Below are 69,307 nucleotides of genomic sequence, written 5' to 3'. Positions count from 1 at the left end.
CCTTAAGCAGGGGCTTAACCCACTGCGCCACAGCGCCCTCCTGTGTCCTGCCAACGTTCTCCCTTTCTAACCTCCGCTCGGGCGTGGTGCCAGAACCAGGTGCAACAGAGCCTGTGCTTGACATTCCCTAACCCCCTTCCTGGGCCCTCACCGGCCACCCCACCTCCACCCGCACTGCCCTTGGATTAGCCCTTCCTGCGCAGACGCGTGGGGAGCCCCGAATGAGCACAGGCCCACGCCTGGGCGCAGTCAGCAGCCCAGGAGCCCCTTGGCTACACTGGTGCAGTGAATGAGTCAGGGGAACCCGCAGAGGCAGAGGCGCTCAGGGCTCCGCCGGTCCCGGGCCGCCCTTCCGGGACACGCGTGAGCCCAGGGAGCCTCCCCGCCCGCCCAGCCCAAGGTTGCCAGCCGCTGCGGTGAAGGGGCTCCCGACCCCAAGCCACTGCCTTCCTCTGCGACTGTTTCCTCCCCCAGAGGAGTAATACTGGCTACTTAACAGGGACTGTAATCGTTGTGATGATGAAATAGTATGTGAAGGGCTTACTGGGTCTCAGGAGATCTTAGGATTCCAGGCAGGTGAAGCGAGGTGGGTTTGCTTATTTGAAAGTCAGAGATTAAGGGGACGGGAGGGAGGGAGGGAGAGAGAGAGAGAGAATGTTCCATCTGCTGGTTCACTCCCCAGATGGCCGCAACAGCCAGGGCTCCACCAGACCACAGCCACGAGCCAGGAGTCTCCCACGTGGGTAGCAGGGACCCAAACACTTGGGCCATGTTCCCCTGCTTTCCCAAGAGCATCCTTGGTCAGAACTGGCACCCGTATGGACTATGTGCCACCACACAGCCCCACGAGTTTCCTTCTTGCTCCTTGGCCCTGGGGAGCGGGGCACCCCCGCTGGCCATCCAGGCCAAGAGGCTTTGTGCTGTCAGCAGCCTGCCGGTGGGGGAGACGGCCGGCGGGGGGCGGGTGTGGTGTCCCACCTGCTTGTGCAGTGTCATCCTAGATGCCGTTTCCACGATGGCTGCCAGGGGGCAGCACCAACCCCCCAAAGCACCCTAGGCTGCCTGACCTGGCAGAGGAGGGCGTCCTGCTTTGCACAACCCTCCCCCGCCCAACCACCGGGTCCCAGCAGGCAGTACCTGGCCCCTCCGCCCCCGCACCTGCTCGGGCCTCCTGTTGCTTCCTGGGCCAGCTTACAGCCACGTCCAGCCCTGGATGCCCGGGAAAGGGAGGAGGGGTCAGGCTGCAGAGGGTGTGCGTTTCAGGAGCTGCCAGGAGTGAACTGAGTGGAGGCTCAGAGGGGCAGGTTTGGGTGCCAGGAGCCAGAGGGTCTGTGAGCTCTGACAGGGGGAGCAAGCAAAGTGGAACGAGAGCAAGAGCTGTGAATGCAACACCGGACCCACCACTACCTGGTTTTGTTTTTTTTGTTTTTTTTTTTTTCCCTCTTAAAATTTTGTTTTTTTAATATGAAAGACAGAGAAGGGGGAGATACAGAGAGATCGTCCATCCACTGGGTCACTCCCCCAAATGCCCACAACAGCCAGGGCTGGGCCAGGCCAAAGCCAGGAGCCGAGAACTCCATCCAGGTCTCCCACGTGGGTGGTGGGGTAGTTCAAGCCATTGTCTGCTGCCTCCCAGGGTGCGCAGCAGCAGGAGGCCGGGTCAGAACTGGAGAAGGCACTCTGGTGTGGGTGGCGGGGAGGGGGGGCAGGAGAGGGGGCAGCCCGAGCAGTACAACACCTGCCCTGGGAGCCCCCTGCTTCAGGGGTACAATGCTGGGATGAAGCCGTTCTGGGAGTACTAGGGACTTTGCAGGTCAGGCTATGGTGGGGTTTGTGCATAGGCCATTACCATGGGGGCTCCCTGGGACGGAGGGAGGTTGGATAATACGTACCAACATCAGCTGGCGGAAGGGCTGTCACTCCCGGTAACCTGTGATATAATTCAGGAGTGGCCAAGAGGGGCTCAGAGGCTCCAGACACGGGCTGGTGATGGGAAGAGGCGGATGGTGATGGCTCTGATTTGATTAGCACACGTTTTATGCCCATGTGTGTACTGAGTGTCCCATTGTACCCCCGAAGTATGTGCCCTGATTACCTGCTAATCAAGTATTTCAAGAAATGTGGAGGGGGCCGGCGCTGTGGCGTAGTGGGTAAAGCTGCCGCCTGCAGTGCCGACATCCCATATGGGCGCCGGTTCTAGTCCCGGCTGCTCCACTTCCTATCCAGCTCTCTGCTGTGGCCTGGGAAAGCAGTGGAAGATGGCCCAAGTCCTTGAGCCACTGCACCTGTGTGGGAGACCTGGAAGGAGCTCCTGGCTCCTGGGTTCAGATTGGCACAGCTCCAGCCATGTGTCCATCTGGGGAGTGAACCAGCGGATGGAAGACCTCTGTGTGTGTGTGTGTGTGTGTGTAACTCTGTCTTTCAAATAAATAAAATAAATCTTGAGAGAGAGAGAGAGAGAGAGAGAATGGCCAGAACTGGGCCAGTCTGAAGCCAGGAGCTCCCCTGGGTCTCCCACGTGCGTGCAGGCAGACCATCCTCTGCTGCTTTCCCAGACGCATTAGCAGGGAGCTGGATCAGAAGACGAGCAGCTGGGGCTCAAATTCATCCCATATGGGATGCCGACGTCACGGGCAGAAGCTTTACCCACTATGCCACAGCACTGGCTCAGTAACTCTGACTTTCAAAAAAAAAAAAAAATCAGTCAATAAATCTTCTTTAAAAAATCCTGTGTGGAAGGAATGTTTCTCGCCAGAACAAAGGCCTATGTGACAAGTTCACGGTTAGCATTACAATCAATGGGGCCAAATAGAAAGCTTTTCCTCCAAGATGAGTAACAGGGACAGGACACCCACCCTCACTTCTGCTCAGCCAGCGGCACCGGAAGCTCCGGTCAGAAAGGAAGAGGGGACACTGCCCCTGCTTGCTGATGACATGAACTTGTATGTACACACCCTAAAGACTCCACCAAAAACCTGCTAGCACTAATAAAATGAATGCTTTTTGGCCTTTCAGCTAAGATCAACCTTATTAACAAATGAATACAGTAAGATACAAGATGCAAAATCAATGTAAAAAATCAGCAGCATTCTCATATGCTAGCAATGAGCTATTAAAAAAAAAGAAATGAAGAAACTATCCCATTTACAACAACTACCCCCCAAAATACTTAGGTATTCATTTAGCCAAGAGACTGAAGGATTTGGACACTGGAAACCATGAAAAATTGATGAAACTGAAGAAGACACAAATTAAACGGAAAGATATTCTGTGTTTATGGATTGGAAGAATTGTCAATGTTAAAAGGTCCGCACTACCCAAAGCAATCTACATATTCAATCGAAATTCCGGAGGCATATTTCACAGAAACAGAAAAACAATTCTAAAATTCATACGGAACCACAAAACAGATAGCTAAGGCAACTGCGGGTCAAAGAACAACACTGGAGATACCAGCTTACCTGACTTCCAACTGTATCACACATCCGGGATACTCACACCAGCATGTGAAAATGGACACATCTGCTGGCCCTGTGGCACAGCGGGTAAGGCCACCACCTGCAGTGCTGACATCCCATGTGGGCTCCACTTCCAGTCTAGCTCGCTGCTAACGGTCTGGGAAGAACAGTGGAAAATGGCCCAAGTGCTTGTGTCCCTACCACCCACATGGGAGACCTGGATAGCATTCCTGGCTCCTGGCTTCAGCCTGGCCATTATGACCTGGTGAACATTTGGGGAGTGAACCAACAGACAGCAGTGCTGTCTCTCTCAAGCCAATTTAAAAAAAAAAAAATTTAAAGAGAATTACTTTGGGGCCGGCATTGTGTCACAGTGAGTTAACACCCTGGGCTAAAGTGCCGGCATCCTATATGCTGCTCCACTTCCAATCCAGCTCTCTGCTATGGCCTGGAAAAGCAGTAGAAGATGGCCCAAGTCTTTGGGTTCCTGCACCCACGTGGTAGACCTGGAAGAAGCTCCTGGCTCCTGGCTTCAGATCGGTGCAGCTCTGGCCGTTGCGGCCAATTGGGGAGTGAACCTGCAGATGGAAGACACCTCTCTTTCTCTCTCTCTCTCCCTGCCTCTCCTTCTCTCTCTGTGTAACTCTGACTTTCAAATAAATAAATAAATCTTTTTTTTTTTTTTTTGGACAGGCAGAGTGGACAGTGAGAGAGAGACAGAGAGAAAGGTCTTCCTTTGCCGTTGGTTCACCCTCCAATGGCCGCCGCGGCTGGCACGCTGCAGCCGGCGCACCGCGCTGATCCAAAGGCAGGAGCCAGGTGCTTATTCTGGTCTCCCATGGGGTACAGGGCCCAAGGACTTGGGCCATCCTCCACTGCACTCCCAGGCCACAGCAGAGAGCTGGCCTGGAAGAGGGGCAACCGGGACAGAATCCAGTGCCGGCGCCGCAAGGCGGAGGATTAGCCTATTGAGCCGTGGCACCGGCCTAAATAAATCTTTTTAAAAGAGAGAATTACCATATGATCCAGGACCCCACTTCCAAGTCCATGTCCTCAGGATGTCAAAGCTTACAGAATGTACTCTGATATTCACGGTGGGGTTGTTTGCACCAGCAGCAGATGGATGGATAAAGGAAATGTGGCATACACCAAGTGGAATACTATCCCGTCTTCAAAAAGAAGGGAAGGCTGCCATTCGCAGCAACGTGGCCGGGCCTGGAAGACGTGTTCACTTGGGATTCACTCATGCCACGTTGTATACATGGATTATAGCATCACCGTACCCCATTGAAAGACAGAGTTACAGAGAGAGGGAGAGACAGAGAGGTCTTCCATCGCTGGTTCACTCCCCACATGGCCACAATAGGCGGGGCTGGGCCATGCCAACACCAGGAGCCAGGAGCTTCTTCCGGGTCTCCCACGTGGGTGCAGGGGCTCAAGCACTTGAGGCCACCTCCTGCTGCTTTCCCAGGCCACAGCAGAGAGCTGGATGGGAAGTGGAGCAGCTGGGACTGGAACCAGCCCCCATATGGGATGCCGGTGTCGCAGGCAGTGGCTTTACCCACTGTGCCACAGCGTGGGCCCCCAGACTTGAATTCTTACCTAATGACTTTGCCCAGTGCAAGACTGGGACACGGGGTCAAGTCAGCCGTGAGCTTCTGTTGTTTCCCAGCCTCTCTCAACCCACACTTTGTCCCGTCACTCTCTGTGCCCAGTGATACGCTGGCTGCCCCTCCAGCTCTCTGGCCTCCCCCCCCCCACCTGAACAGACACTGCCTGTCTCCTGCTGCATCCGAGCAGGGCGGCTGGGCTGGTGCACAGCCAGGAGCAGTTCTTCCATTGCCTCCATGAACGATGTCTTCCTCTCGGCAGACAAGGCCACGAGGCACCTTCCGAAAGCCCCTCTCCGTCATATTCTTAAATGGCTGGGGATTAGCGACTGCCTTCACTTATCTAGGCCATCGCAGCTTGGGGGCTGGCGTTCTGGTGCAGTGGGTTCATCTGCAGCTGTGTGCTGGTTCGAGTCCCGGCTTCTCTTCCGATCCAGCTCCCTCCTAATACACCTGGGAAGGCAGTGGAAGATGGCCCAAGTGCTTGGGTCTTTGACATCCACATGGGAGACCCGGATGGAGTTCCTGACTCTCAACTTTGGCTTTGGTCCAGACCTGGTTGTTGGGGCCATTTAGGGAGTAAACCAGTGGATTGAAAACACCCCCCCCCCCAGCCCCACCTCGCCTTGCTCGGCCTTCCCAATAATTTTTTTAAGTGGCTCAACTTGGATTCAGTGAGATCTACTATATCTGAATGAGCACAAGCACCCAGAATTACATTCAAATTAACACATCTCTCCAACTGACACACACCCAGACCTGCCATTGCTTCTTTGAAGGCGGCAAGCGGTCTAGGCTCGCCCCTGTACCGCAGGCCCCTCCCCACACTCGGTCACCGCAAGCAGGTGGATCGAGGGAAGAGATCCCCCCCGCGAGGCTGGAAGCTGACATCACTCCGGATGCGGGGCGGGGGGGAGAGGAGGTTCTGAAACAACCCAAATATTTTCCACATTAGCAAGGAGGTCGCCAGCACAGAGCAAAGGCTGCTGTAAGTGGGAACACGTGGAGGGGAATGAGGAGTTGATTCAGCACAGGAGTCGTGTTGATCTGGGTCAGGAAGACCGGGGGCCTGCAGACGGGGAGGGGGTGCCCTCGCCTGCCCCTGCCGCCAGCTCCCTCTCCCCACACCGCCGGCATCTGCGTTTCGGCACACACTCGTCCCCCGCACATCATCTGTTCCCAGGTCTCTCATCTCCCCTCCTTCTCATTGCATTCCAATCTCCTGCTCTTGCACATGGGCAGCTCTTCCACCTCCTCCAGCCAAGCCTGCCCCAGCCTCTCGACGCGAACCAAACCCCTTCTTTCCTGCTTTGAGTAAAAAGCAGCACGGAGAGAGGGGGCTAAGAGCCCATCTCCGGGCCCGGTGCTGCTCCTCGGCGCCCTCTACCGGCAGACTGGCCACCAGGAAACTGGTTTCCACAGGGGCCAGATCCCAGGTGCTGGCGGTTGGGGCGATGGGAGGGAGAACCCCAAAGAAGGGACTGCGCGCCCCCATGTAAGAAAGGGGCAGACACTTCATACGGCGTCAAGGATTGAACTGGGTTCACTGGCCGCTGGGGATCAGTGACTTCCAGCCTTGGGGCAATACAATTATCTCAAGGATGGTTATGAAATTCTCAGCGCCACACAGAAAACTGACTTGGTCGTCAGCAGGGTGGCAGGGGTCTCTTTTCCACGCTTATACAATCGCCCAGAGCCCGGGAAACTCTGAGGCTCTATTCTCAAAGGTCAAGAGTCCCTGTTTTCAGAATCACGGCTGCAATTGGGAGGGCCGGCTTGGAGAGCTGCTCCGGGGCCCGGGAGAAGACATGGCTACATCCTTCGTCTCTGCACCACAGAGAACCATCTAGAATGTTCTTTCCCCCTCAATTCCTCCTCTCAATTCTCCTTATTGGCTTTCTGCTCCCAGGAACGTGAAATTAAAACACACACACACACACACGAAGAAAGGCTGAAAAGGGGAACAGTGAGCATGACAAAAAGGAAAACTAACGGAAAGGATAGTGACCAGAACAGGCCAGGGCGAGGGCACGCGAAGGGCAACACGGGGAGGAAGCATCCCGGGCGGCTGCCTGGGAGCAGGGGCCCTGTGGGTGCCTCAGCCCGCCCTCCCCTAAAGAACTGTGGCAGCTCCAACTCATCCACCTCCAGACCTGGAGCAGGAGCAACCGCGGATGGGACAGAGGACAAGGGAGCCGCCGGGCCCAGGAGGACTCTAGGAGCTGGGCTCCCCTGGCTCCTGCCAGGAACAGCAGAGACTGAAAGGAGCAAAGAGCCAAAGCAGGGAGTAGGGGGAGCAGGCTGTCCAGGGAGGTGCGGGGTGGTGTCGCACACAGCGTGAAGGAACGGGCTCCAGTTCACTCGCGCCCCCCCCCCCCCCCCTGCCGGGGCCTGGCTCTTCCTGCAAACACAGAATGTCATAAGCTCCAGCAGCTGTGGCCAATACCTCAGCTTCCTTCTCGAGGCAACAGCAGCAGCAGGAGGGGAGGCGGAGAAGGAAAGGGTGCGATCGTAACCGCAAACCTTTTCATCTCAGCGGCCTCCAAAATTGAAATTTATCAGCAAACTCAATTCTCAACCTCCCTTCCTGCCTCCCTGGCTCGTAACCAAATGATCGAACCAGGCTTTGCGGAGAGGGGGCCAGGAGGCTGTGGGCCTGGGAGGAGGCTTCCGGTTGGAAGGAGGAAGAGATGCACCTGTTTCCAGAGGTGGCATGGGGTAGAGAGAGCTCATAAAGAGTCCCAGATTGCCGCAAGAAAGATAATAATTTGACGGGGGATGAACTTAAATGTCCAAACAGAGGTTGCTCATGGAATTTAAAGGGGGGGTGGAGAGAACATGAGGTGGAGATGAGAAATGTGGAGAAAAAAGAGAAACACACACACCAGAGTAGACAAAGGGGAGAAACTGTAAAAAATACAGCCGTACAAATAAGGATAGGAGCTGGGAGAGGAGGCAGGCAGCACCTGGACAGCAAGCTGTCACAGCTGCCGAGAGGGTGGGAGAGACGGGAGGGCAGCAGGGAGGAGGGGAAGGCAGAGCGCCCAGGAGCCCTGACCTGTCTGGTCCATGACTTGAAGCAGTTGCACTCACAGTTTCCTCACACTCAGTCCTTGCTTCCCCCATGTCTGCCTGAACAACAGGCCTCAGACCTGGCTGGGGCACACGCCCTGCACCACACCTAGCTAGGCCACACCCCCCTGCACTGCACCTGGCTGGGCCACACCCCCTGCACCACACCTAGCTAGGCCACACCCCCCTGCACTGCACCTGGCTGGGACACCCGCCCCTAGCTGGGCCACACCCCCTGCACCGTTGGCCTCAACTCCACGCTCCCCCAGCACACCCATGGAGAGTCACTCCTATGGCATGCTCGGGCAGCACCTGCGCGTGTCTGCGGGCCACAGCCCTCCGTCCCAGGGCCGCCCCGCTGCCCACCACTCTCTCCAGAGGAAGAGGCTGCCCGGAGGCGGCTAACAGAGCGGTCTAGAGCCCGTGCTCCGTGTGCCCCGTGAGCCACAGCGTAAACCTTTCGTTCCCCGCGGCTCGCCCAGCTCCGCAGCCCTCCCACAGAGACAAAAGGAGGCAAGAGGGCCCGGGGTCTGGATGCTGTGGCAGGTCTAGGGGCGAGACTCCTGGGAGGAGCGGTGAGTGGCGACGGGCTCAGCAGATGAGTGTCACAGCCAGCACAGCCCCGGCTGCAGGGAAACCAAAAAACCGAGGCATGGTTGTTTAGGAGTGGGAGCGTGGGGGTTCCACTCTGCCCCGCCCGCCCCCCCCCACCAACATGCTTGCTGAAGGGCCCAGGGCAGGGACAAGGTGGCACGGCAGTGCGAGGAGAGGACAAGCCAGCCCAGGCTTCAGAGGTAGCAAATAAACACCGCCCAGAAGGGTCTGCTCTGAAGTGGACCAAATGGCTCTCCTGTCCCATGTTTATGGGGTCATGGACCATTAAGCCAGCCAACCTACAGATGTCTTCATAAGACTTTACGAGATGACACCGGGGAGACCCCATCACTCAGCAGCAAGAAAGGAAGAAACCAGAGCGGAGAATTGCAGATCAGAGGACTCGGCCTCCGAGGAGCCGCAGCTCAGGGCGGGCTGCCTGGCCCCCAGGGTCCCCCCATCCCGAGTTTCTGCCCGTCTCCATCAGACTCGGTACTGCCCACTAACAATTACTCACACTGCACCCCCCCCCCCCCCGTGCTCCTGCTTCAGCCCTCGGAGAAGACAGGGACTTTGGCATTTGTGAGGCAAATCAGAAAGATGAAATAGCTACACTTACAACATTCAGAGACATTGGGACTTTCAAATCTGATTTAGCCTGCTTGGCTTGCTATTCCATAAATTCTAATAACCATGAGCAGACTCTCCTGGTGAGCCCTGGGCTCTGGTAGGCTAATGTATGTTAGGCACACAGCCTGAAACCACTCAAGTGGGAAATGCTACACCTTCTTTTATTCCCTCTTGCTTGCGCCACCTTGTGGATATTTGTGGAATGCCAGGGATCCGCATTACAAAAAAAAAAAAAAAAAAAAAAAAACCCTCTTCTGCAAGTGGCTCTGCCAGAAACTGGGATGTATGGACTACGGGACCCCAATCACAGGGGTGTTAAGACCCAGCCCTTCAAACCACCACTCGGGATCCGTATTTGAAAAGCAACCATTTATTAGAACCAATACAAGAGTATGAAAAGAGGGAAAAGAGGAGGGTGGAAGAGGGGGAGAGAATGAGGTCTGTGTCGGAAGTCAGTTCTGGAAACACATAAATGCCTACTTTTAAACATTTACATTTAAAAGGCGAACATATACATAGATCACTTATCCTTTAAAAAGAAATAAAAGCAGACTTGTTTGGCTGAAATAAAAGCAAAAACAAAAAAACAAAAAAAACACAACCGAAACTCCCCCACAAACCAAAAAGCCCATAGAGAATTTCCCATTTCCATTCAGGAACCTGGCTAGAGTGAGAGCCCGCGACCCCGGGGTGGCGCTGAGCGCTGCAGGGCAAGCCCATGCCCGGGGTCGCGGGTCACAGCCTGCGGGAAGTTGGGGAGAGGCCGGGGCCAGGCTGGCCGGCCGAGTCACCTCCTGGCCACTTGGCAGCCGTCAGACTCCGCTCTCTCCAACCTCCAGGGCTCCACTGAACCAGCCGGCACTGCCAGTGCTAAGAGTCCACAAGACACAGAGAGCGGGAATACGACTGCCAGGGGCCACGACCTTGTGCTTTTTCACAGGTTACAGATCTAGGGCCAAGGGGAGGGGCAGAACCAAGAGCCCTATCGGAAGGAGGAGGTGGCTGAGCCCCTAAACTGGGATGGAAAGAGTAAGGCTCCTGAGCCCACACCCGGGCAAACAGAAAGAGTGTGGCAAGTTTTCTCAAACCAGGAGGGGGAGAGTCAAGGTCAGGTGTGGACGGCGGACATGTGGAGAGATGACAGATGCTGAATTCAGTGTGTGGGAGGAAGCTTTAAAGACCAATGTCCAATTCCACGTGCTCCACTCATTACCCGAAGCAATGCGGCAGCCTTCATTCCTGGTGGGGGATCAGGAGGTTCCAGCGACTGGGCCAGCTGGTTTCCATGAGAAGCCAAACACCACAAAGGGGAGCAGCGACCCGGCTGTGCCGGGACCAGCGCAGGGAGTGACAAGTGACAATGCGAACCGAAACCGTGGAGGGCTGCTTTGCTCCTGAAGACAGCCGGGGCTGCCTCCAGCCCCAGCCCCCAGCCTGGGGAGTGGAGCCCGAGTTCTTAACCTGCAGAAAGGAGCAGGCGTGGCCCTGCCTCCTGCTTCCCTAGTCCAAGGCTCTGGGTCTGAAATGGCCTCTTGGTGAACACAAGACATAAAAAATACGAAGCGGCCTCCCCCATGCCATCCTAAGTGCATCTGAACGATCGAGACGCCAGCATTCCCGAAACACTGTCAACACCTGAACTAGCAGCTTTGATGTGGGGTGGGGGGCAGAGAACTTGCTGGGGTCACGGAGACGGCGCCGTGGGGACTGAAGCCACTGGCGGGCTCGCGCTCAGTCGCAGCGTCCCCCTCAGAGGACCCTCAAGTATTCTGTCAACTGTGATTTGCAATGCCTCACAACACCCCTGTGAGGTAGGTCTGTATTATTACCCCCATTTGACAGATGGGGAACTGAGGCATTGAAAGGAGTGACTTGCCCAAGGTCAGCCATCAGGGTCAGTTGAGCAGGTTGGCACACAGCGAGGCAGCTTCCACTGAATTCCTAACCCAGGTCCTAGGGCATCTGACTTCCCAGAGTGCACTTGGAAGCAAAAGGAAGCCAGCAGGCAGACCACATGGGGTCAGCAAACGGCACGCACAAGGGTACCCGAGGGCCTGGGATTTGCTAGTAGCATGGGAGGAACCTTGGAGAAGCAAACTGCTCTCAGGCAGGCACCCACAGATGTGTGGAAAATGAAGCCACCTCTGGAACATGAAAAGCAAGGTCTTCTGTACAGAAACACTTGCTTTACGCTAACAGGTAAAGGACTACGACACACTGATTTCTCAAAGTTCTGTACTGCGGAACCCAATTCCTAAAATCCAGAAAGCAGCGAGGCCACACCGACACGGGAACAGTCAGACCATTTCCCCGGCAGCGGCCTTGGCAGTGCAGGAATCCCAGCGCCACCAAATCCCCCCACCCCACCCCCGCTGCATCTCTCCACCCCACAGAGTGCCAACATCTTCACAAACAGCTCAAGATCAAGCGCAGAAACTGGCGACCCCTGCTTTCCCACTCGGGGAGAAGGGATGAAGTGTTCCTCTGTAACTCATCATAGAGACTCTTAGAACATTCTTTCCCCCTGCCAGAAGTATAACTGTTTTTTTATTTTATTTTAAATAAAAGAAAGGTAAAAACAAAACCCAGTGACATCCCCCTCCTCCTGTGCTACCTAAACCCAGATTACTCTGGATTCTGCCCCTTATCCTAAAACTAGTGGGCCACAGAGAGGTACCACATCAACAGCCAGAACTGGGTTAGAATCAAATCTTAAGCTACAAAAAGCTGGGGAACACTGACTTAAGCCTTAAGCGCTGTAACATAATTAAACTTGTTCTTCAAGAATTTCCAAGCAGGAAGCCCCTTCCCTCTCTCTTCCTCCCTCCTGGTCGCCATGCTCAAGGAATGACCGACTGATCATCAGACACAGTGTCACGCTCTGAGTGGCAGGTGTCACTCCAGATCTGAGTAGCAACTTTTCCTCACTGGCTGCTGAGCACGCTAGGCCAATCCAGGCCTGGGCAAGCTCAGGACTGAGACTTCAGCAGTGACAGTTCAGAAATTCCCATAAGAATTCCTCAAAAAGAACAATTCCTTAAAGGTCTAGCAACCTGGCCACTCTGGCTTGGAGCAACTGCTAAGGGTCACAGCTGCCAATGCCAGGGGACATCACACAAAACAGAGAGCGACAAGATAAAAAGTTCATTGCATTCCATTTGGCCTAATTTCCTGATAATAGTTTCCTATTAGATTTTCCGATTAATACTGATGGCGCTTACCTAGGCTGTGATAATTAGGTTTTGATCTATTGTGACATTAATGATCACAATGAGTTGACTTTGAAATGGTCTTAATTAATGGCTCTTTCCTTGTCAGCTTCTGCGTCAGCGCAGGGTCTGCTCCTCCCCACCACCTTGCTTTAACTCCTTCTCTTACTGACCTTAGAGACGAGAGCACTGGAGGTTCACTTGCTTCCCATAAGAGATGTAGCTAGGTGAAAATCTTTTTCTGACAGAGGAGCAACATGAGATGATGGTGGGCAGAATAAGGATTCGGATGAAAAGGCGAGAAAACGCACTAGCCATGAATAGCAACACTTCTGTCCTAGATAGCCAAGTCAAACGTGCTGCCGAGGCAGCAGGAACTCTGAGGGGATGAGGTAGATTCAAATTCAAAGAAGTCAGCGCAAGCAAAAAAGGAAGCAGAACTGCTTTTCCGAAGCTAGCCAAAGGACTTCGCGCTTCAGTAACCGTCCAGAACAGGTACTCTCACTCCTGGGCCCCTGCCGTCCACAACCTGGTCAGCTCTGTCACCCGGGCAGACCCCCAACCTGTGTGTGGTCACGGGGGCGGGGACCAGGAACCTTCCTGACTGACCCCCATGTGCTTCTTCACCAGGAGACACCTCCCCAGACAGCGGGAGACTGGGGACACTGGAGACCACAGGGGGACAACTATCTCGGGGAGAGGTTCCTATGCAACGGACCCAAGTCCCTGCTTAGAAACCACACTCCTGCAACATTGAACAAAACTGCACTGGCTGGAGGGGGATGCTCGGGGCGTCAACACGGGGCCCAGGCAGTCTTCTAGGGCGATTCTGGTCACGCACGGCAAAGCACGCCCGTTTCAGACTTCTAGTCAGCCTCACGCTCACGTCTCCAGAAGGGGTGAGGAACTGAACAAGGGGCGAGCGCCTCTGATGGAATGTTTACAGGGCACAGATGCTGCTGCAGAACCTGCCGTGTCCACGCGGCTGACCCACAGCATGGTTCACACCTGCCCTAAGCCATGACCAACTCCACCGCTCGGCACTTTGGCAGAGTCCACACCAGGGGCCACGGTCTGTCTGTTAACTCCCGCTCGGTGGTTCTCTCCCAGTAGTAATGGCATTTCTAATTAATCCTCGGCTATATTTATTTTCTGGAATATAACGAATCTTGTTTCTATGGCCAGCTGGCTTTCATCCAAGGTCACAGGTCTCTTCTGAGTAGCCACCAATTAATGTCACTCTTCTCCTCTAGGGCCAGAAGCCACACAAACAGCAGCCGGCTTGGCTGTCTCTGCCCCCACGGATGTGGGTCCATGCACTCTCGTGCAGCATTCACACCGGCATTTGGCTGGCCAGTGCAGCTCACACCAGCACAGAAGCTCTGCTGAGGGCAGCCATGGTCTTTTTGAACTCTGTATCCCCTGCCCAAATGTCTGCTGAGTAACACCACTGCTGATGTACATGAATAGGGCTAGGATTCCAATGTCTCCACGCAAACTGGGTAGAAAGAACAACCAATTCAGGGCACCTGCTTCTGTCTATAAGGCTGGTAACATTTCTCATTTTTGCAAACCATTTTTTTTTTTTTTTTGGAAGAGAACTAATGTTATAGTCAGCAGTGAGGCCAACACGAAGCTGCACACACTGACTCCAGGCCTTTCCTTGACACAGGCACACTTGCTGGGCTGCTTACGACAGCAGGGACCTCGGGACTGGCTTTCACTCTTGACATCTAAGCCAGAAGGCTGCATGGGGTCACAGATCCCAAATGAGCTTCCTCTTTAACCTCATTTGTAAGTTTCCTCATTTCAAATCTAATGGGGTTCTCGTGCCATTGCAAAACAGTCTTAGAAGCTCTTGAATTTGAACCCTAAGGGCAGGCAGACGCAACTGCTCCCTGGGCCAGATTCCTTTGACTTCCCATCGTCTCTGGGGTGAGCTAGGCCCAACCAGAGAGCCAGCAAAAGCTTCAGATAAAAATCTTCCAAACTCTGCCCGGTGGCGAAAGCACAGTGAGTAACTGCCCGAGCTGTGTCGACAGGATCAACCTCGATCGACAACAGGCAGCAGCGTGCAGATCTGCCTTGGGGATAGCCAAGACCATCCAGACTCCTGACAGCCGGAGGAGCACACGTCCAGATGCTCCCTAGAGTGGCCCAAAATTGGACTGCAGTTTGCGAAAGGAGAAAACATGGCTGCCCTGTTTCAGAACGGGTGCTTCTGTCCCAGGGGGACTCTACTGGGAAGGGAGACCGCTAATGCGGAGCAGGGTTTTTAGAAAGACGCTGTGAAAGAGGCCTACCACAGAAGTCTCCTGAGGACCGGAGACCCTAGGCACTGAAAGCGCGGTCCACCTGCGGCTACCGGCTCTGTAGGGAGGCGGTTCTCGCAGGGCAAGGCCAGCTCCGTGGTGCACGCATCTGGTCTCCTGTGTGCTGAAGGCTGGATTTAGTATCAGCCTTTGGCTTCCTGTGTTCCTGTCACATCAGCTGCGGGTAGGCAGGAGACAACAAAGCTTGTGTGGGTGGCACTCGGGTCATTGTTTAATACACTGAGGGCAGAAAAGGTGGGATGAAGAGTAACGAAGGGACTACTGGGGTTATCTGGGTAAAAGATAATCAGATTTCGCTGAATGTCTTTAATAACACTTCTAACCATGGAGACCCTGCGTTCCACGTTTCTCAGGGCCAACCAATGTGTCTGTACCAATACTTCCATGTTCTTTGACCACATGCTAAGATTTTTGGCTTTAAAAATAAGATCTCTGCAGCTTGTATGCCCACTGGCTACCAGGGGGAGGGGAGGCTGTCAATTTCTCCAGCCGCAAATGAAGAAAGCCACATCCATGAGCTCCAGCTCGCCTCTGTCCTGTTCCTGTCCGCCCTCACTGCTGTCCTTGAACACTCCTGGGACCAATCTGTTTTCTGGCCACCTTGCTTTCTTCTAGACGCCCATCAGGTTATGTACACGCAACTGGCCATTACCCAGCACTTGATCTAGGCCTTTAAGTCCTTCAGAGAGCAAGGAGTATGGAGATTAAAAACTCCCACCCACTTGAGGTATGGGGCACGGGCTCTCACCCCATCACATTACCATTCAGGAGGATTTTCTCGGCTGACTTAAACCGAAAGCTTCATCGTCCCGTCTGTCACGTCACTCCGCAGCAGCTGTCTTCTCACTGTGCAGTATAATTTTTGACATAACTCACACGAGCACACAGAATTCAATCAGCAGCTGAGCAGGGAGGCAATGTTAACAAATGCGATGAATGGGGATATGATTTGCATATTATTTGGCTCATCTGTGGACTGAAGTAATCCATCCGTTCCCCTCGTCACTAGGAACAATCTAGAAGTGGCTGAATGCTCCTGGCCAGACAGCTATATGTTTCAAAAATCAAAAGCAACAACAAAAAAACAGCCTCAGTGGCTGGTGAACTCTAGAATTAAGGCTATTTCAAGCATTTATTCTTATTTCCTCAGCTTTGGGGCCGGGATGAAGATGCTCAAAACCCTGCTATTTCCTTACTTTGAGTCCTGATTCTCCAGCCTCCCCCAGCTACAAGTAGGAAAAGGAGAGAAGGAGGGCATTTCTTGGGGGTACAAAGGAAGAAGGATATGATCAGGGGAAAAAAAAAAAACAAAAAACTCTCAACAAAACAAAGCAGGAAGAAACCAAAAGGGAAAGACTGTGCTGCGCAGAGAGAGAGGCTGTGTCAAAACTGCTAACGCCAGAGGGCCTGTCACTTCCTAAGGTGATAGTCTTCCATGGAAAACACATTCTTAAAAATCAGACAGACCTAGAACTTGGAGGGGAGGATGGGAAGAATACCAACACTTCGGGGGTTCTCGGTGGCAATCTAGGAGCTAAGAAGCAGGAAGCTGTAACCGCTGTGAACATTTCAAATCGACACTGTGGCCAATGGGTCCCCTCCAAGAATTCTCCACTGAAAATAACGGCATGGGGGGCAGGGGTGGGAAGCTTAGATCCGCTGAGAAGCGACTCAGGTTTGAAGCCTCTTTGGTAACAGGAATGCTTTGGGAGGCCACGAAAGTTGGCAGGGTTGGAGGGTGCCTAGCACCTTGGCACAAGCAAGCACCAAGCAATCACTCATACCTACATAAATACATTGTCTAAACACGAGGGATGGAAGGAAATCATACAAACATACCACGTGTGATCAGAAAGACAGTCGCATCCTACCCCCACCCATGTCGTCCTCATGGACTACAGCTAACAACGTGCACAGCTAACCATCTTGCCATTTTATGACAAACTGACGCCACCTTGCAGAAGGAGCCTTAGGGATTGCTAAGAACAAGGCCGAAGGTCCTGGGGCCAAAAGGAGGGCCTTGACAAAGTTCAATGCAGACCGTGGTTCTCCCGGGGACGGAGTTATTCTGGGAGGATGGGTGAGGACGAACAGAGGCTGGCCCAGAAGGCCACAAGAACCCTGTATGCTCCTGGGGGGAGCCGGACTAGGCTGGGAAAGCCCCAACAGGTGGCAGTTGCCACTGGCTTTTTAAAAGACGGGCAACATCCTTTCCATCCCAGTATGTCAGAACAACAGTCAGCTGGTCATCAACACGTTCTGAGGACCAAAGCAAGACATCAAAATTACTCATCATTGTAACAAAATCCCCCAATCTTAAAAAGTGACCAACCCTGGAAAGATCAGGACTTGAAGGTGATTAAAAAGTTAAAACTCCTCTTGAGGTCACAGGGGAGCAGGAGGAGGAGATCAGGGCAAAGGAAACCATCGTGGGAGTTACACACAGTATGTAAATGCCTGGTCTGCACGGAGACACTGCGCATGAGTCAGACCATCAGTTAGGCTACCAGAGAACCAATACCAACATTCCCCCTGTGGGGCACAGTGAGAAGCACATTTTTTATGGATGTGTTTAGGAGAGAAGGGGGTGGGCAGAAGGAAGAGGAGGCAAGGGAGGTGAATGTATTATGTACAAAGAGAAAGACAGAGCCCACCCCTCCTTTAGCTCTTTGCTGTTTCTTTCTCTTTGTTTTCCGCGTCCTCGGGATACGCGTGCCACGTCAGTCTCTCTTCATAAAATGCTATCACAATCTGTGGACATTTCACGTTGGCTTCTTTCGCAAGAACCAAGTCGGCTTCATCTGTGTCCTTCCTGCAGAGAAAGAAGGGGACACTCAGAAAGGAGAGAAAGCGTCTACACACACGCTCATGTCGTCAACGCACTCAGCGGACTTGATTCCAAGGTGAAAAGGACCCTTATGGCTCAATATTTTCAAGGAGAAATGGAAGTAAACAAATCATGAGTACATATTGCTTAACTACGGTATTAGACAGATACAGAAATCTGTAGCTAAAATGTAGATGCAAGGGATCGGCCTGTGGCGCAGTGAATTAACGCCCTGGCCTGAGGCACTGGCATCCCATAGGGGCGTGATCCTCCATACACAGGTTTTTGTGTCAGTGCCCGGCAGCATTCTGACCAGTTGAAATATTAAACCTTTGATGAAACGTGTAGGGCCCTCAGCTTCTTTTGTGGCATTGGGCACAAACCCCCTACACAGCACAAGCCCAGAACCCTTGGGAAAACTGAGAGGCAGTGAGGGCCACACCATCAACCAACCTGTCTTTAAGAAACCCAGCTGAAGGACAGCACTTCACTTTCTTCCGAGAGTCATTTTTTCTACGTGATGACGTCACTTGTGCCTCGGCCAGTATGAGCCTTAATGCTCACTGTTAACATTCATTTTCCCTGCCACACATCAGTCAGTGGCCTGGCTCTCTGTGATGGAAAAGCCTCACTCAACTCCTGCGCCATGCTCCAGACTCACAGTCTTCCAGTAAAGGATCCAGACCTGTGCGAGCCAACGGTTCAGCAGGTCTCTAAGTTGCCTTAGATTTGCCTCTTTCCAGCATGCAAGGCTACTGTAATGTAACCGACTGAATACCCAAGCGTGAAAAGGTTCAAGTCCTTTCTGAACCCTAGTACTCACCTTATGCCAATGCCCACAGCTCATCCTGGTTAAGGATCCCCGACATTCCACATCATTACTTTGGGAAATTTTCAGTATTGCCACCCCATCCTTCACACAAATGTAAGTCACAGGCAAAGTGACCACAATGACAAACTGAGGCCCCATCTCGCTCACCATTTCATTAGGAACATTAAATCGCCACAGGAATCTGTCGCTCCAATGATCTTTTCTGGTTCCAGTCCTCTCTCAAAGCCCCGGGCGATGTCATTGCTCTGCTACAAACAGAGGAAGAAAACTTATATACAGGTAGTTAAGAGTGAAAAACACTTGTTCCTTGGGTTAGCAAAGTACAACTAAGGTAATATCTGCTACCACTTCTGGCCCCAACTTAGAAACATTCTTAGAACTCAAGAATCATGGGGTCAGTGCTGTGCCTTAGTAGGCTAAGCCTTTGCTTGTGGCACTGGCATCCCATATGGGCACAGGTCCGAGACCCGGCTGCTCCTCTTTCAATCCAGCTCCTTGCTATGACCTGGGAAAGCAATGGAAGATGGTCCAATTGCTTGAGCCCCTGCACCCACATGGGAGACCTGGAAGAAGCTCCTGGCTCCTGGCTTTGGCTCAGCTCAGCTCTGGCCGTTGTAGCCATTTAGGGAATAAACCAGTGGATGAAAGATCTCTCTATGTCTCTGCCTCTGCCTCTCTGTAACTCTCTGCCTTTCGAGTAAACAAATAAATATTAAAAAAAAAAAAAAAAAAAAAAAAAAAAAAAAAAACCTGGACCACTGCCGTGGCTCACTAGGCTAATCCTCCACCTGTGGCACCGGCACCCCGGGTTCTAGTCCTGGTTGGGGCGCCAGATTCTGTCCCAATTACTCCTCTTCCAGTCCAGCTCTCTGCTGTGGCCTGGGAAGGCAGTGGAGGATGGCCCAGGTGCTTGCGCCCTGCACCTGCATGGGAGACCAGAAGCACCTGGCTCCTGGCTTCAGATCAGCGTAGCTCCAGCCATAGTGTCCATTTGGGGAGTGAACCAATGGAAGGAAGACCTTTCTGTCTGTCTCTCTCACTGTCTAATTCTGCCTGTCCAAAAAAAAAAAAAAAAAAAAAAAAAAAAAAAAAATCTGGTTATCCCTCCTGTTTCCATCAAATGATTAGAAGTGGCTCTTAAGCTCTTTAATATCCCTAGGAGATATTCTGGAATCAAGTGGGAATTCCTCTAATGCTACTCATTCGGAATCTCCTTTGCGCCGTGAAGTTAACGAGTCTGATGTGACAACCAAGTCCACGTCCACCCTAAAACCATTTCAATGGTATGAACTTCAAATGTACCACCCTTCTTGCTCTTCATTAACTTTTTTAGGGTGTAAAATCACTGTAACACTGACCAGTGCACCTGAATGTGGCTTTTCACACAATAGAATCTACACGGATGGGAGAACAGCAGCAAGAAGGACGCAAGACCAACACCATAAGATGGCAAACCTCAAAGATCACAGATCTTGGGGAAGGGAACCTGCTCTATGCTACCCCCTCCTGCCATGGATTAGCCATGGCACCAGACGGCAGAACTCGACTGTGACTTTCAGAATAACGACACTGTGTCAAAGGCAATCACGGCACTGGTGACACCTACAGTGTTTGTTCTGTAGTAAGCGCAAGGAATTCTCACATCTTTGTACGCCCTCTGAGCTCCATTTTTGTAGTTGAGATACAAAATATTTGAGGGGAGAGATATATCTTGGGATACACACAGAGACAAACATGGCTACTTTAATACATGGTCACGTCTACGTGAAGACAGATAAGCACTCTCTCTGCCTGTCAGTAATGGGGCAGTATGTGTATGTGTGTTTGGACTTTTGTCTTTAATACAGTATATAATAAAAGACAAAAAAATGGCGATAGCCAAAAAGTAAAATTTTACACAAACCTGGTAATTTTTTCAAAACTTTATTACAAAAGAGCACACAGGCTTATCTAGCAGCAGTACACAAAGATTTAGAAAGACTGCACAAATGAACTCAATCTCCAGCGCCTGGTTTTCATAATGAAATCTCTTTGCCCTGATATTCATCGCACTTTTCTCTTGAGAGAGAAAAAGCATTCAGGGTCCAGGTGGTCCCTGAAGATACCAGAGCCCACAATAGGAAGGAAATTCCAAGCATGGATCAAGGGGAGATACTGACTTTTTAAAAACATAGCCTCTTTTGGGGGCGCTTAAGGGGAAGAGGTTCCCAGATGTGCACACAGCTGCTCACAGCTGGAATGCTGGCGCATGGACCTGGCAGTAAATCATAGCTGGCGGCTGAAAACAGTTTGCCACGTAGGGAGGGAAGTGGGGGAATGGAAGAAAAATGTTCAAGCTGCTGAAAAGGAGCCGAGGCGAGGAAAATGCTAAAATCATCACACAGGCAGTAATCTTAAATCAGGCATAATGCCGACTAACAAATTTCCTCTGCAGTGGTCTAAGGAGAGAAACCCAATCTTCTTCTGTACCAGTAAAGCACGCAATCACCTATCTCCCCAGCTGCCTCCCTCATAGCCACCAGCACTGCCAAGAATGGCAGCAGGGGCCCCAGATGAACTTCCCAATGTAGGGGATGTGTGGAGCGGATTCTCAAGGCCGGCAGCTCCCTAACCCAGCTTGGGAACAAAACTCTCTGCACTGGCCACTGGCTCCGAGCCAGCTCGCTTGGGTCACTCCTCTTTAAAGGGACACAAACGCAGGCCAAGGAAACATACATATGGCTCCTAGGAAGTCCTACGCTGGCCTGTTTTTGCTCTTTTCACTTAGCTGGCAAATGCATCAAAGATAAGAGCCAGAATACAAAGGAGTAATAAAAACAAAAGAGAAAAAAAGAATCAAGCCCCAGCTCCTTAGAGAAGGGGAACGCGTTCTCAAATCCTTTACAGTGCAATAAATCATAATCATGTACAGACCTCACTGCAACACAGCAGTTTAAAAAACAAGTTGTAAAAAATGGAATTAGTGAAACAGGGAGGCAGACACAAACTGAGGGTCCCCTCCACTCACAGCCTACCATCTTTCACTCATTTCAATTCTTCTCCCATTCTCTCTCCTCTGGAGGCTAGGCATTGTCTGCACAGCCTTTATAAAGGTTGTTGCCTGGGCCCAACCCACAGCGAGGCAAGTGCACCTGCTCTGGGGTGTATCCTGGGCAGTGGAGATTTCTTTGTTCCCTGCAGTGAGGGGTGCTGTGATCTCATGCTCTACAAAGATTGAGTCCCAAACAGAAGGCAGAGAGATGGGGACCCCTGTGGCAGCGGTGCTGGGAGATTCAGAGATGGACTTAACTCTTACTTTATTCAACTCTAAGTGTGTGATATATCCTTCACCGCAAAAGGCTTTATAACCTTGACACGAAAGGAATGAAAGCTGGGGAGTTCACTGTGTGTTTGCATGTACACCCACAGATGGAAAAGAGGGCGATGAATAAAACAGATGGGTGGGCACTGGCACAGCCGTTGAAGACTGCTGCCCGGGACACCCACAGCCCATATCAGAGTGCCCAGGTTCAAGAGGCAGTTCTGCTCCTGACTCCACTTTCCTGCTACTGTGCAGCTCAAGCAATTGGGTCCCTGCCACCTTATAAGGGAGCCCCAGATTGCGTTTCCAGCTCCTGGCTTCGGCCAGGCCTCGCCGTAGCCACTGAGGGCATTTGGGAAGTGAATTAGCAGACAGAAGATCTCCGTCTGTCCTTCAAATAAACAAAATAAAACATTTTTTAAAAACTTATTAAAAAAAAAAAAAAGACAGTAACAATGCTTGTGCTGGTTGCCTGAGAGCTACAGAGCAGAAGGATTCAAGCAAATGAATCAAACTAAAATTTCCTAACTACTTCCCACAGTAAATAATAACGGTTACAAATGAAGAGGAAAATTAATTCCTTTTTTAAAATTTTACTTCTTTGTTCGAAAGGCAGAGTGAGAGAGAATGAGACAGCAAAAGAGATCTTCCATCCTCTGGTTCACTTCCTAAATGGCCAAAACAGCGAAGGTTGAGCCAGGCTGAAGACAGGAGACCAAAAATCCATCCAGGTCTCCCATGTGGGTGAAGGGGTCCAAAAACTTTGGCCATCTTCCTCCACTTTCCCAGGTAAATTAGCAGGGAGCTGCACTGGAAGTGAAGCAGCCAGGACTTGAACCAGCACCCATATAGGATGTCAGCATCATAGGCTGCCGTTTAACCCACTGTGCCATAACACCAGCTCCCTGAAAATTAATTTTTATTCAGATTATGTAGAAATAATAGGATCAGGAGAGAATATAAATGCCATTGAACTGTATACTTTACAGTGGTTCGTTGCATATTATGTGTCTCTCACCTCCATTAAGAACGAGATTATAAAGGGTTGAAAGTAAGTGCCATTCTTGAAAGAAAAGAAAAAATGGCAGACATTTCAAAGCTCTTTTCCCTTCTTCAAAAATTCACCAAAGATCCGGCCGGCGCCGTGGCTCAACAGGCTAATCCTCCACCTTGCGGCGCCGGCACACCGGGTTCTAGTCCCGGTCGGGGCACCGATCCTGTCCCGGTTGCCCCTCTTCCAGGCCAGCTCTCTGCTGTGGCTAGGGAGTGCAGTGGAGGATGGCCCAAGTCCTTGGGTCCTGCACCCCATGGGAGACCAGGAGAAGCACCTGGCTCCTGCCATCGGAACAGCGCGGTGCGCCGGCCGCAGCGCGCTACCGCGGCGGCCATTGGAGGGTGAACCAACGGCAAAAGGAAGACCTTTCTCTCTGTCTCTCTCTCTCACTGTCCACTCTGCCTGTCAAAAAAAAAAAAAAAAAAAAAATTCACCAAAGATCCTCCTAAGATAACTAAGACATCTGTTTATGGAGAAGGCAGAGAGTAGTTTTAAGTTTTACTTAGATGTGATTTTCCCACCTTAAAACTATTCAGTAGTCACAAATTGTGTTTCTCACTCAGCCAGGAGGGGGCACTGTGGCTAACCAACACACCTCCTGGAAGCTCTTTTGTTCAACAATTCAACAATTTAGCTTGTGGGTCATAGTCCATGATTTGAATAGAAATAGGGCGGTTTTCTCTCTCTCTCCCTTCCTCCCTCTCCCCTTCTCACAGCAAAATAATAGTTTGTGAAGAAAAAGGGAAAGGAAGCTTACCTCTCTCTTTTTTTTGGATTTGATATCATCAGCGCTGTTGGAGAAATTGGATTTCCTCTTGGTGCTTTCTGACTTCTCCCTGGGTTTATTGTTCTCACCCTCTTTCATCTTCTTGTATTTTTTCATAAACTCAGAAATTAGCTCAGGGCAATCCAAGTTTTTCTCAGGTTCCCAAGTATTATGCTCCCTGGGCAAGAAAGACGGGGAAAAAGAAAACAAGGGCATAAAAAAATCCAATGCCTTCAGAGAGGCCATGTAGCACAAAGGACAGACACTCTATCCTAAATTTCTAGATGAGAGCAATGAAGAAAATATGTCCACGTGGACACTGGTACACAATTGTTTACAGCAGTATTTTAACAGTCAAAACCAGAAAACAATTCACATGTCTATCAACCGGTGAGTGGATAAACGAAATATGGTATATTCATATAATGGAATACTATTCAGCAACAACAACAAAACACAAAATACTAATATAATACATGCCACAACTTGGAAGAACCTCAAAAACATGCTGAGTGAAAGAAACGAGGCCCAAGAGAGTGTATATATGAAAAGCCTAGGAGAGACCAATTGAGAGACAGAAAGCAGATTGGTGGTTGCCTGGGGCCATGGCCTCAGTAACGCTCTATGAATGTGGAGACGGCTGCACAGCTCTAAAAAGGTATGGAAAATCACAGAACTATAGTTTCCATGAACGAATTTTACAGTGAATACATTATATTTCAGTGAAGCCATTAAAAAAAAACCCAACTTTCGCTCACGGAGTGGTTTCCATACATTATCATCTGTGCAACAGCTAAAGAGAGGACAGCCTGATACCTCGCGCACCCTCACTATCCACTGTCTCCAAGGTTACTCATATTTTGAAAAAATGCCAATGAGTGATTGTAACCAGTTATTTAGAAGGCAGTATGGTCTTAAATCATTACAATAACGGTGAACCAGAAGATGACTAAGAATCCAAGTGCTCTGGACTCAAGTCTGTAATCAGCTAGTGGTCAACATATATCGTTATGTTGACAAAGCTGAGCAATCGCATCTAACTAACTCTGGTTCAAGGGAGTGCTGTTCTGAGAATAACTGGTATTCTCAAAGTTCTCCTTTATATTCCCGGCATAGATTTTAGGAAACCAAAACTAACAACACTATGAGTTTATGAAGTCAAACCAAGAAATGTACCCACGTGGGAAAAACTGGACCAGGTTTCTCCTTTCCCCTTAGTCAGTGGCAAAGGTTCTTCTAGCTGTATTTTAAGGATTTATTTCTATTAAGACACATCTATAAATATATTATAGTTTCTGTAAATCCCTAATTGACTTGGGGACAACTCTTTAACTTTATGCTCTAATCCTATCTCATAAGATGTTTTATTATTTTTATCTTTTAAATTTAAGCAAGGAATCTTTTTGTCTTAAAGATCTTCTATTTCAAAAGCAGAATTACATATTGAGAGAACTTCCATCTGATGGTGTACTTCCAAAGTGGCCTCAATAGCTGGGGCTGGGCCAAGCCAAAGCCAGGAGCCTGAACTCCATCTGGGTCTTACAACATGGATGGCAGAGGCCCAAGCACTTGGGCCATCCCCCACTGCCTTCCCAGGCGCATCAGCAGTGAGCAGGATGGGAAGTGGAGCAGCCGGGACAAGAACCGGCATCCACATGGGATGCCGGTGTGCTGTGACTTCCGACAGCCCACACACGAGGAGTCTTTAGATGGGAATAGTTTTTAACACACACCAGCCAAATAACCTGACTCAAACAGGGAGAAGAATGATGAGAAAATCTCACCTATTTACTTTAGACCTAAACAACTTCCTGCCAAGAGTGCCAGATTCAGACAAAATTAATTTCTAAATCACCTGAGCTAATATTGGAAGAACATCCCCTTTATATTTCCCCACACAGTAACTTTCCCCTAAGCCCTCGAACTGTACAGTTCACTATCCCAGAAGAAATTAACGCACCAAGTCAAGAAACAGGCCCTATTCTAACACAGGAAGTAGGCCTGAGGGCAGGGGCTGGGGAAGAATCCCTGCTGATGGGAAGACAGCAGTCCTAAACAGGGGTTATCCTTTTTCCTACCATTTTGATACTGCTGTTTCTACCTCAATACCTCAACTACTTTTCTTTCTTTCTTTTTTTTTTTTTTTTTGTTTTTTGACAGGCAGAATGGATAGTGAGAGAGAGAGACAGAGAGAAAGGTCTTCCTTTTTGCCGTTGGTTCACCCTCCAATGGCCACTGCGGTCGGCGCATCGTGCTGATCCGAAGCCAGGAGCCAGGTGCTTATCCTGGTCTCCCATGGGGTGCAGGGCCCAAGCACTTGGGCCATCCTCCACTGCCTTCCCGGGCCATAGCAGAGAGCTGGCCTGGAAGAGGGGCAACTGGGATAGAATCCGGCACCCCGACCGGGACTAGAACCCGGTGTGCCGGCGCCGCAAGGTGGAGGATTAGCCTGTTAAGCCACGGCGCCAGCCTACTTCAACTACTTTTCACCCCAAATACAGTATAGTATAATTAAGAGCTTGGGTTTTAGGGCCAAAGACACTGGATCTTGGATGACTGTTGCACCATCTTCATGTTACATTATCTTCAATAAATAATTTAGCTTATTTCCTCCTCTGTAAAGCGGCAGAATCTGACCACTGACCAGCGCATCCTGTAGCCACCCCCCTCCCCCGATCTGAGGTCCCACTTTTGTGCTCTCAGCTACTGTGGTCTGAAAATATTAAAGGGAAATCCCAGAAATAAGCAACTTCTAAGTTCTAATTTGCGCACCCTTCTGAGTAGCGTGATGAAATCTCGCACGGCCTGGCTCCACCTGGGCTGTAACGTGAGTCGTTCCTTCATCCAGCCTACCCTCATCCCCCTGCCCATTAGTCCCTTGGAAGCAGCCCCAGTCAGACAGATGGTGAAAACTGCAGTGCTCGCATTCAAGTGACCCTTGTGTAGCAGCCCAACACTGTGTCACAGTGCCCACATCATCACAAAGTAAGAGTTCTGGGGCTGGCATTGTGGCACGGCAGGGAAAGCCACCACCTCTGATGACAGCAGCCCATGTGGGTACTGGTTCATGTCCCGGCTGCTCCACTTCTGATCCAGCTCTCTGCTGTGGCCTGGGAAAGCAGTGGAAGATGGCCCAAGTCCTTGGGCCCCTGCACCCTCGTGGGAGACCTGCAGAAAGCTCCTTGCTCCTGGCTTTGGCCTGGCCCAGCCCTGGCTATTGCAGTCATCTGGGAGTGAACCAGTGGATGCAAGATCTTTCTTTCTCTGTCTCTCCCTCTCTCTTAACTCTTTCAAAGAAATACATCAATCTTCAAAAAAAAAAAAAAAAAAGTAAGATATTTTGAGAGACTACATTCATAGAACTTTCATTATAGTATAATAGCTGCTGTATTCTACCGTTAGTTATTAGAGGTTAATCCTTACTAGGTCTAATTTATAAATTAAACGTTATCACAGGTAGGTATGCACAGGACAAACAGGATACTCAGGGATCAGTACCATGCACGGTCTCAGGCATCCACCTCAGCTTGGAGCAGATAAGGGAGCATTGTGTGGAGGGTGTCCACTTGCAGACAAGGCTAAGACAGCAAAATCTGGCCCAGTCTTTCATGAACCCAGGGCAATCACGAAATCATGACAAATGCTCCATCTGTCTACCACAGATGCTTCCCTCTCTGACCTATCATGGGGTACCAGAGCACCTCAATGGCAGGGAGACAGTTTCAAGTACCTTTCAAGCATCTGAGTATTTCTAGCGGTGAGTCAATGGGCCCACCAGATCCCCTCAACATCTTGAGGTGGCTACTTGAGTTCCTATCTCGCAGTGCTCTGGGTCTCTCAAGCTCAGGGGTTCTTGTATCTGGGGAAAGGATGACAGCATTCCTCCTGAGAAATGCAGACAGCATCTTCTGACTGCTGTGCCGCCCAGGGCCACACTGGGGCTGGGAGAAATGCCAAGTATCTCACGACGCATGAATTGTCCCACCCAAAACACCAACAGGCTCCAGATGAGAAATCTGAATCTGGGTACTAAAATAACCTGCAGTATGTTCCACAGACTCCCGACTCACATCTTTATCCAAAAGTAAAGGCAAAACATTGACGCTTGCAGTACACATAGATCCTACCTTTATTTTTTTTTTTAATATTTATTTATTTATTTGAAAGTCAGAGTTACACAAAGAGAGGAGAGGTAGAGAGAGAGAGGTCTTCCATCTGCTGGTTCACTCCCCAGTTGGCTGAAACGGCGGGAGCTGCGTCAATTCAAAGCAAGGAGCCAGGAGCTTCTCCCAGGTCTTTGCATGTGGATGCAAGGGCCCAAGGACTTGCGCCATCTTCTACTGCTTTCCCAGGCCACAGCAGAGAGCTGGATCGGAAGAGGAGCAGCCAGGACTCAAATAGGCACCTACATGGGATGCCAGCACTTAGGAGGTGGCTTTACCTGCTACGCTACAGTGCCCGCCCCAGTCCTTCCCTTTAAAGCTGTGATATTCAGTATGGTAACCACTACATGTGACTACTGAGCAACTGAAACGTGGCTAGTCTGAACTGAAACGCACTACAAAACATAAAATATACCCTAGACTTTGAAGAACTAGCACACACACCCACCCCCCACACACACAAATGGAAAACACCTCATTTGCATACTAATGTTCAAGTAGTATTTTTTGATCTATTAATTAAATATGTCATTAAAATGAATTTCAGGGGCCAGCGCTAATGTGTAGCAGGTAAAGCCACTGTCTTCAGTACTGGCATCCCATGTTGGCGCTGGTTTGAGTCCCAGTTGCTCCACTTCCAATCCAGCTCTCTGCTATGGCCTGGGAAAGCAGTAGAGGATGGCCCAAATCCTTCGGCCCCTGCACCTGCATGGGAGACCCAGAAGAAGCTCCTGGCTTCAGACAGGGTCAGCTCCAACAGACAGCAGACCTCTTTTTGCCTCTGCCTCTCTGTAACTGCCTTTCAAATAAAATAAATCTTTTTTTAAAAAATAAAAATGAGTTTCAGGGGCCAGCATTGTGGCCCAGCACGTTAAACAGACACCTGCAATGCTGGCATTTCATATCAAGCATGGTTTGAGTCCCAGCTGCTCTGCTTCTGATCCAGTTTCCTGCAAATGCTCCTGGTAAAGCAGACAAGACGGCCCAAATGCTTGAGTCCCTATCACCCACATAGGAGACCTGGATGGACAGGCTCCTGGCTTCTGTGTGATCCAGCCAGGACTGTGGCAATTTGGATGGTGAACCAGTGGATGGAAGCTCTCTCTGTAACTCTGCCTTTCAAACAAATAGATCAATCTTTAAAATAAATAAACAAGGGGTCAGGACTATGGCATAGAAGATTAATCCTCCACCTGCAGTGTTGGCACCCTATACGGGTTCAGGTTCAAGTCCCAGCTCGTCCACTTCCGATCCAACTCCCTGCTAATGCGCCTGGGAAAGCAACAGAAGACACGTGGGAAACCAGGAAGCTCCTGGCTTCAGCCTGGCCCAGCCCCGGCCATTGCAGCCATTTGGGGAGTGAACCAGAGGATGGAAAATCTCTCTGGCTCTCTCTCTCTCCCTGGCTCTCCTTCTCCGTAACTCTGACTTTCAAATAAATAAAAATCAATCGAATAAATAAATAAAATTAATTCCACATTTATGGGGCCGGCACCATGGCTCACTTGGCTAATCTTCCTCCTGCGGTGCCGGCATCCCATATGGGCACCGGGTTCTAGTCCCGGTTGCTCCTCTTCCAGGCCAGCTCTCTGCTGTGGCCCGGGAGGGCAGTGGAGGATGGCCCAAGTGCTTGGGCCCTGCACCCGCATGGGAGACCAGGAGGAAGCACCTGGCTCCTGGCTTCGGATCAGCGTAGCTCCGGCCGTAGCGGCCATTTAGGGGGTGAACCAACGGAAGGAAGACCTTTCTTTCTGTCTCTTCCTCTCACTGTCTATAACTCTACCTGTCAAATAAATAAATAAAAATTAATTCCACATTTAATGCGACCACTAGAAAATTTAAAATTATGATTTGTACTTCTATTGGACAGCACCGAACCCAATTCCTATCAGTTCATTGGAGTTCTGTGAAATCTTTTTTTTTAATTTAAAGATTTAATTTATTTGATAGGCAGAGTTACAGAGAGGAAAAGACACACAGAGAGAATTTCCATCTGGGGGTTCACTTCCCAGATGGCTGCAACAGACAGGGCTGGACCAGACAGACTGAAGCTAGGAGCCAGGAATTCCTTCTAGATCTTTCACACAGGTGCAGGGGCCCAAGCACCTGGGAGGGCCATCTTCCACTGCTTTCCCAGTACATTAGCGGGGAGCTGGAACAGAAGTGGCATAGCTGAGATTCATACCAGCATCAGCAGCCATATGAGATGCTGGAGTTGCAGGCAGAAGCTTAACCTGCTCCATCACAACACCTGCACTGAAATCTTTACTAGGCATCCTGGGAAGATACCATCAGAAATTGAGATAGGGGGCTAGCATTGTGGCACAATAGGTTAAGCCATTGCCTGCAACTCTGGATCCCATATGGGTGCCAGTTTGAGCCCCGCTGCTCCACTTCCAATCCAGCTCCCAGCTAATATGCCTGGAAAAGCACTGGAGGATGGCCCAAGTGCCTGGGCCCCTGCACTTCCGTGGGAGGCCTGCAGGAACCTCCTGGCTCCTGCCTGGCCCAGTCCTGGCCATCACAGCCATCTTGGAAGTAAACCAGCAGATGAAGTGCTCTCTCTCTCATTTTCTTTCTCTGTAATTCTGCCTTTCAAATGAAGTAAATCTTTTAAAGAAAGAAAGGAATTGAGGCAGAGTGCCTAATAATTACATGGCCTTACCTATTTTTAAATTCTTTTTTTTTTTTTAAATTTATTTGACAGGTAGAGTTATAGACAGTGAGAGAGAGAGAGACAGAGAGAAAGGTCTTCCTTCCGTTGGTTCACCCCCCAAATAGCCGCAATGGCAGGAGCTGTGCCGATCCAAAGCCAAGAGCCAGATGCCTCCTCCTGGTTTCCCATGTGGGTGCAGGGGCCGAAGCACCTGGGCCATCCTCCATTGCCCTCCCGAGCCACAGCAGAGAGCTGGACTGGAAGAGGAGCAACTGGGACAGAATCCGGCGCCCATATGGGATGCCGGTGCCACAGGTGGAGGAATAACCTAGTGCGCCACGGCACCAGCCCAGCCTTACCTATTTTACCTTCAAGCTAGTTATCTATGCTTTGATATGTGGCTCATTCTATTTATTCCAAAGGAAAGAATAATTTACTTTAGCATTTCAGCATAAAGCCAGCTACCGCCTGATAAACTCTAGTTACCACTTCAGTATCATCCTGAAAATTCATTAACTTCCTTGAGGAAACCTCAGATTACAGACATGTTACTGACAGGGTAAGATGCCACTTGACTCGCCGGCATGAGGCTCCCTCCCTACTCCAGCTTCCCGCTAATGCACACTTTGGAAAGCAGCAGGTGACGTCTAAGCTGGGTCCCTGTCACCTACATGGGTAACCTGGATTGAGTTCCCAGCTCCTGGCTTTGGCCTTGCCTGGCCCAGCCCTGCAGGCAGTGGGGAGCAAATGAAGGAAATGAAGACCTCTTTGATTCCTTGCCTTTCAAATAAATTAAGTAAAAATATTAAATATAGAAACTAGGTGGTGTGTGTTTGTTCACTCCAAATTTTCTTCACCTCATCTCTGTGTCTAAAATCTTTAACAATAAAATGTTGGCCTCAGATTTAAGTCTCACACTGAAATGAACACTCATTAGGACTGGGTGGCTTCGTCCTGGGACACCTCAGAGATCCAGTTCGGCAGAAACATGGGCTATGGAACCGACTTTTTTTTTTCTTTGCTTAAATGTACAGATTTAAGCTTACTTTACCGCCAAAAATGTTAATAACAGTTTACACTGACACCAAGCCTATGTTAGGCCCTGTGCATACATCTATCAGCCCTATGACAAGTACTATTTCTCTTTTTCCTCTGAGGAGGAAAAAAAAAAAAAAAGATTAAGGAAATTAACTACCATCATCCATCTCATTTCACTAGTGGTGGAGCAAGAATCCGAGCTCAGGCAAACTGGCTGGTTGGTCTGTGCACTGAGCCAAGGCCTTATCCTGCCTCTTACAAGGAGAGTCAGTAGAATATCAGCTCTACGGGGAGGGGTCTGTTTAGCCTGTGTTGCGTCTTCTAACTCAGGAAAGGTGTGCAGATGGGAGAAAGAAAAGACACGGACAGCGGTGGCTCACGGGCAGTGAATCAAGGCATTCAGCCCTGCAGAGCCCTAGATGCTAAGCATTAGTACTTACTCGGAAAAGCCTTTCCACTTCAGGAGGTACTCCACTTGCCCCTTCACCACGCGCCTATCTAGCACCTTCTCCACCACGTATTCCTCTTCATCCTCCGAAGAAGAGCTGTCAGCCGTCCGCTTGGTTTTCTTTCCCATGTCGCACGCTCTCCCACCTGAAAGACTAAGGCCACCGCGTTCCTGCAGAGAGGGCGACAAGGTGGTTAGAACCCGCACGCGCAGTTCTGGGTCTCAGCCTCTTGGTGATGGGGTGGGGGGGTCTAACACAAAATTGCCACATACTCTTCTCGTGCGTCTTCAATCATTCTACAGATGGGCCCTAAGAATTCACTTTAAAAATGGGTTAATCTTCGCTTCCCCAACTACCACCTTCTTTTCAGCTAAAGAGATCAAAATTATTAGTGCAGCTGCTCGACTCCTCTCATTTGAGATTCTAAAAGACTGGGCTGCTTTTGTAACTATTTCACAAACCGGGAACTCCAGAGGAAATGTGGAAAACCTTCAGTTAGAGGAACTGCGACAGAATGAAAACCTCTCCCTCCCAGGTGAATAAGGCTCTTTATGAAAGTGAAAAAACAAAAGCTTCCAAAATGCAACTCTTCCCTGTCCCAGCCCCTGAGCGTCTCAGGGCCGCACAAGCGAGGCCTGCCCAGGCACCGCCGCCACATTTTCAGGGACTCGGTACATTTCCCTTAGACAAACCGAGCTTGTCTCTCAGAGCATCCATCAGCTCACAAAAGCAAGGCTGACATCTCCAACACACTAAGCCTCCTTTCTAGCGAGCTCAAGGCAGGAAGAAAAAAAAAATGAGTCCCCAAATTCAAAATGAGTTTACTAGAACGGTTCAATAATCCCCAAGGCTCAGCTAAGGCAAACAGTTAAGGAGGCACCTCTCCTCTTAACTGAAGTTGACTCTGAGCCAAAGGAAGAGGAGGAGGAAGAGGGAGTCTGGCCCCAGACTCAGCATCAACATGAAGCCTCCAGGAAGCACAGAGGAACCATTCATAGGCCCAAGGAGAGCTGGAGCAGGCAACACAAATGGAAATTGAGTTAAGCTCAGAAATATGCACATCAGGGGGTGCTCAACAGAGAATCCAGTTTTTAAAATTCCCACGTTGTTGTTACCATGATCATTTTTAAGAATTCTTCCTTAACCATGCTAAATGGTGCCTACAGTCTGGATCATATGAGTAGCAGGAACTGTTTGCTTAGCTGAACTCCATTTTTATTTTGCTGTAATCTTTAAAGATGTTACTCAGCACTCTCTTAAATATTTCCATCTTGACCACTCCCGGGAATAAGGAGGGCCACTACTAATCTCAGAATTATGTTTGAGTAACATAAGAAGTTGCATTTATCCATTCACTTGGAATCAGCAAAACTTAAGAAATTATTACAAAAATAAAGAATATATAGTTGGAAACCCTATCTCGAACTTACTAGCAATGGGTATGCCCACCTAAAAACCTACTTATATCCATTACTGCCCTACAGTAAAACCAAGTTTTCACTAAAATACTTTATTCTGAAGAGGGAGTAGCAGGAGAATGTAGGTAGGAGGTTTTATGAATTTAGAAGACGGTCCTAAACTCCAAGAAAATCTATCTGACTTGGTTTTTTAAAAATACAAACAGCCTCCGACCTCACCAGGAACAGGAAATGTCGTTTCCAGGGAGAGCACCCCCCACGCCCACTCACCTTGCAATTTCCGGGAGCTGAGCAGTGTAGGTCAGAGCGCTGGGGTTAAACCCGGCCCATGTCAGATGCATGCAGTTAAACACTGGCTATGGCCTCCCCTGCCTCACCAGAAAAAAACAAGGATTTACATATGTGTTCCTCAGTTTGAGGGAGGGATGGGGAAAATTTCCTTTTGTACCTTCATGCAGAAGAGGAACCCCAAAGGCAGATGAATGGGGGTTCCCTCTTTTACCTACCGGATCGCCCCAGTTCTTTCTTTCCCTCTGGGCTAACAGGAGGGGCCTCCCCTCCCAGGTCTGGGGCTTGGCGGGCTGGCAGCTCCCCCGCCCCCACCCAGCTGCCTGGGCGCCACTGCGCAGCTGTCCCAGTCCGTTGCCATGGCAACTGGCAGCCCTACCAGACTAAGGGGGAGAGGCAAATGGAAAAGTTAAAAGGCTTAACTTTCCCTTTCAGCGAAGACTGGGTGGAGAAGTTCGAAGGTAGCTCCCTTGGTCTCAAGTCTAAGGCATTCAGAACTCAAGGGAATTGATTCTTGAGTTTTAAATCCAAAACCTGTGCTTATTCGAGGAGCACTGTGAATTAATCAATAGCATTTTAAGATCATCTAACAAGATTACAGCTCAACTAGCAGGAGGGGAGGAGAGAGGCTGGGTCTCTCTACAACAGAATCAGTACAAACCACCCACCCCCTAATCCAGCCCGCCCCAAGCACTTTGGACAAGGCCTTTTCTACCATCTGTCACTGAACAGTTAATTAAAATTGCTTGGGGGAAAAATTACAGGAAAGGGGGGAGGGGGAGTATTTTAAAGATACAACCTTCCTTCTTTGGAAGGATTATTAGGTAGAAAGAGAATCCAGAAGCACTGCCCCCAGAAACCTTTCAACTGACATTCCCTGAATACAAGACAAAAGCGAAACAGCAGATCGCCCAGACCACGACTGCTAAATTGAAAGCAGTTCTCATTAGTTGTAATGTTGTTGTGTTACGAACCAGGTTTCTTCATGGCTGCCCATCTGATACATTAATATACAGCTCTCCATATCAACAATCCCTAAATGCTTGAGAAGAGGACTGGGATAAGGCAGACAAACTCAAGAGACAAAGTCCACATATCTTGCTTTCTCCCAGCCTAATAAACCTCTCAGAGACTCTGCCGGACAGACATGGAACCCTGGAGCTGGGGTTGCCGCTGTAGGAGAGTAGGGAAAAAGGACCGTCAAAAGCAAAGAACCCAACTGACACAAAAAGAGAAAATGGTGACTATTTTGGCTGTCAAACAAAAGACACATAGGGTGTAAAAGCAAAATAGAAAAAAAAAATTTTTTTTAATTATGGGAGATTTACTCAAATCTGAAAGGACTCACCAGGAAGGAAATCTGAGTAAAAAATGCTTTATAACCTTAATGATATCTCTTTAATGTAACCAAGGATCTGAAAACAATGGCAAAAAGAAAAAAATAAAATAAAAGCAGGGTCCAGACTCTGTAATTATTTTGCCATGTGTGATCTTGGGTAAATACATTTTTCGTCTACTCGCAGCATCGTTAAAGTGGGACAAGCATGCACTCCTTCAAGAGTGAATCTATGTTCAAAACCAAAGAGCCGTTACAGCCCCTAGAAGGGAAGCTTCTGCAGAAACACACAGAGCTGAAGACAACAGAAGGCAGGCTGTGGCCTCCCGGATTCCTAAACCAGTCCCCTGCTCACACACAGGAACTCCCGGCTCAACGTGTTGGTGCACAGACAGAGGAGGAACCATGCTAACTGGGGTGCTGGAAAATTGGTAAATGCAGAACGAGGTAGGTATGTCCTCTCCCAAGGGTAAAATACTTATTTTCATTCCTTCCAACTCGGAAAAGCCTTTAGTGCTAATTCCATGAAGGGATGGGTAAGGGATAGGAAAGAATGACAGCAACACTAACATTTTGGCAAAACCTTTCAGGAGAAGAAAAGTGAATTCAACAAGGAAAGGGCCAAAAAATATTCTGTTGTCTACGGCTGCCCCTAAAAACATCAGGACAAAGATTCACATCCATTCCCGGCTTCCTACCCTTAAACTGCAGAAAGGACACACACGCCGAGGTCCTTTTCTCTTCGGGAAATGGGTTTTGTAGCAGCTGACAAATCGAATTGGGCCTGATGCCAGGAGTCAAGAGTCCACCCATAATATTCTTTAAAGAATGGCATGCAATTGTCTTGTAAATCTCCAGGACAGTCACAGATCAGAAGCTGGCAAGGATGACGACATAGTTCTGATGGAATGTGTCTTATCTTAACCTTGAAGTTACAGATCTGCTCAGGAGCAGCAGTAAGAAATGAGAAATGCACTCAGACATCGGAGGGGGCATAATTCTCTTTTAGACAGTGCGACCCAGTGTATGAGGGTCAAATGAAACACAAAGCCAGACGGACAATTTAAGGGCTAGAGCCAGAACCAGATAAAGCATCTAGACTGGTGGTTCACGCTGAGCTGGGGTGGGGGGAACGATCCTGCATGAGAAGTGAGACATGGATGGCAGGATGATGGAGTGATTAGGCGGCAGAATGCTGATACCACGACAGGAAGAGAGGATGAGCCTCTGTGTGTAACCTTATCCTTGTGGAAATCTCCATGGCAAACCGAGTGCAGCTTCTCCAGTTTCCAGAGTGATTCAAGCAGAAGCGCTCTCAGCCCTCTCCAATACAGGCCTGCGTGCTCTGGTAAAGGTATCAACACTACCGATACATTGTAGCAACCAAAGTCCAGGAGGACAGGGCAACAGCAGGCCCGGGCAACCCTTCCTTACCAGCCATGCAAGGCAAATTTCCCTTACAGGAATCCTGGGGGGGGGGAACGACGACACAGAAACTAGGGATCTGCTGAGGAAGGCTTGGAAAACCATCAAAGAACTTTGTGGCCACGCACAGAACCACATGAATCTTGAAAAAAAAAAAAAAAAAAAGAGGTGAGCGGGTGAAGCAGAAAGAAGAGGGAAAAGAATTCCACACATTATAAGAGAAAAAAAGTTTAGAAACTGTAGGTCCTCAGCAATTTCAGCGAGGTCATTATAAGACAGCCGGGGTGGGGTGATCAGAGGACCACGACGCAAGGGCCTGCCCTCAGAAGCACACCACCACCCTTGGGGGCCCTGGCGCCATCGGCTGCGCTGTCTGGGCTCTGCTCTAGTCCCTCCAGCCGTTACTTTTCAATGCCAGCTGCCCTGGTGGCTCCTCTTAGTTCTTGGTGTAGTACATTTTAATCATTACTTTTGCACAAAAGAACATATAATTCTAGATCTTTCTCCAAGCTTTCTTTTTATTGTTGTGCATTGCCTCACTGAACTACCCACCAAACTATTTGGAGGTGGCAATCAAACCAAATGTCAAGGTATATAGTCAATGACCTCTCTCCTCATTTTACAGTTTAACACAAACTCCATGAAGTAGGTAAAATCTTCCAAAAAGAAAGCCAAGGCTAAACAGCAGGGGCATATATAAAGTTTCCTATCACATCACAGATTAATATGCCACTGAGGAGTGGCTTCAGTTGCCCCATGCGCCCCTAAGGGCTTTTGAGGAAAGAGTAGTTTAGGGGAACATTTCATTGTCAGACACAGCACAGGCTTCCAGCAAATAGCAGAGATGAAAACAAGCCACATTTATAGAACCAACCATTTTAATCTGCTCTACGTCCTTTGCTCTTTATGGACCTGGAAGCACCAATGGTTTTAGGAATGTAACACACACAGCATAAACCCAGAATACCCTCTATAAAGATGTTTTCTTGCACTGGATTTATGATTTCCAAAGTATTAGCCATGTGGCATTTTCACAAAAAAACAGCGGAGAGATGCACATTACAGCTGTCCTAGCTGTCTCAGGTTTTGTTAAATGGGCTGATAACTATCACTCCACCTCCAGCAAAAGTCCATGAGCACCCAATTCAAGAGGAGTTAAAAGCTTTTTAAATGTCTATTTAAGAGACTGGATTAGGAGAGGGTTGAGGGGGAAGATTAACTGTGGTCGTTAACACCCCTATCATTAACAAGCCACATATAGACAACACAAACCTTATTAATAGACAGGAGTGTGGAGAGAGGAAATGCTCTCTTTGGCCAGCACAGCCCCACTTCATAATCCTTTAGACATGATGTGAAGGCGCTGCTTCAACTAGCCACAGAACCCTTCCGCAGCAAAAAATAAAAATAAAAAACTGAAAGCCTGTTTGCTGATTATCCAAGCCTCCTGCTACAGTGAGCAAAAGGGAGTATAGGACCTCTTTCTTGTTCTTTCACATTAAAACACATACATTATACATGGAGATAAAGGCTGCCTTATAAATTCCATTTTTCAGTATAGCCCCCAAGCTCTCACCACCATCATACAGATGAAAATGGACTGTGGGCCTCAATTCTCAGAATTGCTTCAAGTTCTGTCTGGTAAACTTTTTTTTTTTTTTTTTCTAAAGAAAAAGAAAGATTTATTTGACAGAATGACAGACAGGGAGATCTTCCATCTGCTGGTTCACTCCCCAAATAGCTGCAATGGCCAGGGTTGGTACAGGCCAAAGCTAGGAGCTTGAAACTCCATGTTGTTTCCCACGTGGGTGGCAGGACCCAAGTACTTGGGCCATCCCTTGCTGCCTTCCCAGGTGCATTAGCAGGGAGCTGGATCAGATGCAGAACAGCCGAGACCTGAGTCAACACTCCCACATGGGATTCCAGTGCTTAACTCCCAGCACTACAACACCGACCCAGAAGTTTTAACCATTTATTTTTATTTACATGAAAGACAGAGAGACAAAGCCACAGAGGTATCTCTTCCATCCACTGGTTCACTCCCCAAACGCTTACAATAGCCAGGGCTGGCTGGCCAGTCCAAAGCCAAGAGCCTAGTATTCAATCCAGGTCTCCCAGGTGGCAGGGGCCCAAGCACTTGAGCCATCACCTGACCTGCTGTCTCCCAGTGTTTACATTAGCAGGAAGCTGGAACTGGAAAGAGACAACATTTGAACCCAGGCACTCCAATATGGGATGCAGCCACAAATGACATCTTTTTTTTTTTTTTTAATATTTAAAAAAAAAATTTTTTTGACAGGCAGAGTGAACAGTGAGAGAGACAGAGAGAAAGGTCTTCCTTTGCCGTTGGTTCACCCTGCAATGGCCACTGCAGTCAGCGCGCTGCAGCCAGCGCGCTGCAGCCAGCGCACCGCACTGATCCGAAGCCAGGAGCCAGGTGCTTCTCCTGGTCTCCCTTGCGGGTGCAGGGCCCAAGCACTTGGGCCATCCTCCACTGCCTTCCCGGGCCATAGCAGAGAGCTGGCCTGGAAGAGGGGCAACCGGGATAGAATCCGGCGCCCCAACCAGGTCTAAAACCCGGTGTGCCGGCACCGCAAGGCAGAGGATTAGCCTGTTAAGCCACGGCGCCAGCCACACAAATGACATCTTAACCACTATGTCAGACGTCCACCGTTAAAATGGTATATTTAGCAGTAGCTTACAGATTCTTAACAGCTCACAATGATTTGACATGGGATTTCCTCCCCCACTTCCCCTTTAATTAAAATCTATTAAATAGAAATTTTTCAATTGTCAGTCTCCTTTAAATTTATTTAGGGCACATCTAAACCCAACTCCTGGTCAAGAGGTTGGATATCCAACTGTTCCAAGATTTTTGAGAAAGTAGAACTTGGCACCACTCTGGAAAAATGTCTTCCAGATGGTGGTTACCAACAACTCTACCTGTGGAATGCCCTGAGCTCCTCTCAAGGCACCACATGCTCAGGTGAGTGTTGCGGCCGATTGGGGAGTGAACCAGCGGAGGGAAGACCTTTCTCTCTCTCTCTCTGCTTCTCCTTCTCTCTCTGTGTAACTCTGCCTTTCAAATAAATAAATAAATCTTAAAAAAAAGAAAAATGGGTAATAGCAATATCTGAGTGGATTACCACGAATCTTAGATTAAACACCACTTTGGCAGATCATGCTTGCAAAACACGGAAGAGTGAAAAGAGAAGTGAAATGATCACCACCAAATAAAATTACAACCCTAATGCGCTGTGTCTAAAAGCAGCCTCGGGGAGACGTTTGGGCTGGTGGTGAAGATGCTGTTTGGTACGCCCACATCACACGCTGTGGTGCTCTGCGTCTGAGCCTGGCTTCCTGCTAACGTGTACCCTGGGAGGCAGCAGGTGTTGGCTTAAGTGGTGAGTCTCTGCCACCCACTGGGAGAGCTAGATTGAGCTCCAGGCTTTGGCCTGGCCCAGTCCTGGCCACTGCAGGCATCTGAAGGGTGAACCAGTCATGAGGACTCTCTCTGCCTTGCGTTTCTCAAGTCAACAAGTTTTTAAAGTTCAGCCATCACATGTAGAGCCAGTGCTTCACCTAGTATCATGCAGCCTGCACATTTTGGACATCAGCAGCTTAAGGGTTACAAAGGCCTCTTGGGGTCATTCCAACAAATCATCTGCTTTAAGGAAGAGCGGACACCAAGCCAGATAATCGAGGTTCTCTCAGTCTCAGTTCAGTGAGGACACTGGAGAGACATGAAAATCTGTATAGCCATAAACTAGAATCTCTAAAATATCTCTAATTTAACTGTTGAGAAGAAACTAGAATTTAAATCAATATACTAAAAACTGATTAATACACGCTGACTAGAAAGGAATTTTTTTATAATTGGAGTAAGAAATATCTCAGGCTATAAAAGAGAGCATTCCCTCAACATATGGCATAATTTTCTGCTTTGCCATCACCTTGGTATATTTGCAACATGAATTATATCGAAGTCATAGCCTACAATTTAGATAAATAAAATCAAGCCAGTATTGAATTTTTCCCAACCCATACAAGGGTATCCTTGGCAGCTCCTGGGCTATCTATTATGATCCTGACCAATTTCTCTCTGTGGCAATTTAAAAGCTGTAAAAAAAATACATAATGGGTGATGACAGGAGAAACAAACCCACACCAGAAATTATTGAACCTTGCAGGTCTTTGCAAGTGTCTCTATTGACACTTAAGTGTGAGTTACTATGCCACAATATCATAAAAGTGTACTCTATACTTCAGATATATTGATACTTAAATGCAAAGAAAGGCCACCATCAGATAAATGGCTCAAAGGATGGCCAATCTCAGACCACCCAGCTCTTCAACTCAACATTCTGACGTGTTACTTAAGCCAAGGAAGATTTTTCTATCCTCCTTTCTTCTAGTTTTCCAACTACATTCCCAATTCCACTCCTATGCCAAAAGAACAATTCATACAGTAATTCTGATCCTTGCTCTCAAACTGGTGGGTTGGCTATGGGGTATTTATTGAGGTCCTAGTGTCAAGCATTCCATTAGCACTGAGTCTATTCAGTTATCAACGTAAGGGCTAAGGATATGAAGGTCCTCCCTGGTTAAGTCAGCAGTAGTTTGTGCCTTCTCTGAAGACTGTTACAGAATAGCTTCAAAGAGGGCAACCTGTTCAAACAGTGAAAAGATCAGGACTAAGAATAAATAGATGTGGCACCTATCCCAACTACATCACAGAAAGGTTAAATTGGACAGTTCACATAATCTTTATGGCATTATTTGTGCTAATGATCTCAGATCTACTGTGTGGAAAAGAACTAGAAATCACTTAAAACTAAAATGTAACTAGATATTTAATGTCTGATCATGTATGAAATTAAAAAAAAAAAATGCTGAGGTTAGCACCCCATATGGGCACCAGATCGAGTCCCAACTGCTCCACTTCTAGCCCAGCTCCCTGCTAACACGCCTGGGAAAGCAGTGGAAGATGGCCCAAGTATTTGGGCCCCTGACCCATGTGAAGAAGTTTCTGGCTTTGGCCTGGCCCAGCCCCAGCTGTTGGGCCATCTGATGAGTGAACCAGCAGATGGAAGCTCTTGCACATGCTCTCTCTCCATCTCTGCTTTTCAAATAAAATAAATTTTTTTTTTAAATAATGAAGGCTTTCATTAGTGTTCCCTCTCTGATTTTCTGAAACTTTGTGTAGAACTGGTATTTCTTCCTTAATGGTTTGCTAAAATCTACCAGAAAAAAACACCTGGGCCTGTTCTTTCTAGGATGGCTTTTAGCCACAAATTTCATTTCCTTAACACATGTAAGGTTAGCAGGGTTTTTGTATTTAAGTGAGATTTGGTAGTCTGTCTCAAGGAATTTAGATGATTTCATCTAAGCCATGTGGCATAGTTTCTGTTTTTAAAGTTTATTTCTTTGAAAGCTAGAGTTATGGGCTGCAGTGGGGAGAGAGAGATCAAGAACTTCCATCTACTGATTCACTCCCCCAGACGGCCACAACAGCTGGGACTGGGCCAGGACAAAGCCATGAGCTTCTTCTGGGTCTCCCATGTGGGTGCAGGGGCCCAAACACTTGGGTCATCCTATAATGCTTCCCCATACACATTAGAGAGCTGGATCAGAAGCAGAACAGCTGGCGTTGTGGTGTAGCAGGTAAAGCCACCACTTTACTTATTTATTTTGTATTTTAAGATTTATTAATTTGAAAGGCAGAACTATAGAGAAAGATCTTCCATCCACTGGTTCACTCCCAAAATGGTTGATCCAAAACCAGGACCTAGGAGCAGGAGCCTAAATGCTTGGGCCATCTTTTACTGCTTTCCCAGGCCACAGCAGAAAGGTGGATCGGAAGTGGAGCAGCTGGGACTCGAACTGGCACACATACGGGATACTAGCATTGCAGGCGGCTTAACCGGTTATGTCACAACACCAGCCCCCACAGTATTTATGACCTTTGTAATGTATGCAGGTTCAGAAAGATAGCCCTGATGCCTACTCATGGCAATGTGCAACCATTTTTCTCGATTCGTCAATTTCATTGAACTCTCAGAGGGTAGGCTTTGGATGCAGCAGTTGAGCGGCCGCTTAGGATGCCTGCATCCCACATAAGCATGCCCGGTTCGAGGCCTGGCTCCTCCGCTTCTGATCCAGTTTCCTGCTAATGCACCATGAGAAGCAACTGACGATGGCTCAAGTACCTGGGTCCCTGCCCTCCATATGGGAGACCCAGATAGAGTTCTGGGATCCGGACTTCAGTCTAGTCCAGAAACAGGTGCTGCAGCCACTTGGGGAGTGAACCAGCAGAGAAGACTTCTGTCTGCCTTTCAAGTAAAATTAATTTTTATTTATTTATTTATTTTTTACTTATTTGAGAGGCAGAATTACAGACAGAGGGAGAGATGGAGAGAAAAGTCTTCCATCCACTGGTTCACTTCACAAATGGCCACAATAGCCGGACCTAAGCTAATCCAAAGCCAGGAGCCAGAAGCTTCCTCCAGTCTTCCAGGTGAGTGCAAGGGACCAAGAACTTGGGCCATCTTCTAGTGTTTTCCCAAGCCATAAGCAGAGAGCTGGATGGGAAGAGGAGCAGCCAGGACACGAACTGACACCCATATGGGATGCCAGTGCCACAAGTGGAGGCTTAGCCTACTATGCCACAGTGCAGGTCCCTAAATAAGTAATCTTTCAAAAAAATCTTTTTAAACTAACTTTTTTTCACTGATTTTTGTCTCATTTTTTATATTTCATTAGTTACTATTTTTGTTTATAATTTTCTTCCTTCTGCTTACTTTGGATTTCATTTGCTCTTCTTTTCCTAGGTCCTTAAAACAGGACCGTGTAGCACTGATTTTGCCACTGCTTTTGTACTTAGTATCACCTTCCCTTTAACTTCATCCTTTACAAGTGTTCCGTCTTCATTTGGTTCAAAATATTTTCTGATTTTGTGATTTCCCCTTTAACCAACCAAGTTACTTAGAAGGATACTGTATAGTTTCCAGATACATGGACGCTGTCTAGAGGTTTTTCCATTATTCATTTTTTTCCCTCTGTTACTGATTTCTAACTCAGTTGCACTACAGTCAGAAAACTTACTTCACATGATCAAATCCTTGTGAGTCTGAGGCTTGTTTTATGATCCAGAAGATGGGGGTCAATGTCCCATGTGCACCTGGAAAGCATTGCTGCTGATGGCGTGGACTGTTCTAGAACTGTCATCATCAGATTAGTTGATGGTGTTGTTTAAGTCATCTACTTGTCTAGTAGTTTTATCAATTACTGACAGAGGTATTAAAATTTTTGCATATAACTCTGAGTGTCTATTATTTCATTTGCATCTTTTTTCCTTCATGTATTTTGAAACTTCCCTCATTAGCTATGTAAACACTTAGGACAGTTATTTCCTGTTGATGAACTGATTCCTTTATTAGCTAACCTTTGGGGTGTTAGTTATTTGCCCAAGTTATCTTTTAGGTCTGTTATGGAAAAAGAGCAAGAAAACATTTTGAAAAACACATAGGAAACAGAAGGTAAAATATGTAACAGAGGAAGTTAAAAAAATAACTTTAATGGATTTTCTGAATTATCTGTAAGTTTTATCTATGCTTGTCTCCAGCTACTCATATAAATGAGCTTTGCCTATGTTTTATCAGATCTTCAGACATAATTTATTGTTGTGAAATACTGAACAAATTAGCAGTATGTTAACCTCCCCAACTCCCTGTGAGGTGAGTCTTACTGATTTAGGGAGGAGAAACAAGGCACATGGAGTTCAAGGATTTGCCTCAGAAAGCAAACTTACATTTCCCAGCCTGTTAGCTGACCTCTTTAGCACAGGGCATTTTATTCCGACATAATTATGCCCGCTGGCTCGGACACGAACTTGCTTTATTCTGAGAAACACAGATTACAATCAGAGAAATACTTGAATTCAATTTGGTTCCTCCTCTCCATGGAAGAAATAAATAATGAGTATGTTCTAAAACTTGATCTTGAAACAGTCCTTTCAAGTACACGACCTCAATCTCATGCTTTCTAGTGTCCTTCCTTGCAAGGAAGCACAATGGAACAGGCACTCGGTAAGTTTGGAGATGAAAATCGCATGTGAGATTTTTTTACTCTGTCCGTGACCCAGTTTCAGGAAGAAAAATCTGTCAGTGTTTAATTTGGATGAACTATTATTACTGAAGAGGAAATCCAGACTAAGTCCACAGCCCATGAGGAAGAGAATGAAAGCAGCTCAGCCAGTCCAGTACGCCCTTTGTAGAAAACTTTTCCTTCAAAAAGGTTCAAGCACAGTTAACAAGTACAGGTTTGTTATTCCGTGTTAATGCCCGGAGCAGCTGACAGTCAGCCAACAACTCAGTCTTTGGGCCCTGAAGTCCAAGGCACTGAAGACCACCAGTGACTAGGCTCATCCAAAATATCAGAATATGTTCTGGACCACACTATAAATCACTGGCTTAGAAAAGCTCCTCAAGATGACCTAGTCACTCCCTAAAAGTCTTTGGTCTAGAAGCCTGTGTGCTAACACTTACCCAACTCCTTTCACTTAAGATAAACAAACTAAAGCCCAAAGCCCACAGCAGACTGAGAGCTCACCCAACTTTAAACCATTAGTTAATGGCAGAAGTAGGACTAGAATTCAGGTTTCTGAGTCTTTATTTTTCATTTTCTTAAAAAAAAAAGGGGGGGGGGGCAGCACTGTGACGCAGCGGGTTAACACCCTGGCCTAAAGCGCCAGCATCCCATATGGGTGCCAGTTTGAAACCCGGCTGCTCCACTTCTGATCCAGCTCTCTGCTGTAGCCTGGGAAAGCAGCAGCAGATGACCCAAATCCTTGGGCCCCTGCACCCACATGGGAGACCAGGAGGAAGCTCCTGGCTTCAAATCAGTGCAGCTGTGGCTGTTGTGGCCAATTAGGGAGTGAACCATTGGATGGAAGACCTCTCTCTCTCTCCCTCTGCTTCTCTTCTAAATAAATATATATATATTTTTTTTAAAAAGAACTTTTAAAAATCTTTAAGGAGCTACTGTTGTGGTCTAGCACATTAAACGGGGCTGCTGGCAACACCAGTTTGTGTCCCAGCTGCTCCACTTCTGACCCAGCTCCCTGCTGATGCACCTTGGAAAGCAGCAGAAGATGGCCCAAGTACCTGGGCCACTGTCACCATGTAGGAAACCCGGATGAAGCTCCTGGCTTCAGCCTGGCCCAGCCCCAGCTGTGGCCATTTGGAAGGTAAACCAGCAGATGGAAGATCTGTTTCTGTTACTTTGTCTTTCAAATAAGCAAATAAATGTTTAAAAGAGAATTGAAGCTTATGTGGATTGAGGTTTAGGGAACTGAGGTGTAGTGGTGTGTGAATAGTGGCCCCAAAAAGATCAGCATCGAACCCATCAAATGGGAGAGCATTACTTTACACCAGGTACAGCAAAAGATGGGATTCCAAACATACATGAGGAGAAATCAGTCCCAGATCACCCAAGTGAGCCGTAAGGGAAATCACAGGTGTGCTGCCATGAGCCAGGCAGAGCCAAGACAAGCACGTGAAGGGGAAAACAGAACCAAGAGATGAGGTCAAAAGGCAAGGACGCTGCCCACCACCAGAAGCTACAAGGAACCCGGCACAGACTCCAGAGCCTCCAAGAGGGGCTCAATGCCTTGACTAGAGTCTTCTGCCCTCTAGAACTGCGAGAAGAAACTCTTGGTTGCTTTAAGCCACCGCATGTGTGGTAGTTTGCTACAGCGGCCACAGGGGGTTAACAAGCAGGGGAAATACACGTTGAAAAATCCTAAGTAGGTGTCTTACCCACCAGTAAGACGCCCATGTCCCTCATGGGAGCGTTTGAGTGCCACACGAACACCAGCTCCTCGCTCCAGCTTCCTGAAGCCAGACCCTGGGAGGCAGCAGTGACGCTCAAGGGAGTGAGTGCCTGCCTCCCACTGGGGAGACTTGGATTGAGTTCTTCATGGCTGCCCTTGGCCTGAAGGCCACTGCAAGCATGTGGGATCTGTCACTCAAAAAAATAACACAACGCCCCAGAAACTGGACATACATAACACCACTTAATGGTTAAGAAAAACGCACGCTTGAATAACCCAGGGAAGGCCTGTAACTTTCCATCTCTTGTTTCAAAGGGTAAACAGAGGCAACCACAGGATCTCATAATTGACCCGAATACAACGTGGCGCACCTGAGGAGACCAAGTCAGCAAGGTCTACTATTTACATAGCTGCTAACAGGAACGGTGCAGGTTTTTCCAGACACGCTAGCGGGCAGAGCTCCTGGACAGACTAAACACAGGCAGCAGTTGTCGCTGTGGGTGTTCTGCCAGCACGAACGTAAGGTTGTCATCAGAAATGAATATGCGGCTGCAAGCAGCTTACAGAAGCCCGACAAATCTGCATCTTGGGCTCTGTGCAAGCCAACGCTTCTCAGGATGCCCTGGACTCCTTCCTATTGGTACAAGGATCAGGTAAAGTTAGCCTCCACAAGCAAGGGAAGAAAATCAAAGTTTGCGTCAGAGAAAACAGATGACTGCCCAGGATCCAAGTTCGTGAATGATGATGTGTAAATAACCATACTCATAACTCAAGTGGGATCTCACGCTGTAATTTATTGCTTTTAAAATCAATTACCCAATACAGCCCAGCTTTAGGCCCAATCTCATGCCAGGTGAAAAGAAAGAAAAACATCAAGTGAAAGAACAAAATAAAGGCTAGAAATGCTCTATCGGGGAGAGTCCTTAAATGGGCGATTCCTTGAAGGGACTTAGGCCGTGTGGTCACATCAAACACCTCAATCCATGCAAAGCAGACTCACCAGTGTCCTCAGAAGCCTCTGTACGCTGCACATGAAAATGTTCTCTTCTCCAGAGCATTACCAAGGGCCCTGAGAGTCTGCCAGACATCGGAAATTGTGCTCACTTCCGCCGTGCACGCTTTCCCCAACTAGCACCCTGCTCACCTACTGTTTAGATCACAGCTTTCTCCTTGTTAGCTTTCAGGCTAGCAAAGACGTGTTATTTTCCCTGTTTGTGAACAACGTGTTTTTAAGTTTAGTCATACCTTTGTATGTTTGTAGCCCAAGTCCCTTCACTCTAATAGTATCGCGACATTTTGTATTTAACTGCCAGGTCTAAGTTTAACAACCAAACTGGATTCGCCAAAAGCAAAATGAGGGAAGGTTTTCCACGTGATAGTCTCAGAATTTCAATGCAAAAAGCACCCACTAGGCCGGTGTCTCAGCTCACTAGGCTAATCCTTCACCTGCAGCGGCGGCACCCCGGGTTCTAGTCCCGGTCGGGGCACCGGATTCTGTCCCGGTTGCTCCTCTTCCAGTCCAGCTCTCTGCTGTGGCCCGGGAGGGCAGTGGAGGATGGCCCAGGTGCTCGGGCCCTGCACCCGCATGAGAGACCAGGAGGAAGCATCTGGCTCCTGGTTTCGGATCAGCACAGCGCCAGCCGTAGCAGCCATTTGGGGGGTGAACCAACAGAAGGAAGACCTTTCTCTCTCTCTCACTGTCTAACTCTGCCTCTCAAAAAAAAAAAAAAAAAAAAACAAAAAAAAACCTTACACCAACAGAGAGAAGGGTTTACCGCACCTATTACCACTGAGCAGATCCTCACAATAAAATGTAAAATTTTCACTTGCACACAGTCAACTAGGAAGTCTTAGTTCAGTTCCTAAAATCTTTCAAAGGAAAAACACATCAGTAAAACACCAAATAAGGAGTCATCAATTGATCTGCTTGTGAACACAAGTGGCTGGTGCTGGAAGAATCCACTCAGAGCAACCTTAGGTGGCTTGACTTGGTTTCCTATTCAGATCAGTCGTTCCCCACCCACCCCACGCCCAAAACCACTGCGAGAGCAGTTCAGTATAAACTGACCTGCCTCGAGAAAATGAAATAGGACATGGAATATGGGAAAATACCAGAGTGTTTGGCACCTTTGTTAGTTGTGTGAAACTTGTTTCCATGTACGTACAAAGTCAGTATAAAATATATTTCTTCCTGAGGGTCATAACTAAAGCAGAGTGACAGTCACTCAAGGCCAGGAAAGAAGTTTAAAGTTAGGTGAAATCGTTAACAGGCATCTGAGACAAAGTTTACCTTCTTAAAAAACACCTTTGCCATTATTTAGGGAGCCAAATTCAAGATGTAGTCAATCATATAATTAAATTTCAAGAAATATTAATAATGTTAATGAAGTATCGCTTTTATCAGAAGGAACAATGATCCAATTATGCGTCTGAAAGAGATAAGCAATAGGATTTAGTAATCCACTCAGCAAAGGCCACTCCCTAAATACATCACACATCTTCTCCCACCCTTATCGAATTTCCAATTGGTAAAACAGAGGACTTTGAAAGGATAATTAACTCTAACATCAGCCATTTTAGGTCTGTTTCAAACTGAGATTTCGATGCTTACTCCTCTCAGACCTTTGGCAGCGCCTGGGGGCTGTGAGGACAGCGGGTATGGGGGCGGGGTGAGGTGCGGCTGGCTTCTAATAGGTGGAGCCAGGGAGCCCAGGACAGCCCCCACTCCCTGCCCAACAGAGAAGCATCTGGCTCAAAATGCACATAGTGTTGAGGTTGAGAAACCTTGTTGTAGATTAAGACTGTATTCCTGGCCAGCACCGTGGCTCACTAGGCTAATCCTCCGCCTTGCGGCGCCAGCACACCGGGTTCTAGTCCCGGTCGGGGCACCAGATTCTGTTCCGGTTGCCCCTCTTCCAGGCCAGCTCTCTGCTGTGGCCCAGGAAGGCAGTGGAGGATGGCCCAAGTGCTTGGGCCCTGCACCTGCATGGGAGACCAGGAGAAGCATCTGGCTCCTGCCTTCGGATCAGCGCGGTGCGCCGGCCGCAGCGGCCACGGTGGCCATTAGAGGGTGAACCAACGGTAAAGGAAGACCTTTCTCTCTGTCTCTGTCTCTCTCACTGTCCACTCTGCCTGTCCAAAAAAAAAAAAAAGAGAAAAAAAGAAAAGACTGTATTCCTTTTAAACCTAAATAAATCCAGGATACCCTCAACCGCTCTCACTTTAGTTCTCAGCTCAGCAACTGCACTATCAGCATATCCACAAATAGGTTTATGATCAGGTATGAAACACAGATTTGCCGTTTTTGCAAGTACGAGAGAACATGGAAATCTCTCCTCGGTTCATCACAAGCTCCATTAAAATCATTTGTATTTGCACAAGTCCGGAAAGGTCTCCAATCACAAGTGTACTTCATATATGGCTGACTTTTATTAGAGTATTTAAAGATTTCTCCCTTGGCTTTAAGTCAGTGAACAATAAAGCAGTAAGACCCTAACACACCCAATATATAATGCAAACTTTTTTTTTTTTTAAAAAGATCCCTGAATAAGCAGAGAAAGCATTATCAACAGAAGACAGACTACATGCAGAACACCCGCGTAAGGAAACCTAATCAAAAGGCAATGAATACTGCAGGTGATGGATGGGTCTTTTGTCTCCAACACCCTAATGTATCGCCTCCTACAGCGGCTTCCGTGGGACATCCTCAAAGGAACAGCACAAAGAGGGACACGGGAGATCTTTAATGGTGTAAAAGAAAGATACGCACAGGAGGGAAAGTCAGAAAAACACCAAGACAAAAGCATGGAGCAGCTAGGTAGGAAGAAAGAGACAAGGGCGATGAGAAGTATGATAAACAGAAACGCACACACAAAACTGACTTCATTTTTTATTTTATTTTAATCACAAATCGTCACCCCCGAAAAGATTAAACACGGGTCTATTGGAAAACCCAGCCTGCCTCGGCCCTGGCGTCGGCAGAAGCAACACACTCTGGACAGGGGCAGGATTCTGAAACTTTTCTGCGGGCCTACGAACACCTTTTGTGTCCGCAGAAACAGGCATCCTGAGGTCGCCTTGCCGTACAGCACACAGTGATTTCTCTCATTCGCTAACACTCAGTTCTCTAAATCGAAAGCCCTGCTCGGGTTTCCCCCAAACCCAATGTGGTGGATGCTGGGATGCCCGGACGTGGAGAGCGATGCCAAGCTGCAGCACCCAGGACCAAATTTACGCTTCCGCTACCGAGGAGGTGCACCGGGCGGGGGGCTTCGCAGAAGTCGTAGGGGAAAAAAAATCCACCCCCGCACGCCATCACTGCCATTGAATCCTCTTCCTTCCCCACCCTCTTTCCCCCAAATCGAAGACCTCCCCGTCCTGGAGAGCCTATTGGACGACCTGTCCGAGCGCCTTCCTTGGGCCGCCCGCCTACTGGCTCCAGATTTGGTCCATCCACTTGAGCGCCCAACTCCCGCCTTCCTCGCTGGAGTCAAACCCGCGGCCCCTCGGAGAAGCCCAACCTACCGCGCGCTTCGCGCTCATTGGCTCGACGGGACGCTGCTCAGGAAGGGAAAACCCGCCTCCCACATTCCGATGGCCCAAAGGCCGATCAGTCGGCAGCTCGAGGTAGACCCAATTGGCCTAGACACGCGCCAGTCAAACGCCCCGGAGGCGCAGCTCCACACAGCCTACAGGGATGAAATATCCCGCCCCCTGTTCTTCTATTGGTTGGCCCAACCCACCGCTGCCCCTTGACTATCCCCCCACCCCACGGTCCATTCATTTCACACAATAACGGGCCCAACTGGAGCCGGTCCAAGGCCTTGTACAGGTAGACAAGACTCTCTGACACTTACCCGGGATCGAGAGTGATCACACACCCTAACGTCTGCCCCGTTCCTCTGTGCCGAGGCCGCACCACAAGCCACCGCTGCTGCTGCCTTCTGCGCAACGCCAACCGCCCGCCAAAACGGATCCTTCCCTGCGCCTGCGCAACCAATCCTGGGCCCGGACCCTTTCTCCGCCCACAACGCCTGCGCAAAGCAGCGCGCAACTCCCGCCACTACGCAGGCGCCGTAGGTTAACCGCCTTCTCCCGCCCGCCATTTCACGTGTTTCAAGTGGCGAGCGGAACTCTATAATGCGCATGCGCAAGATCGCCATTTTATTACACATGCGCTCAACAGGCGGTTGTTGAAAAAAACCGTCACATCTAACTACTTTTCTGCTGCTTGGTGTTAATAATGCTTTACCAAACAAATAGGATATAATATTTGGACGAGTAGAATCAAAAAAAACCGTTTAGACTCGCGAAGTACGTTTAAAAATGAATGATAGTTCAGTTAGCCAATCAGACTGGCTAAGAATAAGATTGCTCGGGAACCAATGGGATCCGAGGGGTGGAGACTGCGCAGAACGCCCTAACCGTGACGTACGCAGCAGTGCGGCGCCGTACACCAATAGTAGAGGGAAGCGATTTCAAATGTCCAATCAGAGCGAGGCAGGGGTGGAGTCTGCCAATGTCGAAAGCGAGGAGGCGGGATAAAAAAGCGAGGCCGAAGGTAGGCTGGCGGATACGTTCCTTGGCTTACTCCTTTCTGCCTGCGGACACCGCCGAGGAAGCATCGTCGAGTTCTCTCTTCCCACCGCCGTCATGTCGAAGTCAGAGGTGAGGAACGCGCCTTTTCTAACGTAGTTCTCCCCCTCGTCTCCCTCTTCGAGTCCGGTAGGGGCGGTTTCTTTGCCCGCAACACCCTTTTCGGCAGTTTGCTCGGTCGCGGCCAGGGCCTACCCCTCCCAAAGTTCAAGTCGCCATTTTGTCCTCGTCGTCGCCATGAGGTTGCGGGCCGCTAGCCCCTCGATAATCACTCCGGGGTCGGCGTCGGGGTAAAATCGTTAGCCACACGGCGATTTGCGTTCAATTTTGTCCCGGTAAGCGGGTTTTGAAAAAGCTTTTATGCCCCTCGCGGCGATGTCCCCCTCCCGCTCGGGCCTTTTGTTGCGCGTGCGTCTGGAGGGAGCGGAGCGGCGCATGCGCTGGAGGCTCCCCAGCCCCCAACGGGCCGCCTCCCCTGATGAGGGGGAGCACGTGGCCCGCTTTGGACCCGAGCGAACAATAAGTGCCGCCTCCGCGGGGGCCGAGTTGTGTCCCCCCACCCACGTGGAAACGGGGTCGCGTGGTAGCCCGAATTAAAATAAAAAAATTTGCCATCCCGCCCAGTCGCCGAAGGAGCCCGAGCAGCTGCGGAAGCTCTTTATCGGAGGGCTGAGCTTTGAGACGACCGATGAGAGCCTGAGGAGCCATTTTGAGCAATGGGGCACGCTCACAGACTGCGTGGTAAGACTGGGGAGGCCCGGAAGGCGGGGCGCCGGCGGCTGTTCCTGCAGATTCTGTGCGAGGGCTTAAGATCGTAACGGGGCCTGAGTTAGGAATGGCTCGTTTGTGGCTCTGTGGCCTGGTTTTTGGAAGTTGCGGGAGCGGGGAACAGGAGGACTGCCCTATAGCCTCCTACGGGTCCAGGCCGTGTAATAAGTGAATTCACGCTGTCTCCAGGTAATGAGAGACCCGAACACCAAGCGCTCCAGGGGCTTTGGGTTTGTCACCTACGCCACCGTGGAGGAGGTGGATGCGGCCATGAACGCAAGGCCACACAAAGTGGATGGAAGAGTTGTGGAACCAAAGAGGGCTGTGTCGAGAGAAGTAAGTGGGCCCCCCACCCCCCATCGCTCGGTTGTGCTAATAGGCTTGCGATTGGGGAGCCATCTGGACCCTTTCAAGTACTGATAAAGAACAGATTTTGCCATTTAGAGTTAACTCGTGGCTCTCGGCTTGGTAGGATTCCCAAAGACCAGGTGCCCACCTCACTGTGAAAAAGATCTTCGTGGGTGGCATTAAAGAAGACACTGAAGAGCATCACCTCCGAGATTACTTTGAGCAGTACGGGAAAATCGAGGTGATTGAGATCATGACTGACCGAGGCAGTGGCAAGAAGAGGGGCTTTGCTTTCGTGACCTTCGACGACCATGACTCCGTGGATAAGATTGTCAGTGAGTATCAGATCCCAGGCACTTTGCGGACTTTCTGCAACGCACGTGGCGGGCGTTCCACTCTAACCCCGGGTTGTTTCTCATCAAATTTCAGTTCAGAAATACCACACTGTGAACGGCCACAACTGTGAAGTGAGGAAGGCCCTGTCGAAGCAGGAGATGGCCAGCGCTTCGTCCACCCCGAGAGGTATGTCTATTGCTTAGTTGGACGTTAAGGTAACTTTGAGTTTTTCCAATCTGTATGGTTTAACACTTATCTCTCAAGGTCGAAGTGGTTCTGGAAACTTTGGTGGTGGTCGTGGAGGTGGTTTTGGTGGCAATGACAACTTTGGTCGTGGAGGAAACTTCAGTGGTCGTGGTATGTATGGTTAGCTAAGGTTAACTCTAGAGAGCTTGTGGTTTCTTGACCCTAGATGACTTGTCCCTTTTTTTTCTGTAACCTGTAGTAGCATTTAACAAACGGCCTACGTTTCCGAAGTTAAGTTTTATCTAAAATGCAGCTCTGGCCTGTAACTAACGAGAAGTTACTCCGGTGTGCCAGTCGTTGTCACAGTGCAGGGAGCGCTTCCAGAGCATACCCCGCAATTCATATGCTCTAAACCTGCTGCACCTGTTTGCTTTCTTCCAGGTGGCTTTGGCGGCAGCCGCGGTGGTGGTGGTTATGGTGGCAGTGGGGATGGTTACAATGGATTTGGTAATGACGGTAAGTCTTTAAAGAATATATAGGTAAAAATGTTTCTGGCAACTTGTGTTACTAGAATAGGATGATAGAAACTGTTAACTGCTAGTGCATGATAAGCTCAACTGAACCCATAATAAGCATGCTTTGCGCAGGCCTTTAGCCATTACACTTGAACCGATTTTGATTGTTAAATACTTTTGTCTTATTGAGAAGAATTGTATTCTTATAGGTGGTTATGGAGGAGGCGGCCCTGGTTACTCTGGAGGAAGCAGAGGCTATGGAAGTGGTGGACAGGGTTATGGAAACCAGGGCAGTGGCTATGGCGGGAGTGGCAGCTATGACAGCTATAACAACGGCGGAGGCGGCTTTGGCGGTGGTAGTGGTAGGTATCGAGTGATCCAAGTACTTGGTCTGATAGCTAGATTAGTGTTTTAGCATTTTAATGCCCGTATTGCGATTTGAAGCTCTTAAAGCATTGTGTGGTACACTGCATGGTATATTAAAAGTCAATGAGCTTGCTGTGCTACCTCCTCCTAGCTTTAAGCTGGGGCCGCCTCACTCCCAAATAAGTAGATGGCTAAGTGGGTAGTGGTGTCTGTAATTGGAGTTAGTTTAGCATCTCGGCAGGGTTTAGTATCTGGAACTCCTTTGGGACCGTAGGCACTTAGTTGATATATCCAAGAGACCGTTTGCAGTGGCCCTGGATCCATAAAGGCCTTCGAGGCTAGAGAGTATACCTCTAATTGCCACTAGGAAAAACTGGATTTCTAATGCGGTGAACTGGGTTGCTTTGTAAAACTTCTGGATTATTCAACTGAATGCCTTGTCCAGAGAATGAAAATGCAGACGTGCAGCCACCCGAGTTTGGGAGGAAGCAGGCAGATAATAAAAGCTTTAATTCTGAACACTGAGCAGAATTGGGTACTCTCAGTCACTTCTCAAGTAACACACAAAGGCCATCTTTCTGTTCCCTAGGAAGCAATTTTGGAGGCAGCGGAGGCTACAATGATTTTGGCAATTACAACAATCAATCTTCCAATTTTGGACCCATGAAGGGAGGAAATTTTGGAGGCAGAAGCTCTGGCCCCTATGGTGGTGGCGGCCAATATTTTGCCAAACCACGAAATCAAGGTATGGTATAAATGTAACTGGGAGATGAGCAAGTAAAAGGGAAAGGAGTCGGTTTGTTGGGTGCATAACGCTGATGGTGCTGCCCTTGTCAGAGGTTTCAGCTAAGGCTGTTAAATATTGTCACTCCTACGTTTGAACTTGGTGTCTCATGCCCTTGACTATGAAAGCATGGCTTTTGCCGGGGGCACTGAGAGGTTAAAAGACCCAATCTTGTTCTAGGTGGCTATGGCGGCTCTAGCAGCAGCAGCAGCTATGGCAGTGGCAGAAGGTTTTAATGACTGCCAGGTAAGTAAACACCTTTTTTTGTGTGTGCTTTTTTTTTTTAAGTTTTTATAATCGCTGCTAAACCCTGTAACCCTAATGTAGCTAAGCAGTGTGGCATAGTTAACATTATAATATTGCAGTAAAATTGTGGGTATTAAGTTCAGATAATATTAATAATTCAGATGAGCAAAATTTGTGGGAAACAACTTAATATTGGATTGTAGCCTTGAGTCTTAATATGTTTAGATTAACAACTTTATTCCATATTGTTCAACAGGAAACAAAGCTTAGCAGGAGAGGAGAGCCAGAGAAGTGACAGGGAAGCTACAGGTTACAACAGATTTGTGAACTCAGCCAAGCACAGTGGTGGCAGGGCCTAGCTGCTACAAAGAAGACATGTTTTAGACAATACTCATGTGTATGGGCAAAAAAACTCGAGGACTGTATTTGTGACTAATTGTATAACAGGTTATTTTAGTTTCTGTTCTGTGGAAAGTGTAAAGCATTCCAACAAAGGGTTTTAATGTAGTTTTTTCTTTTTTTTTCTTTTGCACCCATGCTGTTGATTGCTAAATGTAATAGTCTGATCATGACGCTGAATAAATGTGTCTTTTTTTTAAATGTGCTGTGTAAAGTTAGTCTACTCTGAAGCCATCTTGGTAAACTTCCCCAAAAAGTGTAAAGTCAGAACTCATCAGGGTGTTGCCAGGTTCCATTTGAGATTTATATACAAACTGCTTGGGTGGAGAAGCTGTTCTCAGATACATGAGTTACTGTTGTGACCTTCTGAAGTTCACCATTAAAAGCCACCCAAGCAGAGTCATGGGGTTATTTGGTTATAAGAATGATTGTTGGCGCATCCTTTGCAATATATCTAAATTGAATAATGGTACCAGATAAAATTACAGATGGGAATGAAGCTGTGTATCATCCATTATCATGTGTAATCAATAAACGATTTAATTCTCTTGAATGGAATGACAACTGTATGGATTTGGGACTGGCAGAGATTTGGACTTTTCCCTACCCACCACCCCTGATAATGTTGAATCCTACCACAATGCAAGTTCAAAACTCTGCCAGAGAATAGAAGCCAGCTGCTGGCTAATGCCGCCACTCCATTAAGTCCACAAAGATTTAGAAGTGTTTTAAGAGACATTTCTTAAAAATACCGGTACCAGTAAGACTTGAATTCAACATAAACAGGTTTATATTAAAGGAAAACTGCAGTTCTGCTGGGTCATGGGTGGGCGGGTCTGTGGAAATGTATGTTGATTACAGTAGCTGGGGGATTAAAACCATCAAGTGGGAGGGACGTGTTTCTGTGTAATTTCATATTAACTGCAGTTTTCCTTTAACCATGGCACAAGACCACACAATCATCAAAGTGTTAATTGTATATAGATAATGATTTCTAAATCTTTCATAGTTCATGGATACCCAATAATTGTTATTTGTAAATAGGTTCTTTGAAGCCTACCCTCTTTAATTTCAGTGCCATTGTATCTAGTAGTATAGATCATTGTTTACTAGTAGGACTGTATATGCCATCCCAGGGGTGTGTTGGAATATTGGGGAGGAGGGTGGGAGGGAGGTGGGTGGGAGGTGGTGGGGGGTGGGTGAGCGTGGACGGTAGTTTGTGATACTGGCTGAGTTTGCAATAGCAGGTGGAACCTTTAACTGTTGAGGGAGTTTGCAGATACATCAGGATTCGTGACAATGCCTTTAAAGATCCAGGAGAGATGTTCAGCTACTAGGAACTGCTAGCAAGCATAGCGCGAATGGCTCCGAGCTCAGACTCTACAGCTGAGAGTAGACACTGGTGGTATGTGGAGCACAGATAAGCCAGGGGCAGGCCACGGCACCCTCCATGAAAGCTAGGAGGAAGTGAAGTTTGAGTGACCATCGCCAGAAAGGAGGCAGACGAGAGTAAGGCACACCTGACTCTTAGGACTAGCAGTCAGAACCAGGAGGAAAGGTTTTATTGCTATGCTGGTAGGTAAGAACAGATTTTACTTACATCCATAAAGTTAACCTAAAATCCAGTATTCTGTTAAATTTTCCTTAATATATTGAGCCAAAACTAGTCCAGTTAAGCTGAACTTGGTTTTTCTGGAGAAATTGACACCCTATTGGTGGCTCCTAATTAAAGAAAGTAATTAATTTTGTGATAATCTATTTTTACCCTTTAATTTTATTGGCTGTCCTTTTACCCATTTCCTTGAAATAATGGCTCAAATTAATATATTGGAATCTTCCCAAAATGGGGGGAGGGCTGGGTGGGTGGACCATCTAGTGGGTGGGGGTGGTTTAGCTTGAGATGGGATTCTGTCTTCGAAAAGAGCCAGTTCTAAAGGCTGTTTACTTTTCTAGGGAAGAATCTGCTACACGCTTATCAGCTCTTAATAAAAAAATAATTATAATTAAACCCAGAAACTCCTGTCCATGGCTAGAAAGGTAAGTTTCTATAAAATAATGGTCAGCCAAGAGTTCTCCATATTGCCAAAGTAAAAGGGAGAATTACCAACACCCAAGCACAAGGTCCAATTGTCCATAGCCAAAGCAGCCAGAACCCCAGTGGTGGCAGTTAGCGGATGGCAGATCCCTGTCCTAATGCGTTAACGACTTCACCCCTCTCTTTCCTTTGCAGGAACATCCTTGTGAGGACAACCTTTGAGCCACTCCATTTCTCACTGCTATGCAGTTGATACTAGCTGTTTTGCAGCTGTAATCATTCATTCCATTTTGTGAATGAGCTTTATGAATAATAAATCATTTTATAAATACTTGGTCTGCTTCATGTTTATTTTCCCATTTTAAATTTGGGATTCAAAAATGGAGGGTGTCGATAAACTGGACTTGGTAAGACATTGAGACATAGAAAGGTCTTCCATATTCTGGTTTGCTCCCCAGATTACAACAGCCAGAGCTATAACAGTTCAAAGCCTGGAGCCTCCTGGATCCCCCATGCAGGTGCAGGGGCCATCATCTGCTTTCCCAGAGCATAGCAGAGAGCTGGGTTAGAAGTGGAGCCGCTGGGACTTCAGCCACAACCATGTGGGATGCCAGCACCACAGACTGGGGCTCTAACTTGCTGTGCCATGGCACCAGCCACAGGCAGTTTCCTCGACTCCATTTCTCAGTGCTTCCTCAGATCCTTAAGTTCAACTGACTGCCTTGCCCTTCTGGGGGCAGAACAGAAGCTGCCCAACGTGGCAGCTTTTAAATGGGGGATGGTTCCTGACTGGAAGAATTGGGTGGTTGTGACAGACGGTGTGCCACGTTGACACTGCCCCATTTGGGATCATGGTTTAAAGCCAGCAGGCACTCTGGACAGCCAGCCAGTGTAAGCGGGCTGTTCAGTAGTCTCCACTCCTGGCTTGGAAAGCCAGCCACCAGTGAGCGGCGTGAGTCTCTTGGGAGCTAGGATTTGTGAAGTTCACATGGTAGATCTTGCTGACAAGCTGAGACGAGCGTTTAGAAGCAGTAATCGTGCTCCAGCAAATGCTTTTCTATTTTCCTGCTCCAGAAGGATTGGTCTAGCCTGTTCAGCAGAGGAAGGGCTAAGGTGTGGGTTAAGGAACTTTCCGCATCCCGACATCTGGGCTGTTCTGGAACACCACATGGTAGCCTTTTGAAGAGCTCTACTTGTTTGACAAATTGGCCAGGAGAGGTTTTGCATTTATTTATATTAAATGGCTTTAGGTTTCATGTGCTGTGCTTTGTTTTATACAAGAGGGAATTCAAGGTAAGACCTCTGGTCCAAGTTGATGTTCCAGCTTGGCTATACGTGAACGTGGCAGCTCCAGAATGGTCTTGCCTGCTAACGTAATCTGAGAGGAGGCTGCACCTTCAGTTCCTAGGGCTTGAGGTGATGAGGTCAGGTAAATAGTTGAATTTGCCTGTGGGTTGTGTGCGGGACATTGGATTTTTTTCATTCTACCCAAAGATGAACTTTAAAACTTGAGCAGTTAGCTCTGCATTTTACAACTTAACGTGTGCACGCCTTCAGTTCTCTGAGACAAAGTTGACAAGTTGGGCCCTGTACTAAGCTTTCATTCCATGAAGCTTGGCTACACAGCACGTTTTCCAATGGGCTTGAGCACTGCTGCCCACCGCCTGTGCCCTGTCCCTGCTGTGGGCTCTTGGAGCTGCCCATCTAGACTTGTGTCAGAACCTGGGATGAGGATTCCCTGTGGGGTGATGCTAGGAAAACCAGGTCGAAGGGTAGCAGGTATTTCAGGTGTGGAGCCGTGGATGTGCCGAAGTGGGAAATCGGGATCCCCTTGAGTTCAAGGAGGTGCATAGAGGGGGTGCTGGTTGGATTTTAGGTGATGCGTCTAAGGAGTCATTCCAGGTCCCTGTATCCTGTTTCAAGGGTGCAGGGAGAGCACCTAACAAGCAGATCTGAGGATGTAGAAGTGGAGGGCCCCAAGGCAGCAACTGAGTGGTGCTGGGTTGATAGAACAAGGGAGAGGAAGTTGTACGGGAAGTACGTGTTTGATTCCACTGTGGAGCCCCGTGGTGTGAAACCTCTAAAGCTTTGGTGTCTGATCAGATTCCCGAGTGGAGAACTGCCTTCTGAGAGCCCTGGCACCTCAGCACCCAGGCTGAGAAGTAAATTGGGGGCAGAACAGAGTGAAAGGCTGTGTGTGTGTGTGTTTCAAAAAGATCTCAGGGCATCACCAGTTTGTGCGGCTCCCAGGAAATGGGGCGGGGAGCTCCTCAGACGATCCAAGCCCCTGACTAAAGGAGTTTGGACGGCTGGATCTCCACCCTCCTGAAGTCAGGTTTTCTTCTCAGGTGAGTTCTGGAGGGAAAAGACAATGAACCTGGCAGCATCCGCCCAGCCCCGGACCCCAACAAGTAGTGCTCTGAGTGCCCAGCTTCACCACCATCACAAAGGTAGACGCAGTAGAAGGCTGTTTGTGCAGAACGCTTTATAGACCAAAGCTGGGAAAGGGCCAGAGGTGAGCGGTCAGGCAAAAGAGGTTCTGGCCCAACCCCCACACGAGCCGCCCCAAGGCAAGCCTCAGTGAACAGCAGGGTTCCCATGTCGGTCTAAATAAGTCTGCTTTATCTGGGTCTGGGGTCAGGGAGTCCCTTTATCACAAGGGAAGGAACTCCCCATCACCAAGCCCACCCACTCCCCACCCTGAGCCAGTTCAGTCTTTGGCCTCCGCCTTGGTCCCTCGGGGCACCAGGAAGATGGCACCATCGGCAGCCTGTTGCAGCACATACTCTTCTGGGGAGTAGCTGTTGCCTGACTCATCCCGTAGGTGTTGGAAGATGTCCCGGTACAGCTCGGTGAGCTGTTGGCGCATGACCTCCAGGGTCCGGTCAGCCTCCCCTCGGGCCCTGAGAAGCCGCTCTCTCTCGCTGCCCAGCTGCTCCAGCTCCCTCTCCAGCTGCACGATGGTCTCCAGCTTTCTCTTGCGACAGTTCTGGGCGGCCACCTTGTTCTTGCCCCGCCGGCGGATGTCCCGGACCAAGGCCAGCTGGCTGTCCGTCAGCGGGTAGCGCGCCAGCAGCTCGTTAAAGTCGTCTACCGGCAGGTTGACGATCTTGTCCGTAGGGAAAGGGATCTTCATGGCCAGGGCCCGGCGCTCATCCCGACTCCCGGCCTCCCCGCGCGCGCTCGGCTTGGCCCGCACAGGGCCTGACGAGGGCTCTAGGGCCAAGGGGGCCTCGGCAGGTGGCAAGGTGTAGCTGGAGTGGACCAAGGCGCTGGGCACGAGTGAGTAGGGGTACTCCACCGGGTACATCTCCACGTATTCGCCGCGCCGCCGGCCGGCCTCTGTCCCCTCCAGCTCGAGAGACTCGGCGTCGCTGTAGTTGAGGGATAATCCCGAGTCGGATTCTGGGTCTTCTTGGGGCTTGGGCGGCCCCGCAGGCAACCCAATGTCCAGGAGGGCTAAGGGGTCTGGGAGAGGCTCGTTGAGCAGGCCTGAGAGGGTCAGTGGCTTGGAGACTGGACCGGCCATGTTGTTGTAGGGGTAGGGGGCATCTGGGACATGGGATGTGGGTGCTGGGAGCTCATAAGGTGGTGGGGGCAGGGAGAAGCCAGCATCCGGGGGGACGGAGCAGGGGCAGTAAGCTGGTGGGGGCAGGGGTCCAGGGAACGGGGCTGGGGCTTGGGGCTCAAACGATGGCTCACTTGGAGCATTTAGGCCCTGCAAGGAAAGACATAAAGAGGTTGGGAGGGAGACTGAGGAAGTGAAACCAGTGCCCTCAGGACAAAGCTGGACCCCTCGGAAAAGGCCAGTAGCCAGGGAACAGAGAGAAGCGCCGAAAACCGCCGAGGCTTCCTGCAAAGATGCGATAGAACAGTCTACCTAATGCTGAAACAGCTCCCGGGGTTTGAATGGCCCAGGAGCCTTTCTTTCCTTCAGAGAGAAGGCAAGGCGTTGGTAGCCAAGATGACCCTTTCCTGCTGCAGTTATCTGGGGTCAAAGGGTCAAGTCCAGGCCCCAGCCATGCCCTGGGTGCCCAGCAGGGGGAGCTGCTGCCTGGAAGGAGGGCCCAGGGCAGATCCTGAGGGCGTCAGGCCCCGAAGCAGGGGAGGGAAAGGGGGCGGGCGCAGAGCTGGGGCCAGGGTCTGAGAAGCTCTTTGGGGAACTGGCAGGAGCTTGGCCCTTTCCTGTGTCCCTCTGTCCCTGCCCAGGTGCAGCGAGGAGGAGAGAAGGTGCTGGAGACAGGGCCCCCAACCCACGTAGGGGAGCCACCCTGGTCCAACCCAGCTAAGGACAAAGGCCTCATTGTTAGGCCAACAGACACCCCTTTGTCCAGGGAGCAGAGGGAGAGGACCCCAGCATGGCTGGACTCCCCTTCCCTTCTGAGGCCCCTGAACTGCTGCCCTGCTACCTGGGGGGAAGGCTCGGTTGCTAAGAGCAGGGAGAAGGAGATGGCAGGACTGGAGGAGAGGGAGGGAGGACAGAGCCAGAGGCAGCGTGGAGCTGTGAGCAGCATGGAGCCGTGAGCAGCATGGCTGCTGAGCAAGCTTTGCCCTCGCCCCTCAGACCCTCCCCTCCGCTCCCCAGCACTCCTGTCCCCGCTAATGCACACCCCCAGGCTCCCCCAGGCTCCCCAGAGTCTCCCATCCACATCTCCCGCATAGTCCAGCCCTCTCTCTCCCAGAGCCTGGAACACTTCCAGCCCTGGGCCCGGCTTGCTCCCACCTGCTGCCTCCATCCAGTCCAGGCCAGGCTCCCTGCCCCGCCCCTCCCTGCTCACCTGCAGTTCGGTGATGGACATGATCTCTTGCCAAGTCAGTTCCATCTCGCCCAGCTCTGGAGTGGGCAGCTGTGTCAACCTGTTCCTGCTCTGCTGGGGGGGACACGGGGGCATCCTACTGGGCCAGGGTGTGTCTGGTCCAGGTTCCCCCACAGCCCGAACGGCCCCAGCAACCTGCGCCAAAGGAGAAGGGTGTGAGAGCCGCTCCTGCTGGGCCCAGCGAGTCTGTCCTTCCCCCACTGGCCTTGAAGCAAGGCGAGCCCTCGCCCATCCTGAGCTCCTTAGCCCCTTAGAGCTGCAAAGCAAGTGGGGTTTGAGTCGGCCAGCTCGCCTACTCGGGCCGCTCAGCTTGTGTGGGAGCACAGTAGAACTTTACCTGGTTTTCGGACAGGATGCCTTCTCTCTCTCTCTCTCCCTTACCTCTTCCGCCCTAGAAATGTATTCCTGGCCAGGGCAGTCTTTTTGGTTTGGGTTGGAAGTCTGGGGCAACATCAGGGGCCACCCCTGCTTTCCTCGTCCGTCTTCAGCTTCTAGATCTCAGCCTTTTCTTCCCAGGATGAGAGTGCACGCTTGGGAGATCCCCCAAGGAGTGTGTTATGGGAAGAGCCACACAGACAGCTTTCTCCAACATGTGGCCCAGGCCCGGGTGCTGATAGCAGCCCTGCCCTCCCCTGCCTGGGCCAGATAAGAGGCTTATCAGCTGCAGGCAGCAGGGGCAGAGGAGTGGACTCTGGAGACACTGGACCTTGGCCTTGTGTCCCCACAGGGGCATCTTGGCCATACCACAACCCTTAAAGCCAGGGGTCTTTCCTCTTGCGAGGTTAGCGTAAGCACCCTAACAATGAATTACTAAGCACTTTCAGGGGGTTGTGCGGGGCCTCTGTGAGCATCGGTCAGGAGAGTGACTTCCACAAAGGTCTGTAGAATGGGTTCAGAAGCCGAGACCCACAGCAGCATGAGGCCTGGAACACGACCCTCCTGGCCTCGCCGGCACCTGCCAGCCCTGTCCTGGGTCGGCGAACCCCAAGCCTCTGTTGGCATTGATGTGGTCACTTCTCCCTGCGGCCTTCCAGCCTCTTCCCTCTCCTGGGCAGTTTCCCTTTAGACCCCTCAGTATGCACTCCCCTCCAGCGCCGCTGCTTCTGCTCTGGGCTCAAGCAGCGGCAGCGGGAGGTTGGGCAGGCCACGTCGCTTCTGGGCCTGTTTCCTCTTTGTGAAAGCAGAGTCAGACAACCTGAGCTCGGAGGTCCCTTCCTGTGGGGGCGGCGAGCACTTCACTCCTGCTCACATCTCTGTGCGTCAGTCCCTCTTCTCATCCCAGCTCCCCAGCTCCTGACACCCATCACTGCCCGCATCCGTTCTTGTCTTCAACAAGCAGAACGAGAGGCCGCAGAGTTTTGTCCAGGACCTCCTGATCTCGGTGCACGTGCACACAGCACCATGCAAGGATGGGAAGCAGGCTGGGGATGAAGGAAGCCTGCAGAGTGCAGGGGTAGTCCTGGATGACCTCAGATAGCCGGACCCCTGACCACCCGCCGCAAGGCTGGCCCACCACAGCTGTTTCACACGGAGCCCATTCTTTGGCTGGACCACAAAGCCGGGGCCGGGTGGGGGGGACTACAGATGACCCTTTCGAAAGAGGATCTCTCCTAGCCTGTGCCTCTCTCTGCTTGCAACTGGGAGTTGGTGGAGGTGCAGGTCCTCCTCGGCCAGCAGGCACGGTGGGTGGGGTGTTTATGTCTGTCCAGGAGGCCATTTCAACACCGGAACCCCACCCTTCCCCACCCAGGTTCTGGCGGAAATTGCCCAAAGGCAGAGTGAATGGAGAAGGGGTTTAGGGGGCAGGGACATCCACTCTTGCCTCATAGTTCTTTAAGCACCCCATCCCCCTTCTGTCTTCCCGGATCTGACACCCAGGTGCTGTATACAGACCCTGCCCCGGGAGGCAGGGAACCAGATTATCCATTCCTCAAGCAAATTGCTTCCAAAGGGCAAATTCTGTCTCCTCCCTTAAATAGCGAACTAGAGAAGTGCACTGCTGAGAGGCCGTGGTGCTGCGTCTATCTCAGAAGTCACAGATGTATCCTGCACCGCATCAGCCGGGGTCTGTGCGAACACACAGACTCCGAGGCTCCCCAGACCTCGGAACCGAATTCTCAGGCACCACAGAGGAGCCCAGTAGGTGATCCTCAGACTTCTAGCTTCGAACCTTGAGCCAGGCAGCCCTGTCCTGTCTCTGAGCCTAGAAATCTGCTCCCTCTCGGGAAGACCTGGGGCTCAGAAGGGAAGCGAGGGCAGCTGGGAGGCTGGGGCAGAGGGAGTTAAGGACAAGCCCGGAATGAGCTCCAACCAGCAGTTTGCAGCGGGCTCCAGGGGAGTGGGATGCTTCTCCCAGACGCTCAGGGGCCGGCTGGAGAGGATCTATATACCAGGTAGAGACCACCGCTGGGCCCTAGGAGGCTACCCCTCAGAGGGACAGGTCAGGGAGGCAGCATAGTCAGAACTGGCTCAGCTGGAACCCCACAGGGGCCACCCTAAGGAAGGTGGGCTTCCTGTGCCCCCTTGCCTTAGCAATCAGCATCTCCCACCTTACAGTTTAGCCTGCATTTGGGGGGTCAGTCCCCTTATTCCCACTCCCACTGAGTTGGTTGGCTGTTCCTCCTCTTAGTTCCCAATGCTGTGGACCAGGTAGGACTGGAGCCGTCTTCAGGGGCTAAAATCCATCCTCCCCACTCTCATCCTGGTGGTCCTCTCCAGAGGGATTGTTGTCACAAGCCCTAAATACTCACAGAACTGTGCAGAGTCTTATGTTTGGGGGTACAGAGCGAGGAGGGTTGGCTGGGGGAGAGGAAGACTCTGGACCTCCACCGCTGTCCCAGGGCCCCTAATTTCCTTGAATGACAAGGGAGGGGGGCTTGCTCAGACCACCCCACCTGTCCAGGCATCCATAGAGGCAGTAGGGATGGGAAGGGAGCCACAAAACTTGGGATGTGGCGTGGTGGGGGAGCAGCCCCCTTAGAAAGATTAGGGAGAACCCTCAAAGAAGGAGAGGCAGACCTAAGGGAAAGGGAAGAGAGAGGTTTGATCACGGTGGTTTCCATCCTCTGGGGACAAAGGACTGAGCTGTGTGTGTGTGTGTGAGTGTGTGTGTGTGTGAGAGAGAGAGAGAGAACAGAGAGAGGGGACCAGCTCCTGGCATCCCGCACTCCACCCCTTGACCCCAAGCTCCAGTCTGTTGGGACATTGCCTGGAGGGTCCCAGCAGAGGATGCTCCTCTGCCCCCTGGCTCTCAGGCAGCCAGGAGCTCTGGTGGGGTTCGCACGCCTTCCTGTCCCTTCCAGGTCTAGCTGATCCCTCCTGTGCAGAGAAGGGGCAAGGGGAAGCGGGAACCCAGCTCCCCCTACCCAGTCACGCCACTTCCCAGAAGTCCCCAATTGTTTAGCTTCCCCCAAACATCCACAGCTGGCTGGACTGAGCAGAAGAATGCAGCGGGCCAGGGGGAGGATGGTACCGCGTACCTGGAAGTCTGTTGCCCGCTCAGGGCAGCCCTCAGGCGACCACTGGTCCCCATCCACTGCCTCCCACCCCAAGGATCCCAGGGCACTCGGGAAGCCATGCAGGTCTTCTCCCAGGGGAGTTCTCCGAGGTGCCAATTCCTAACCCGGGGCAGTGTGGGGAGGTCTGAGGTCTCCTAGGAACCTATGGAAAGTTGCTGCTGTCTCCCTCCCTCCATGGCCTCCCCCTCCCCAGCCTGCCCCAGGATCTCACAGGAACCCACCCCACACACACACACACACACCCGCGCCCACCCTGCCTTCCGGCACCTGTGGCAGAGTCCAAGCGTGCACGAGCGAGCGAGCTGGGTGAGGAGAGAGTTGAGGTTCCAACTGGCGTCTCTGGGCAGGCTGGGTCTGAGCTGACACCTCCTGGGCCAGGATCCCTGCTACCTCTGAGCTCCCGCACGAGCTGCGTCCCGCCCCCCAGCCATGGCTGAGCGCTGAGCCTGGAGGCTCCGGCCGTGCTGAGAGCAGTGAGCCCGGAGGCAGGCGCACCGCTTGCTCTGGGTCTAGAGCCCTGGCCTCCCGAGTTCTTAGTCCTTCCTCCAACCCTCCCCTTTCCCCGTGGCCCTCCTCTCCTTCTGCCCCTTCTGGCCAAGAGAGGAAACTTGAGCCCGGTGTGGTTTCTGCCCACAGCCCGCCCCCACCTTGCTCCCAGCCAGTGGGGGCACACGGGGCTCCAAGCCTCTCCCGGCCTCTTTGGCTGCCCAGGAGCCCGGCCAGGGCTGTGTTTCTCCCGTGTGCATGATGCGTTCCAACCTGCAGGACCTCTCCAAAGTGACCGTAAACTCTATGCAGGTTGCGGCTTCTGTCCTCTGCCCCTGAAGCCAGCTCTCGGGGTAGGGGGAGACCGGGTCACGGCGAGGTGGAGGACTGTCGAAGCGAGGACAGCCATCTCGCGGCAGCTGGTTGGGTGGGTGGGCATTCAGGTCAAGGCCTTCAGTTAAGGAAAGCCTGGGCTCTGGGAATGGGCAGGGGGACTTGGGGAGGAGGGGGCAGGCTGCTTTGATGTACCCTTTCACCTGCAGCCTCCCCTCCCCCTCAGCCTCAGATATCCTAGGACAAAAGCCTCTTTCTTGGCCTGGCTTTTCCTCCGCGTGAGAGAGAACAGAGGTGGGTGGGGGGCTGCCCGGCAGGGCAATTATTCACCTCCCTGAAAGGGACCCCCTGGTGTCCTCTGTCCTCCTTTCTTCCAGCCTAGGCACCTTGGGACCCTGGACACACCAGGACGCGTGTGTGTAGGATGTCAGATCCAACCCCCAGCCCCCACGGCAACTCTCTGTGAGGCCAACACAGACCCCTTGGGCTCACCCAGTCACCCTGTGGCCTCCAAGCCCCAGGTCCAACAGATCTCCCACGGGAGACTGGGAAAAAGGAGTTTTCCTTCCTCTTAGCTTAAGGTGGCTTTCAGCTCTGGAAGTCCTCTGCCTGTCTGGCTGTGATCCTTTTGTCTGCAGCTGGCACTTTCTCTCTGTTTCTTTCTTCTCCTGGGGTTTCAAGATCATTGGAAACATTAAGACTGGGGAAGTGGACAGGTGCCACCCCAAGGCAGCGCTGATGCCCAGCGAGCAGTCTCTGATAGGATGGTGTTCAGCATTGAGGAAGAATGCTCCTCATTGATAAAGAACAGGTGCTGTCAGTGCTCCCGCATGTCCCCAGCACCCTGCCATCCCAGTTCTTTCCTAAGACTGCCCCCCCCCCCCCCAGCACAGCACAAGTAAGGAGGCAGTGCCGCAAGCATGAGGGGCCTCCTGTGCAGCTGGCGTGGGCTGGGAATAATCCACGTCCACGTGAAACCCATGGTTCAATGCGCTGAATTCCAGCAAGTGCTCGTGGACTCTCTGTAACCTGATATCACTGTACAATCAGCCGCAAGAGTGACTGTCACCGGGCCGGTGCTGTGTCGCAGTGGGTTAATGCCCTGGCCTGAAGCGCCGGCATCCCATATGGGCGCCAGTTCGAGACCCAGCTGCTCTACTTCTGATCCAGCTCTCTGCTGTGGCCTGGGAGAGCAGTAGAAGATGGAACAGATCCTTGGGCCCTGGCACCCACATGGGAGACTGGGAAGAATCTCTTGGCTCCTGGCTTCAGATCGGCATGGCTCCGGCCGTTGCGGCCAATTGGGGAGTGAACCAGCAAATGGAAGACCTTTCTCTCTCTCTGCTTCTCCTCTTTCTGTGTAACTCTGACTTTCAAATAAATAAATACATTTTTTTAAAAAAAAGTGACTGTCACTACCCCTTGTTCCCTCAGAGGGGCCTGAATACGTGTGCTGTGTCTGAATGCCAAGACTGCGGCCCAGACTCACACCCAAGTCACTCGTAGATTCTGAACCCACTTGGAGCGTGCAGTGAGGTCATCAGCTTGCCTCCCACTCTCATAGATCTTGCAGGGAGCATCATGGCCTCCTGGGCTAGGGGTGTGGGGGACACCAGTTCAGGTCTGCAGACCCAGCTCATGCATTCAACAGATGTCGGTGGAGCCTTACTCCGTCTTACATTCCAGGAAGATAAAGATGAATGAGACAGAGTCCGAATCCTCACTCACAGTGTCGTTGGGAAATCACCTGGATACAGGTCTCTAGGAAGTGGTGTAGAGCAGAAGAAGAAATACATCCCCCCTGGTGGAAATCGGTGGAGGCTTCCTGGAGGAGTGAGCTGGGCCGTAGGGAATGACTGGAAATGCCCCAGGCAGAGAAGTGGGAAAACACTATTGTGAGCCAAGGGGTAAAGACATGGAGGCGCACAACCCAGAGTCCGGCTTTGGCTTTACCAGGGCAGGACAGGGAGTGAGAAGCAGTTAGGAGGTAAGTTTGGAAAATGTGGCTGGCGCGAGATCCTAAGGGGTCCTGGAAGTCAAGCTAGGAAGATGGAACTCCATCCGATCCCGTGAACAGCAGGGACACCTACAAGTGTTGCAAGTCCTCTGCTAGTTATTGTGGGGACAGCCAGGGTGGCATCGAGTAAGCTAAGTGAGCACACAGCCTTCTCTCAGGCTCTGGTCAGATGGACGTGTCCCCCACCTAACCCCCACCCAGGCTGTGTCCTGCCCGCACAACACCCCTGCCAGCCCTCAGGGGGCAGGACGGGCTCTCTCTCCCCCT

At 50.0% G+C, this 69,307-nt stretch overlaps 3 protein-coding genes across 11 annotated transcripts; 1 reads left to right on the top strand and 2 right to left on the bottom strand.

The window, feature by feature from the left end:
- Window positions 1-16,198: 16,198 nt before the first annotated feature.
- Window positions 16,199-51,290, bottom strand: CBX5 (chromobox 5). 4 transcript variants are annotated; one of them, XM_062203548.1, is made up of 5 exons: window positions 51,148-51,290; window positions 31,984-32,162; window positions 23,678-23,864; window positions 18,713-18,810; window positions 16,199-17,718 (listed from the first exon to the last, which is right to left on the bottom strand). In XM_062203548.1, the coding sequence occupies exons 2-5, from the start codon at window positions 32,118-32,120 to the stop codon at window positions 17,568-17,570; spliced, it is 573 nt and encodes a 190-aa protein (XP_062059532.1). In that variant the 5' UTR covers window positions 32,121-32,162; window positions 51,148-51,290; the 3' UTR covers window positions 16,199-17,567. The 4 variants fall into 4 exon arrangements, with proteins under 4 accessions (XP_062059532.1, XP_062059529.1, XP_062059531.1 ...); XM_062203545.1 differs by having other exon boundaries at window positions 18,713-18,813; window positions 51,148-51,288; XM_062203547.1 differs by lacking the exon at window positions 51,148-51,290 and adding an exon at window positions 33,917-34,004 and having other exon boundaries at window positions 18,713-18,813.
- A 556-nt stretch (window positions 51,291-51,846) lies between these two features.
- On the top strand, window positions 51,847-58,200 carry HNRNPA1 (heterogeneous nuclear ribonucleoprotein A1). Of its 6 annotated transcripts, XR_009867065.1 has the most exons (12): window positions 51,847-51,958; window positions 52,511-52,627; window positions 52,844-52,990; window positions 53,127-53,337; window positions 53,432-53,524; window positions 53,603-53,695; window positions 53,966-54,040; window positions 54,249-54,401; window positions 54,995-55,150; window positions 55,370-55,435; window positions 57,788-57,871; window positions 58,065-58,200. XR_009867065.1 is itself a non-coding variant. In XM_062203541.1 (11 exons), the coding sequence occupies exons 1-10, from the start codon at window positions 51,944-51,946 to the stop codon at window positions 55,423-55,425; spliced, it is 1,116 nt and encodes a 371-aa protein (XP_062059525.1). In that variant the 5' UTR covers window positions 51,847-51,943; the 3' UTR covers window positions 55,426-55,435; window positions 57,788-58,200. The 6 variants fall into 6 exon arrangements, 5 of the variants coding, with proteins under 5 accessions (XP_062059525.1, XP_062059524.1, XP_062059526.1 ...); XM_062203541.1 differs by having other exon boundaries at window positions 57,788-58,200; XM_062203540.1 differs by lacking the exons at window positions 57,788-57,871; window positions 58,065-58,200 and adding an exon at window positions 55,692-56,035.
- Window positions 58,201-60,365: 2,165 nt separating this feature from the next.
- Window positions 60,366-66,681, bottom strand: NFE2 (nuclear factor, erythroid 2). Its single transcript, XM_062202156.1, has 3 exons — window positions 66,472-66,681; window positions 62,648-62,821; window positions 60,366-61,587 (listed from the first exon to the last, which is right to left on the bottom strand). Exons 2-3 carry the CDS (start codon window positions 62,759-62,761, stop codon window positions 60,580-60,582), a joined length of 1,122 nt encoding a protein of 373 aa, XP_062058140.1. The 5' UTR covers window positions 62,762-62,821; window positions 66,472-66,681; the 3' UTR covers window positions 60,366-60,579.
- Window positions 66,682-69,307: the final 2,626 nt, after the last annotated feature.

This window comes from Lepus europaeus, chromosome 10, assembly GCF_033115175.1.
Source record: "Lepus europaeus isolate LE1 chromosome 10, mLepTim1.pri, whole genome shotgun sequence".
Classification (NCBI taxonomy): Eukaryota; Metazoa; Chordata; class Mammalia; order Lagomorpha; family Leporidae; genus Lepus; species Lepus europaeus.
The sequence above is the reverse complement of the archived record's forward strand: the minus strand, read 5'-3'. Positions and strand labels throughout refer to the sequence as shown.

Coding starts and splice junctions, on each gene's coding strand:
- NFE2 (XM_062202156.1), bottom strand. CDS start 62,761: ATGCCCCCGTGTCCCCCCCAGCAGAGCAGGAACAGGTTGACACAGCTG. Junction 61,588..62,647: donor TGTCCATCACCGAACTGCAG/GTGAGCAGGGAG, acceptor CTTTCCTTGCAG/GGCCTAAATGCTCCAAGTGA.
- CBX5 (XM_062203545.1), bottom strand. CDS start 32,120: ATGGGAAAGAAAACCAAGCGGACGGCTGACAGCTCTTCTTCGGAGGAT. Junction 18,814..23,677: donor AATCCAAAAAAAAGAGAGAG/GTAAGCTTCCTT, acceptor CTCTGTTTGTAG/CAGAGCAATGACATCGCCCG. Junction 17,719..18,712: donor TTAATGTTCCTAATGAAATG/GTGAGCGAGATG, acceptor CTTTCTCTGCAG/GAAGGACACAGATGAAGCCG.
- HNRNPA1 (XM_062203541.1), top strand. Junction 54,402..54,994: donor CGGCTTTGGCGGTGGTAGTG/GTAGGTATCGAG, acceptor TCTGTTCCCTAG/GAAGCAATTTTGGAGGCAGC. Junction 55,151..55,369: donor TGCCAAACCACGAAATCAAG/GTATGGTATAAA, acceptor ATCTTGTTCTAG/GTGGCTATGGCGGCTCTAGC.